Below are 72,089 nucleotides of genomic sequence, written 5' to 3'. Positions count from 1 at the left end.
ATAAGCTAGATGGTATTTAAAAGAACAGGTTATAGATATCAACATATCTGCCATGGGCTGAACCAAAGTTGTCAGAATCGCGATTCTTAATCGGAATAGAGCTCAGTTGCTATGATCGTGAATAGTAGAATCTTAACTATGAGTATCGTAGAAACTTAGATTCTATGAGCAAAACTGTAGAATCGGAGGGGCTAGTTTGGATCGTAAGATCTTAAGGTTTTAAGACTTGGGTCACACTTCGGGTTCACCCGATATGCCAAGTCACCAAACTTGGTCGTATCAACTCTTTCTCGGATAACTCCTTGAACACACACACACACACACACTTGGTTTATGCGGAAATGACTGGATGTAGTTTAAGTTGGATTACCCAACTGTCCTTGACCGTGGACACGCCTATTCGAATAGTTTTACACTTTGCATAGGTTGTACGCTGTACCCATGAGATCCGGAAAACTTCTGTGTCATCCACGACTCGCGGTATATACCATGAGATCCTTTCCCCTGACGACACGAGACAAAGAGTTCCACTCGATTGGTACCCAACGCACATGATGTACGTCTTACGAGCACCGACTCTGGACAATACCATCCATGCAGGGAATAACGGTGTGCCCGGAACACGTAAAAATGGCATAGTCGTCCTACCTGGCATGCCCCGTCACGAGAGTGACCACATATCACTCCACCACTAGTAATGTGGAACTTTCCTAGCACGGACCAGAGTAATCAATAAAGCCCCGGCCCATAAAGGGGTAACATGGTCGCACATGTAAGGTTGGGACGGTCGACACATCATAAATCTATTCAAATTTCCGAAAATACTCACACCAAATATACCCGGTGCACCACTTCTTCATAAGTGGCCACCTAACTCATCATCATCCACTTTGGCATTAGTGTCACATGACGGGGTTTTCACAAACCTTTGATATTTACCATCATCATGCTCATGTTTCTACTATGCTTAGCGCTACTGTCTACTTGTCAACACAATATTAGCGTGACCCTAATAGGTGGTAGGATCATGCTCAAATGCAAGGGCTCCGAATCATATGCAACGGAAATAATTGCTCTACTAGCATGCAATATAATATTTTCTTGAACATGGTCAAAGGGCTTCTTGCCTTGATCAGTAAGTATCCGGGGTCTTCCGGGTCTTCGAGTCCAACTCCATCGTCAAACGTGGAATCTATCGTCGTAGTAATAAAAATAAAATAAGTAGCTCACTCAAAAACAACACACAAAATCACTCTAAAAATGTTAACCTATTATGATATATCTATATTACAATTTGAAAAATATTTGTCTCTGGTTCTGGTGAAAAGATTATTCTTAAAATCAATTTAACAGAAGCTGAAGTATTCAAAATAAGCCCTTTTAATTATAACAATACAGAAAAGTTGCCATCAAAATTTGTTCAATAACTCTATTAAGTTCTACTCATTTTTAGAAGAATTAAGGTGGAAAAATAATTAATTTCAATTAAACAACAAATTCTACAAATATCTTTAGAAAAACTTAAAAAAGGAAAAAGGGCTCAGCCCTCGCGTGGCTCGGCTAGTGGCTGGGCCAGCCCAATAGGCCAATCGGCCACCCAGCTAGCCAGCAGCCTGGGCGTACACGCCACGAGGTGCAAACCTGACGCACGGGCCCGTGCGGTTAGCGGCATAGAGAGGAGAGGGGGGGACAGATGAGCCACCGACAGGTGGGGCACACCTATTGGGGTCGTCTTCCTCCTCTGGATAGAGGGAGGGGAGGCACGCCGGCGGTGACACCGACGCCCTCACGCTCGGACGACGGCACAAATGGGACTAGCACGCTGTCGCCTACCTGTTGATGGTCGAAGGAACGAAGGGGAGGCCCTGGGTCACCAGCGCCGAGGTGGCCGCGACGGAGATGCAACAGAAGGTGGTGCAACGGGGTGCTACGGGTAGGTATTCTCTCGGGGGAGTGGTGGAGAAGCTCCCTGAGCTCACTATGGTCACGGAGGAGGAGATAGGAGCATCCCTGTAGCCCGAGATCGATGGAGGTCCGAAGCGGCAGGGCCTTGGTCGATCTCGAGCACCGGAGCTCACTGTGCTCGAATGGGGTGGCTAGGGGTTCGATAGAGGCTCTAGAGGAGTGGAGTGAGGGTACTCGAGCAAGGGGGAAGGCCTATTTATAGGCCCTCGACGGTGCACCGAGCGGGAAGTGCGGGTGGTTTCACCGTGGCTCTAATGAGAGGCAGAGAGAGCTCGGGGTCGAAACCATGGTATTATGGTCGTGGTTTTGCACCCGTGAGACTCACTGAGAGGGAGAGAGAGTGAGGAGCGCGGGAGCTTCGTGGCCGCGTTCTTCTGGCTGGATCTAGCACGCGCGGGCACGCATCGCTCTGGTCAACAAAAAGGGGGAGGAGGGGCCCCTGAGGCTTCCCTAATGCAGGAGGGTGTCGGGGACGTGGAGAGGCATCGAGGGGAGGCTTCAACAGGCCGAGGCTAGCCACCTTTGTCTCGGGTGTGCCCTGCAGCGCTCCCAGAGCGCAGTTCTGGCATGCCACCACATACTGGCGCGCTCTCGGGTACTTTTTCCATGTCTGGTGTGTCCTGAGGTGGGGTTAGATGATCCCTAGCTGTTTGAGAGCCGAGAGACCCACTGCGGGTCAAAGGGAGTGATTAAAGAGATGAAGCCAAACTTGATCCAGAAACTGAAGTGGAGATTTTGGCTCTTTTGCTTGGAAACAGAGAGGGGCCACTTGTCTGCAGTTGAGGAGTGGTGCTGGCTACTTAGACTATGAGTGTGGAGGAAAGGGTATGGGTGTAGAGTGAGTTAAGAGCTGGTTTCACTAGAAGAAAATGGCCCATTTGTCACGGTTCCAGAGGCCCATTAGCCCCGGTTCCGGAACCGGGACTAAAGCCCAAAACCTTTAGTCCCGGTTCCTTTACCAACCGGGACAGAAGGGCCTCCATGTGGCCTCTGCGGGGAGCCCAGAGAGGAGGGCCTATAGTCCCGGTTGGTAATACCAACCGGGACCAGGAGGTGGTTTTTTTTGAATGGGGGTGTGTGTTCGGGGTTTTGGAGGGTTAGTTTAGGGGTTTCATATTGTGTTAGCTAGCTAATAGAGAGAAGTGTCCTCTCTTTCGCCGTGATGTAGAAGTAATGACTTTAGCAAGTTATCCTCGGTCTCTTAGGTATTGTGGCGTACCGACCATTCATTTACGACATCGGGCTAATGAACCCAACGTCGAAGATTCATCCACACATGAACCTAAGCCGCTTTCCTTCCCCCAATGATATAATAACCAATCATGATCATAATAACAAATCATCATGATAATCATGATCAACATCATCATCATATTAATATAAAAACTCTTGCATCATAATATCACCAACAACACTATAACTAATAATGATCATAGGCATTACCACCAACACTATTTAATCATCATTTTCGTCAAGAGACATCATATAAAAAGTTGGTCACTAGTCATAATCACAACTCCTCATCATCAACTATAACACATTGTAGCACATAATAACACATTGTACCTAGGACCTACTCCTCTCTCATAGGACCTACTCTACCCTCTCTTAGGTAGAATATCATAAAACAATATAGGCCCTGACTCTCCATTATGGAGAATGGAGATCATCGTGTCTCCAATTCTTGGCCTACACACAATGTTGCTTCCAAGTAGCTCTCTACGATGGACCATACATTTTTCCAATATGTGATTGTCATTTCATCGGTTTTAGAAATCCGGTATGAACAAGAGTGATGCATATACCTAGGCTGACCTGGCCGTGCTGGCCGTAAGCTCATAGAATCAATGCGACCTCTTGAAAATATCATATGAGGCACACAATCCGGCGGGATTTTCTGTTGAAAAACATAGTGTAACACCCAGTTTTTGGCCTTCGTGACTACTTAACTTATTTCAAAATTTAGGACCAATTAAATATTTTTTGTGAATGCTTGTGATGCTTGGAGTGACTATTGTTTGCCTGTTTGCTTGAGTTCATGTGATTGCTCCCCAATAATTCTCTCTATCTTCCAACTCACCTCCTCATCCCATATTCTCATGCCTAATGATCATGCCATGTGTTTAGGACAAATACCTACTTTTACCATATATTATTTTTACCCAAAAAGGATTTCTTTGAATTAAATTTTCAAACCCCTAAGATGAGACTTGTACTACAAGTCCTCAAGTTAGGGAATTTACTTTGCACCAATTGTTTTATTTAAAACCTATTATCAAAATGTCTTCCAAAAACAACAATATTATTAATTTAAAGGTTATTTTATTATTTTATTTAAAAGCCTTTTTGTGAGGCCAGAAATGGTCTCTTATGAAAGAAATTTACTTTTATTGCTTCCAAAATATTTAAGAAAATTTGGGGAAACTCACTTGATATATTTATTCCATATTTATGAGTTTCAACACATGGTAATGTTCAAAATATTGGGAAAACCCCTCCAAAACCATTCCTGCCTATTCCAAGCTTTTGGAATATTTCCATAAGAAATATTCTCAATAAATTCCAGTAAACTTCTAGCATGTCCCTTATGTTATATTTGATGATCTTGCCAAGTTTTATCTCAATCCAAGTTGATTTGATTCCCCTAACTATCCTAAAACCCTATCTATCCAGATTCAAATTTGAGAAACTCTACATTGTGAAGTGTCTCCAATTGTGCTCAAATTTGGTGGACATGTTCTAATACTACAATAAGGCATCCACACCAAGTGGTACATCAAGGAGAATAGAGGAACTTGTCCTAAGAACTTCAAAACCCTCTCTGTTGATTTCTGACTTTGGTAAACTTGACATTATAAAGTTTCTCCAATTGACCTCAAACTTTTTGTGCATGCCTTAATGCTCAAATAATGCCCCTACACCAAATATTGGATTAGTGGGAATTGATTTGACTATGATTGTAAGGAGAAAGCCATTTTTGCCCATTTCATGGGTTTTCCAAGTCTGCATTGGAAAACTTCTCCAGCAAATCCCAAATTTGGTGTGCAAGCTTATTTTTATATATTATTTGATCCTGCTAAATTTCATAGCCATTGGAATCCATCTGGTAGCCTAACCATAGATCAAACACCTTGTGTGCATTCACTAAATTGGCTTCTTTGACCCCTTCCACTTTAAGCCTTGAGCTCAAATTTCTACCAGAGCCTCATATAGTTACATTGTACCTCGAGTAACTTTGCCACCCCCTGTGGTCAATTATTCGAGAGAGACCCTATGTAACTATCTCTCATTTTACCCTTGAAATCACTATTTTACCTCTCTTCCCATGCTTCTGCTTAACCCAAAGCCCCCAATTCTTTCCAGAGCATCCATTCTATGCCAAAGCTTCATTTAGAACCAAGATATGGCATGCTCATGTGGAGAAAATGAGCAGCACCTCCTCAAGTTGATTTCTGGTTGAAATGTGGCTTTGTATAGCAAGTACTAGCTACACTTGCCTTCTTGCAGTCTTGTAGTCCTTCTATTAAAAACACTACCAGACAAGGTTTCACCTCAATTAACTCTTTGTGCAAACCAGTTTTGCTAGCCTTAAGTTTGCTGCTGCAAGCTTAATCATAGTCAACACCCATTCAAACCTGATCCACTTGGCTCCAAACTCCACCAGTGACCTCTCGCAAGCATGCCTTGCATGAGAGACATCTTTGTCAGGTCAAACGGTCACCCTGGACACGCGTGTCCATGGTGACCACGCTGTCAGCCTGCACTAATGGTGCTCTGCACCATTACTTCGTCTCCTAGCTCATGTTCCGCAGCGGCAGTGTGCCCAGGACCGAGCCACATGAGCTCCCGAGCTCCCCATTCCTCTAATGGCCGCAGCAGAGCCACCTCGGCCTCACCTAAATTCCGGCCCTCCGAGCCCCTCCCCTCCGTTCTGCGACCCTCGGGACGTTCCCCTCGTTTCCCCGAAGCTTTCCCCCGACCTAAATCCCTCTCTCCCCTATCGAGTCGCCCTGCCAAAGCTCGCTGTCGCCTCTCTCCGTTTTCTGTCGTCGCGAGCGCTCCCGCTTGGGCCTCAATGGCTACGGGAGTGGTGGTGAGGTCGCCGCCGTCCCCTGCCTCCTGCAGTGGCTCGGGCAGTCGAGCCGGCGGCCAGAACCGTCGGCAGCGCCGGCGAGGTTGCCTCTGCCTTCCCCAGCGGGAGGTTGAAGAAAGCTCCGGGCCCTCTTGTCAGCTGGCTGGCGAGGCCCCCAGGTGGGCCGCGACACTTAAGTGGTCGCGCCCCGGTGGGAGGCCGTCTTCCCGCGTGGGAAGCGCATTTTGCGCAAAGGCGTCTCCTGCGTGGCTCGGCTGGCCAAGCCAAGCCAGTGGCCGGCCCGAAGGCCTAACTAGCACCTTGTGTGGAGGATAGCCAAGTCTGGAGGCCCACTTTCCCTTTTTATTTATCTGTTGCCTTCAAAAATCTCCCATAAATTCATTCTAACTCCAAAAATGTTGATTCAAATTTCTACAGGTCCCAAAAATCAAGGCCTATCAAGATCCGTGCTTTGCACATTTTTCCAAGTACATTTCCTGTTGTGTTATTTTTCAAATTCCAATCTGGATAATGAAAGCTCCATCTTGCAAAAATCCTAGAGGATTCAAACCAACTCCAAATGGAGTGATTCCAAATTCCAGAGTCTTCTAATATTATGCCCTATTTTTGAGGCATTAGTCAACATTTTTATCTAGCATGCTTCTGTTTCATTAAATAAATAGCCCCCTTTTGCTATTTATTCCATGTTATAAAACCCCTAGAATATTCATACCAACTCCAAATCCAGTGAAACCACTTCCTAAATATTTCTAAAATAATTCTCTGTTAAATGGGTGCCTCCACTCATTTTTAACAGAATGATTTATGTTGGCTTCTTCAACAATCACCTATTCCTCCTTTCCTTCCATTCAGATACCCGTGATGATCCAAAACCCCTTGGCAAAGATTCACGTATTTTTCTTATGACCAGAGAGGTCCAAGAAAAATAAAACTTCTATTTATAGAACACTTTTATTCTGCTTGCTATGTGGCTTACTGTGGTTGTTTCCGACGATAGTTGACGGGTAGACGCAGTATTCGGAGTTGGAGCAGAAGACCTCAAAGACCCCGAGGACTTACGTGAGCAAGGCAAGCAGCCCTTTGACCATGACTGAGCATATGTTACTTTGCATGTTAAATAGCAAGTATTCCCATTGGATATGATCATAAGTGTCGGTAATCATTTGATATGATTTTACCGAAGGCTCCCCCGGAGAACATGCATTGAGCTTGACCCTACCCCTTGAGGATCATGCTAATACCATGTTGACAAGTAAAGATACCAGTAGTATTATGATAAGCATGATGTTGTCATAAAGCAAGAGTTTATGAAAACCCCGTCGGGTGCCACTAATGCCCGAGGGTGATGATGAGTTAGGTGGTCAATTTTGGTGAAGTGATGTACCCGGTATCTGTGTTCGGTGAGCATTGATCTCTGGGATCACTGAGCACGGCGGTCTCGACTCGTAAGTCGGGGTCCCCACACATAGTAATAACTTTGTAGGTAGCAATGTAGTTTACTTTTACAAGAATTTATGCAAAAGATGCACGTATGTCGTAATAGTAGAAAATCTTACCATGCAATCTCCATGCATGTTATAGTAGTTCACCACGTGCACCAGTGGCACGTATTGACCATAATCTGGAGGAGTTTGAAGATAGCTATTGTAATTCTCAAGATCATTAATAAATGGGACAAGATGATGTTTCTCCTTGTAAGTTATTTCTGCTTCATCATTGTAGTAGTAGATTCTGTCTACCATCTCCCATACAGTTTTTGAAGATTCAAAATAAATTTTCAATGGTAATAAGTTGTCAACTATTTTCAAATAAACAATATAAATTACTTAATAAATACATATGGTTGAGAAACTCACATAATGGTATAACTGGAGGCGTATGCACATCGACCCAGATGTCGATATTACTTTCAATTTCATCTTCCGGACGAATATCAAAGGTGATAAGCATATTAGGTGCAAATGCATAAGCCTTGCATAGTTCTACCGAATTTTTGCTTTCAAAAAAGGAGTAGGTGTCTGCATTGTACAGCTTTACGGCAAAAGTATAACCATGCAAGGTCCTCAAGTGAACTCTCTTTACCTTCATAGATTTTTCAGTATTGAAACCAATTTTATCCAAGACATAAATTCTTGCATGGCAGGGGATATACTAGTAGAATAGTAAAAAATAAAAATTATAAGTTGAAGCGAAAGAAGTCATTCTTAATTACGAAAAAAGACTTGTCGTTGTGACTTATTGTATCCACTTCGAAGTCCTCATCCAGCATGATGCTGAAGCACCTATCATCAACTAGGTGAGGCGTGTCGCACAGGCCGCACTCGCCTTGGTAGTTTTCACACATAGCGAATTTCCTTTCATCGTGAGACATTTCCTATGTTCATAGTTGAAACATTTAAAATCGATCAAAGGCAACTACCAGGAAACTTATATGACATATCACTATTAATACTAAAACAGATCACTATTACTCAATATGCAACGTGTTGACTTTAGGTCTGTCGAGTCATTCCTTCCTAAACACACACATCGCAAGAACACTAAGACATCTCTATATTCAGAATGCATCATTCTCTACATACGTACTAGGAGGTGTACTGTGCAATAACATACACACATCAAATAAATGAAAAATAACTCATCATCATCTTACTCATTTAACAACTCATGAAAGTCATACAAGGAGCAACGACAAACCGAAACATAACCGATATTATCACTAATACATCTCAAATATTATCATACAATATCACTAATAAAAATCCAGTTGATGTCTCACGGTGCAGGCGGTGGCAACCCAAAGATAAGGAACCATCACCGGATCATAGCTCGGGTGATGTCCCTGGAGAACCTGCCAGGTATTGGAGAACCTGGCATCCAACGCAGGCATGTAGCAAGAGATTTGCTCGTCCTCCTCCCTGACACGGCGACGTACCACCTCCGTGGGCGCCAGCTCTCTCGGCACCGATAATGTCCCACGCGACCGCCACCAAAGAAGCTCTGGGTCAACGATGAGACCCGGATTCCTCACCAAGGTGCGCCCCCTGAAAGGTAGCACCTCCTAGTGCTAGCCCGGCGGAGCCCAGTCCCGGCCATGGCGCCTATCTAGCAGGCTCTCGCTGAGCACTCGACGACGAGGATGCGGGACGGGCAGCATTGACGTCAAGACAAATTCCTCTGAGAAAATTTTCTTATTGTTTAATGTTTTACTTTCTAGTTATCATTTATACAATAATAATATCATTTGAATTTAGCTAGTGCCCACCACCTGTTTTTCTCAAAATGCAAGTATGACACCAAATATACAATAATAAAACACAATATATATATTTTGCAAATATTTCCGCAACAACATTCGGGGCTTGAGCAAATATTTTGCAAATATACAAGAATCATATCATAGCAAGAACCCTAGGCATGCGGATGTCTGACAAGAGGTTTGGGTCGGTGTCGGGGTCAAGGTCGAGGTCGAGACCGGGGTCGAGGTCGTCGACGGGCTCGGGTCGGGGGGGGGGGGGCGACGACGATGGGCTCGGGGCGGCGACGGGAGGGGGGCGGGGGCAGCGACGGTGATGGTGATGGGCTCAGGGACGGCGACGACGACGGGCTTGGGGCAAGGGCAGAGACAACGACGGGCTCGGGGGCGGCGACGGCGACGGGCTCAGGGCGGGGTAGGCGACAACGACGGGCTCGGGGGCAGAGACGATGAAGGGCTCGGGGCGGGGGCGGCCACGGCGACGGGCTCGGGGGCGGAGTAGACGACGGGCTCGGGGGCGGTGACGACGATGGGCTCGGGGACGACGGCGACGACAAGGAGGAATGGATCGGCGGCGGTGGCGCAGGGAAAATGGGAGAGGTTGGGGAAAATTCGATAACTCCCCCCTTATATGCGAAAACATGTTGTCCTAGTTCGAGGCACAAACTGGGAGCAATGATGCGCTTTCGTCCCGGTTGTATCCACAAACCGGGACTAAAGGTCAATTTTCAACAGCCTAACGGGCGGGAAGAAGAGACCTTTAGTCCCGGTCTGTGCCGCAAACCGACACTAAAGGGAGTCTTTGGTCCCGGTTTGCCCCACCAACCGACATGAAAGGATGTCTTTGGTCCCGGTTGGTGCCACAAACCGACACGAATGGCCTGTGCCTTCCACAGCCGAGGTGCTTGGTGAAGAACCACTGAAAACAAGATCTATCCTTCACATGATTTGGCAAAACCCTAGCGCCACCAACCCTATATAATCTACTCCCCACCCACGCCGCAAGCTTTTCCCCGCCCACAACATCCAACCCCTCCCCCAACCCGAAACCCACCGGCGCCCCCGACTTCGCCCACCTCAAGGTCTTCATCAAGCTCGTCAACTTCACCCACCTCGTGCCCACCCGCTACACCCTCGATGTTGACCTAGAGGAGGTGGCCTCCGGCGCCCCTGACTCCCTCCACACCAAGGACAAGAAGCTCACCGCAGCCAAGTCTGCCAAAGCCAAGCTCAAGGAGAGGTTCAAGATCGGCAAGAACAGGTGGTTTTTCACCAAGCTCTGCATGATTCGACATGATTCAAGAAATGCCAACAAGATCTATTCTTCACATGATTCGTCATGATTCCACATGATTCAAGAAATTCCAACAAGATCTATTCTTCACATGATTCGACCTGATTCAACATAATTCAAGAAATTCCAACAAGATCTATTCTTCACATGATTCAACATGATTCAAGAAATGCCAACAAGATATATTCTTCACATGATTCGACATGATTCGACATGATTCAAGAAATTCCAACAAGATCTATTCTTCACATGATTCGACATGATTCAACAAATGCTAACAAGATCTATTCTTCACATTATTTGACATGATTCGACATGATCCACGAAATTCCAACAAGATCTATTCTTCAGATGATTCGACACATGAAACATAACATCTCATATTGATCCACACAAAAATATTCTCTTCATGGGCAGTACCAGAACATGACATGTTAAGCACTTATTTTAACTCCAGACTTTTTGTGTGTTCAAAATGAGACATTCAAGGCCACAACATCGATTTTTAACACTTTCTTACTTCATTTGGTATTTTTCATGCTTTTACTGATTTTTTGGAGCTAAATGACCTAGAAATTGGAAAGCACTACAAACAAACTCTTAATATGTTGAAATTTGGCATGGTATCATCATTTCACCCACATAGCATGTGCTAAAAAGTTGAGAGGGTTGCCGCAAAAACTGGATGCACTTCGTGTACAAATCAGACAATCTCTTTCGAAGTATGAGGGTTTCATAGGAAAACTCATCTCTTACAAAAGGCATTTCATTTTTTCAAACTTATTTGAACTCCAGACTTTTTGTGTGTTTAAAATGAACCATTCAAGGCCACATCATCAATTTTCAACACTTTCTGACTTCATTTGGTATTTTTCATGGTTTTACTGATTTTTTGGAGTTCAATGACCCAAAAATTAAAAAGCACTACAAATGAACTTTTAATAGGTTGAAAGTTGGCATGGTATCATCATTTCACCCCACATAGCATGTGCTAAAAAGTTGAGAGGGTTGCCGCAAAAACTGGATGCACTTCGTGTACAAATCGGACAATATCTTTCTAAGTATGAGGGTTTCATAGGAAAACTCATCTGTTACAAAAGGCATTTCATTTTTTCGAACTCATTTAAACTCCAGACTTTTTGTGTGTTCAAAATGAACCATTCAAGGCCACATCATCAATTTTCAACACTTTCTGACTTCATTTATTATTTTTCATGGTTTTACTGATATTTTGGAGCTAAATGACCCAGAAATTGGAAAGCACTACAAATGAACTCTTAATAGGTTTAAAGTTGGCATGGTATCATCATTTCAGCCACATAGCATGTTCTAAAATGTTGAGAGGGTTTCCACAAAAATTGGATGCACTTCGTGTACAAATCTGACAATATCTTTTGAAGTATGAGGCTTTCATAGGAAAACTCATCTGTTACAAAAGGCATTTCATTTTTTCGAAATTATTTCATTTTTTCCACATGGGTGCTTGTATTAAAAACCATTACAACATATCATGAATAGAGAAGTGAGCAAATTAATAGAAATTCATCATCACATTAAAGCCAAAGTAAAGTAGTCGACCAAAATAAAGTCATCACGTTCTTACATAGTTCTCATTATCGAACAACATATAGCTCTCTAGAGCATCTAATTAGAACATACATTGAAACTATTAAATTTAAATGCAACAACAAATGCGATCGTAACCGTAACTAAGGTACAAATTGATCCAACAGTATAATGATAGCAAGCTTCAGTATGAATGTCATATTTTCTAATGTTCTAATCTTCAAGCGCATTGCATTCATCTTGTTCTTGTGATCGTGACGCACATCCGCAACATCCAACTCCAATATCATCTTATCCTCTTCAACTCTTTGTAATTTTTCTTTCAAGTAATTGTTTTCTTTTTCAACCAAATTTAACTTCTTGGGAAGAATTTGTAAGTCGGTTCGAATTTCCGGTTCACATACCTTCTAGATTAAAAAATCTATATCACGTTGGTCGGCATAATTGTCATAAACACTAAATAAAACAAATAGTTATAAAAGATAATATATACCACATCCAAATCATAGACAGGACGAGGGCCGACAGAGGCGGATACCAAAACCATCCCACTATATAATAACCAACAATAATAGAAGTAAGAAAATTACACAAGTATCTATCTAAATCATACAAGTAAGAACTTTTTCTTTTAGAAAGAAGATAAGAAGAAGAGACTAACCAGGGTGGTGTCGACGCTGAGATGGGCGCGGGCTATCGACGGTGGTGAGGACGAGGACGGGACACAAAACTAGAGGAAAATGGAGCTTGGACAAGGAGCTTCGGTAGGAGAAAGCTTAAGTGGGGCTTGGGCATTTCATCGAACACCTCATGTGCGTAGGAGGTGAGCTATAACACCACAAAGCTCTCCTACGGCCGGCCAAAAATACAGAGCAGTGCAGTGCTCTTCGCGCAGGCAGGTGGTATATATAGGTCAAGCATTGGTCTCGGTTTCTGGACGGAACCGAGACTAAAGTTCAACATAAGGTCCCGGTTCCAGCCAAAAACCGGGACTAATGGTTGCGTGCTAGGAGCGAGGCACATTCGTCGCGGTTCTTGTATGGAAACGGGACCAAAGGGGCCAGACGAACCGGGACCAATGGCCCATGAGGTCTGGCCGGTGCCTTGGCCTCTCGAACCGGGACCAATGCCCCCATGGGTCCCGGTTTGTAATTGAACCGGGACTAATGGGATTTCATCAAGTGGACCAAAGCCCTCTTTTCTACCAGTGTTTACCAAGATGGCAGAAGGTGTTCGACAATTTATTGGGGTAGCTACACTTGACCACTCATGATGAAAGTTGACAGGATTGGGTTTGATGCAAAAAATAGAATGCTCCGCCAAATTTGAGCTCCATTGGATAAGTTTGGCAATATTCACTTGCAATCACCCCCAAATGGGCAGTACTGGCCCTTCAAAAGGGAATGTGGGAAAATAAATCCCCACAAATCCAATTTTTGGTAGGGACTCCTCATTTGGGGTGTTGAGCACGCGTGCAAAGTTTCAAGCCATTTGGACAAACTTTGCTATGTAGAGTTGCTTTCCGAATGAGGAACCAAATCACCTTGGAATGAGGAGAAACTTGGAATGGCCATCAAAGATGGCTTGGTAAGGTTGCTGGAATTTTTTGGGAATTTGTTGGAAATATTCCTTTGGAAATATTTCAAAAGGTCAAAACAGACAGAATATGTTTTCAAGGATTTTCTCAAATATTTTGAATATAAGTAGGTGTCGTATTTCGGGCTCCGCAAAACCTAAGGATTCGAACACAGGGGCGTGTATGAAGATCTCTCCGTACTCGGCCTCGCCTAGCCCACTACTCGATGGAAACGACCAAGGACTCACTCGATGGCGAGAGTAGAAGAGAACACAACAGTTTACCCAAGTTCGGGCCGCTTGGAAGCGTAAAACCCTACTCCTGCTTTTGGTGGATTGCCTCTCGCAGAGGTGGTGGATGAACTAGTACAGTGCTCTCGAGCCTTCGGAGGCCAAGTGGCTAGGTGTATTGCCCTACGATTGGAATGAACTCTCCTCTCTCAAGTATCCTACCCTCTCTATTTATAGCGGAGGCCCGGGTCCTCTTCCCTCATAGCTTCGGCGGGAAGGGATCCCACAGCAGCCAATTTTGAAGGGGAATAGAGGAACATGCTCCCCTACCCAAAGGTGGTGTTCGTGTGCGAAGTAACTGTCCGCGTTGTAGGGATGGGCGTGAGGATGATGTTTGCTCTACTTGAGGGCAGCGACGGCTTCGTTGAACCAAATGGGAAACCTTTGGAAGATGCCTTTGGAACCCCTATACGCTCCCGCATCCTTTGCACCAAATGGGAAACTCCCGCGTCCTGCCATCTGCTGCTCGCCTATCCTTTCCTGCCATCACCCTTGACTCCTGAGGCCAGACCTTGCCTCGAAATATTTTCCGCTCCGGAGGGGTCCTAAGGAGGCCTCCTGCGGGTCTTGACGCAGCTCCTCCTCATGAGGCTTAGCCCCTCATGAGGGCCTTACACTGAACAGTGTCGGGCCCGTTGGTCTGTTCTAGTGAGTTGGGCCTGCCCTGCCACAGGCATACAGGTATGGGTACCCCCATTCCCAGAACGCCGACAGTAGCCCCCGGGACCGCGGAGTGCTCGGATTGGCTTCAGGGCGGAGCCTTGGGGGGCAGCATTAGGCGTCGTGGGCCCTGAAATGCCTGTGGGACAGGTCGGCGTGCGTCACGCTGCTGGTGTCGGGTCCTCCTTGTCCTCTATCTCTGCCCCCGTTATTAGGTGCCCTGCATATAGCTTCGGTGCCTTATTGCTTTCCTTCTTCCGTTCTCGCCCTTCCTCCTTGGTCTCCGACTCCAACCGGCACCTCCCAAATGCAGCGCTGCATAGTTCCTTGCAAGTTCAGCAATGGTGCCCGCCAGCAAGCAGAAGCCAAAGGGGCATGGTCCGGGCCCGGCTTCTCCGCTCCTGGACTACGCCCTCTCCAAGGATGCGGATGTCGTCCCCATGCTTCCATGAACCACGACCGAGTCCAGCGAGTACACGCGAACCCTGATCTGGCCTGGTGCCGTAGAGGAGCAGCCTGCGCCCGGGGCGGTATACCCCTTCTTCCTTCACATTATTTACGCTGGGCTGGTGCCGTCTTTCTCCCGGTTCTTCACCGCCGTCTTGGACCACTATGGGATCCAAGACGTTCATCTCCAACCCAACTCCACCTCGCTTATGTCTGTCTTTGCTTTCTACTGCGAGGCTTTCATTGGCGTACTGCCTTCAGTTGCCCTCCTCCGCCACTTCTTCCCCTTGAGCCTGCACGACAGTGCTCATTTGTCGGCGTGTGTCGCCTACGTGGCGGCCCAGAGCGGCAACGTGCTCTTGAAGGCTGAGAAGAAGGTGGAGAACTTCAGGCACCGCTGGGACCTTATGTGCCTCAAGGATGCCAACCCTCGACTGGAGGAGCCGAAGGAGTTGCGGGAGCAGACCTCCACATGGCGCTCGACGAAGCTCTTCGACCCTCGGGCTGTGCCCGTGCTGGAGCACTTTTCCAGCGACTTCAGCGCCAAGAGGCTGACTAGGGCAATGATAGTGAAGGAGATCCTGGCGCATAGCCTCGCGCCTCTCCAGGCACACTCCAAGCCCCTGTCAGAGTACCGGGCTGGCGATGATGAGCTCCGGCTCCCGTACCGGGACCTCCCCACAAAGGACCTGAGTAGGGCCGTGGCGATCTTGCTGGGCGGCGACCCTGGTGACCTTCTCGAGTCCATGGGTCCATTATACCATCGTGATGACCGGGCTGACCTGATCGCTGCGTTGCCTGTCTTCAACGAGCGGGGGATCCTCCCGGCTGAGGGCTCCGGTCTGGTGGAGGTGTCATCCAGCTACACCTCCGGTGAAGGGGTATCGGAGAAGACCATCGGCGATCGCTCGGCGAGCGTGCCTCTCCCGCCGCAATTCGTCCTTCTGCGCAAGCTTAAGGATGATGATGCCACTGGTGATAACTCCGCCTGGACCCCCTCGCGGCTGGCCAGGGCCTCCAGGGGGCCATGTCCACTCCGCACGACATGTGGTCTGCATGCAAGCTTGCTTCCCGAAGGCTCGGGGCTTAGCCGTTCCTGGCGCACCCCGCCTCTACTGACGGGAGATCCAAGGCGCCGAGCTCGCTTCCCTCCGAGGGGGGCCGTGTCACCTCTCCTATCGCTGGGGCAGAGAGGAGGAAGACATGGCGCGATGTCGAAGAGTAAGTTACCTGCTTGGGCAATCCTTGTGCATCTATTCTCCGTGCTTGGCTGATTTTCCCCTTTTTACCTGACGTCGAGTGATGTTGTCTCGCCGGGGGGGAAAAGGAAGAAGACGGTCATCAAGCCGAAGGCGACTCCCGGCGGCCCGCCTGCTCTCGTCGGTGCGTCGCCGTGTGGAGGTGCGGAAGAGGAGGCTCGTGGGGCGATCTGCCTGGCCTTGATCGTCGAGCCCCCCGATCCCCCGAAGCATCCCAAAGCGACCGTGGGGAAGCCGTTGCCCGGGGGGCAGGCCTGTGAGGGCCCTCAGGCTTCCCTGGTGTCGATGCCCGCGATTGTCAAGCAGTCTTCAGGGCCCCTTGTTCTTCATGGCGCTGCCCCTCCGATAGCACCACCCGCGCCTGCGCTGGAGACTCTTTAGGAGGAGGCCCAGAGGACCTCGGTGCTCACCCATGGTGTCTTGGATGCGGCCTTCACCGCCCTGGGTGATGTCTCAGTCGAGAGGGAGGTCGAGGCCACCCGCGCCATGTGGGAGAAGGCGATGAAGGAAGCCAAGGCAGCTGTCGAATGCCGTGAAGAGGTGAATGCCCACCTGAACATCCTCCAATGAGAACAAGCCAAGCTAGCCGAGCAGCGTCGCCTGTAGGGGGATGAACTTAAGTCTTGCAAGGACAAACTTGCCGACCGGGAGGTAGAGGTGTGCCAGGAGGCGAGTAGCATGAGCATGAAGTAGGCATGCTTGGAAGAGCAGGAGAAGGAGGCCACCTCGAGGAAGGCCCTCCTCGACGCCCAGGAGAAAGCTCTTGCCGCGGCCGAGGAGAGGAAGATCGCGAAGCCGGCCTGCTTCCCTAACGTTGAGCTCATGCTTCCCAGGACGCTCCGCTCCCTTTGCCGGGACAAGTTCGATGAGCCTCTGGCCACCCCGGAGGACAGGTTTGCCACGCTCGCTAAGAGGCTCGTCGCGACGCTGGATATCACCGTCGTGCAGGTGGACAAGATCTTGGACACCGAGTGTCCCAACTTCTTCTTCGCGGCTGTGACTCGCGTCTTCAGCCATCTTCATCTTCGCGAGCCGGAATTCGATCTGAGCTCCGTGATTGTGACGATCCCCGCAGAGGCCCGCGACCGCACCTTGGAGGTAGTGAAGGACCGTGTGGAGGCGTTGGTGAGGAGGTTCGCCCGCGTCGCAGCTCCTTCGTCTCTAGGTGCCGCTGAAGCCGAAGATGGGGAAGACGATGCCTCTGACGTTGACGACTGATACGTCTCCATCGTATCTACTTTTCCAAACTCTTTTGCCCTTGTTTTGGATTCTAATATGCATGATTTGAATGGAACTAACCTGGACTAACGCTGTTTTCAGCAGAATTGCCTTGGTGTTATTTTTGTGCAAAAATCAAAGTTCTCAAACGTCCTGAAAATTTACGGGGAGCATTTTTGAAAATATGAAAAATATCTGTGCCAAGTTCCACCTGAGGGGGTGGGCCAGTGGGCCACAAGCCCTGGCTCCGCCACCACCCCCTGGTGGCGGTGGGCAAGCTTGTGGGGCCCACACAGCTCTGTCGCGCCCACCTCAGGTCTATAAGTTCACTTTCGTCCCAGAAAAAATAAAAAGAGAACATTTCGTCACGTTTGTGATACGGAGGTGCCGCCACAACCTGTTCTTCATCTAGAGGGCAGATCCGGAGTCCGTCTTGGGCTCCGGAGAGGGGAAATCGTCGCCATCGTCATCATCAACCTTCTTCCCTCTCCAATTCCATGAAGCTCTTCGTCGTTCGTGAGTAATCTATTCGTAGGCTCGCTAGGCGGTGATGAGTAGGATGAGATCTATCATGTAATTGAGTTAGTTTTGATGGGGATTGATCCTTAGTATCCACTATGTTCTGAGATTGATGTTGCTACTACTTTGCCATGCATAATGCTTGTCACTAGGGCCCGAGTGCCATGATTTCAGATCTGAAATTATTATGTTGTCACCAATATATGTGTGTTTTAGATCCGATCTTGCAAGTTGTAGTTACCTACTATGTGTTATGATCCGGCAACCCCGGAGTGATAATAACCGGAACCACTCCCGGTGATTACCATAGTTTGAGGAGTTCATGCTTTCACCAAGTGCTAATGCGTTGGTCCGGTTCTTTATTAAAAGGATAACATTAATATCCCGTAGTTTCCTTTTGGACCCCGCTGCCATGGGAGGGATGCACAATAAATGTCATGCAAGTTCTTTTCCCTAAGCACGTATGACGGCACACGGAATGCATGCCTACATCACATTGACGAACGGGAGCTAGCCACATATCTCTTCGTGTTATAACTGTTGCATGATGAATATCATCCAAACCTACGAGTTTGTCCTACTACTGCTGTTACTAGTTTTTCTCTGCTGCTGTTACTTGTCTTGCTCTGCTGCTATTGTTGCTACTAGTGTCGCTTGCTACTGTTGCTACTTGCTACTACTGTCACTACTGCTCTTCCTTGCCATTGTCGTTACTCGCTACTTTGCTGTTACTACTTTGCTTGCAGATACTAATCTTTCAGGTGTGGTTGAATCTGACAAATTCAGCTGCTAATAATCGAGAGTATTGTCTCACCTCCTGTTTGGCCATCAACAAATTTGGTTCGAATACTCTACCCTCGAAAACTGCTACGATCCCACGCGCTGGTGGGCCGTCAACAACGTTCTTCTAGTTTCGATTGCCGGAGAGTGCTAGCAGCATTCTTCTGGTGCCGTTGCAAGGGAAGGTCTGCTGTTACGGAGTCAGCATTTTTCTGGCGCCGTTGTCGGGGAGGTATTGCTATATTCTCTGAGTTACTTGGGATTTATATCTGCTGATCACTATGAAGAATCTGAAGGATCCGAAGACCAAAGTCTTGCCCTCAACTACGAGGGGAGGTAAGGAATTGCCATCTAGCTCTGCACTTGATTCACCTTCAGTTATGAGTAAGTTTGCGACATCACCTCCTGCTATAAATCTTGATATGTCTCCTGTGCTTGATGATGCTTATGATGCTACTGCTAAAGATGCTATGCCTGATGATACTATGCTTGATGTTATGTCTGATACTGCTAGAGATGTTATGTCTCGTACTGCTTTGCCTGATATTGCTAGAGATTCTATGCCTGATATTGCTAGAGATGTTATGCCTGATGATGCTATGCTTGATACTGCTAGAGATACTACTTTGCCTGATGTTCCACTAGGGGTATTCCTTGATGCTCATATTGCTAGAGTTACTGCCAATGCTCATGATGCTTCTGAAACTGCCCATGCTATTGAGATAGAACTTGCTTTTGCTCCTGCTAGATCTAGCTCTCCTAGATATGAATTGGCTGATATACCTGAGGGTTACGTTATGGAGGGAGAGATAGCTGAGGATTTTCTTGCGTTTAAGGATGCCTATGACACTGAGAAATTACTTGTCAAGTGGAAGGAAAAATCTCTGAAAGCTAGGATGAAATACGACCCGAAGTTTGCCACTTCACCTATCTTTATCATCGATAAGGATTGTGAATTCTCTGTCGATCCTGAGATAATCTCTGTAGTCGAATCTGATCCTATTCACGGTTATGAGTCTGAGACGGTCGTAGCCCATCTTGCCAAACTATACGATATAGCCACCCTTTTCACTAATGAGGAGAAGATCCGCCACTACTATATCCTTAAGTTGTTTCCTTTCTCTCTAAAGGATGACGCTAAAGCCTGGTTCACCTCTCTTTCTCCTGGATGTGTGATTAGTCCCCAGGATATGTTCTATTACTTCTGTGAGAAATATTTCCCTGCCCATAGGAAGCAAGCTGCCTTGCAGGAAATATACAACTTTGCTCAACTCCAAGAAGAGAGTCTTCCACAAGCTTGAGGGAGGCTCGTCCAGCTACAAAATGCTTTGCCTGATCACCCTCTTAAGAAGAACGAGATACTTGATATCCTCTATAATGGACTTACCGATGCGTCTAGAGACTACCTAGATAGTTGTGCCGGTTGTGTTTTAGGGAACGAACTGTAGAACAAGCTGAGACCCTACTGAATAACATCTTGATCAACGATAATGCTTGGATTATTCCTGAACCACCTCCTAGGCCAACTCCGAAGAAAACATGTATTCTATTCCTTAGTCCCAAAGATATGCAAGAAGCCAAGAAAACTATGCAAGAGAAAGGCATTAGATCTGAAGATGTCAAAAATCTACCACCTATCGAAGAGATCCATGGTCTCGATAACCAGATATAGGTAGTAGAAGTGAATTCTCTGTGTAGGTTTGATGAGAGTGTTATTCCTTTTCATAAACCTGTTAGCCTATGCTTTGATGAATTTGACAACTTTGTTGCCAAACAACAGAGTTTCAATGATTATGTTAGCAGACATTTGGAACAAAGTACTCGTATGCTTAGTCATTTAAGTGCTTGTGTAGACAGAAATGTCAATGATCTGAAGCTCCTGAGTAAACATGCCTCTATGATTACTACTCAGGTAGAACAAGTACTTAAAGCTCGGAATGACCTGCTCAATGAATTAAATGACAACTCTGTCAGAGTCATTACTAGAGGAGGCAAAATGACTCAGGAACCTTTGTATCCTGAAGGTCATCCTAAGAGAATTGATCAAGATTCTCAAGGAATCAATGCTGATACACCCATTCAACCTAAGGAGAAGAAGAAGGATGATAGAAACCTACACGCCAGTTCACCAAATACTATCACACCTGAAGAACCTAATGATATTTCTGCGTCTGATGCAGAAACACAATCTGGTGATGAACATGAACCTGGTGACAATATGGACAGTGATGTTCATAATAATGCTCAACCTAGCAATGATGAGGATGTGGAGATTGAACCAACGGTTGATCCTGATAACCCACAACCTAAGAGATACGATAAGAATGACTTCACTGCTAGGAAGCATGGTAAAGAAAGGGAACCATGGGTTCAGAGATCTATGCCCTTTCCTCCTAAGCCATCCAAGAAAAAGGATGATGAGGATTTTGAGCGTTTTGTTGAGATGATAAGACCCACCTTTCTGCAGATGCGGTTAACTGATATGCTCAAGATGTCTCCGTATGCCAAGTACATGAAAGATATCATGACTAATAAACCGAAGATACCAGATCTTGAGATCTCCACCATGCTTGCCAACTACACTTTCAAAGCTGGAACTCCTAAGAAACTTGGTGATCCCGGAGTGCCCACTATACCTTGCTCTATTAAAGGAAACTCCGTAAGAACTGCCTTATGTGACCTTGGAGCCGGTGTTAGTGTTATGCTGCTCTCTCTTTATCGTAGACTTGAGTTGGATAAGTTGACACCCACTGAAATTTCTCTGCAAATGGCCGACAAATCAACTGCTTTCCCTATCGGCATTTGCGAGGATGTGCCTGTTGTGGTTGCTAACACCACTATCTTAACAGACTTTGTTATCTTGGATATTCCCGAGGACGATGCCATGGATGTCATCCTCGGAAGACCCTTTTTAAGCACTGCAGGGGCTGTTATAGATTGCAACAAAGGCAATGTCACTTTCCATGTCAACGGTAATGAGCACACAGTGCACTTTCCGAAGAAACGATATCAAGTACATTGCATCAATGCTATCAAAAAGACTTCATTGATTCTTATAGGGAGCTTTGAATGCCCTATTCCTCGTGTCAAGATGAAGTATGATTTGCTTGTTGGGGAGATACATATCACCATTGAGGTGACTTAGTGGCTATTCGAAAATTCTCCGTTCTCTCTTGCGATTCGAGAAGGTTTTGTCATGAGGACTTGATCAACCCCATTGACGGATTTCTTTCGATGACCATGAAATGGATGAATCAAAGAGTCACATACCTCTGTTTTAAGCTTTCATTTTCTGTTGCTTAGAAGAAAAATGATAGAATTAGTTTAGTTTGTCGTGTTTTCTGTTTTATCGTCCCGGAGAAAATACCTCGAAAATAAAAGTTCTCCGATGGTCCTGAAAATTTAGTATTATTTTTTCTAGAATTTTTTTAAATCACTGGGCCTGAGAGCTGGCCTAGGGACTAGACCAGTGGGCCACAAGCCCTGCCACTGCCACCCCCTGGTGGCGGAGTGCAAGTTTGTGGGGCCCACAGGGACCCCCTCCACTCATTCCAGCTCCCAGCCTCTTCTTCCACCTCCAGAAAAAATGTTCCGCAGCTCAAACCCGTGTTCTTGCTCATTTGGCTGTGATTTTCGATCTCCTTGCTCAAGGCACCATTCTCCGAACCGTTTTGGGGAAATTACTCCTTGGTAAGTGACTCCTCCATTGGTCCAATTAGTTTTTTCTCTAGTGCTTTATCATTCGTGTATTCTTGCTACCTTGGTGACCGTGTTCTTGAGCTAGAAATGTTGATTTTAGCTGGTCCCAAGTAGTTTTAGCGCGTGATACGGTCTCTAGGCACTAGTAGGAGTAGTTACTACAAGGTGTGGTGGGTCTTCATTCACTTTTCTCTTGAACTTCAAAAATTTCAGGAAAAGGAAATTATGTTCAGGAGGAAGTTTCATGGTGGTTCCTCAAGTAAGAAGGGTCCTCGTCTTTCTTTTCGGGAGCCCGAACCTTTTCAACTAAGGGACGCACCGGTACAACTATGTGAATGGCCTTCCGATGAGTTCATGATCGAAGCAGGTTTCAAGGATGAATTTCATACACTTATCCGCAACGCCGGGTTAGAAGATTTCCTCTCAGATAAATGTGAACAGTGTGCTATGCTCACTGCCTCTTTCGTGCATAGATTTAAATTTTCAGTTGGCCGTGACTCATCCATACTATTTGATCTGTCCGATAAATCCTATACCGTGGATTTGGAGGATTTCAATAGGATTTGCAAGATACCCGATGGGGGTAGTATTAATGATCCTTCTAAGTCTTCGGTCAGAGACTTTGTCTCCAGTATAACTGTTGGAGAAACCAGAGATATCACGCAAGCCACCACAGGAAGCAACCATTTCCCTGCCTTGCACTACCTTGCCCTCTTCATAGGTAGGTGCACTAACGGCAAGGGTGCACATTGTCACCTATGCGTTTCCGACCTTAGTATCCTTAAGAGCGCAGTAACAGGTGACAGGAGCTTCAATATGGGAGCTATAATAGCAAGGAGGCTGAATAAAAATGCCAATGAGGGGGATTTCTTTGGTGGAGTTTATGCTACACGCTTAGCAAATTTTCTTGGAGTATCCATCCGTCCAGAAGACCCTCCTCTCCGTATAGCTTACCTTGATTGTATCGCTCTAACATGCTAGCAGTTCCTTGAGAGAGATCATGGATCCCTCCTATACTGCTTGATATTTAACCGGCAGCGTGTTTTCCATATTACCCTTCCTGCTCCTGCTTTCTTTGACTTTCAGGTAAAACGAAGATACTACATAACCATACACTACTGAAATTCAGAAATTGGCCATCTGCCATGGCAGACGGCAAAGGGGGGAACCACGGACGACAAAGGCTTTGCCGTGGGTCAGCAAACGGCAAAGTAGACGGTAAAAAAATCCGGTGAAGAGGTTCTTTGCCGTCTGCTTTTTTAAAGCGGACGACAAAGAATCTTTGCCATGAGGGGGCAGACGGCAAATTAAATGGGACAACACATACTGCAACGGCCCCGTTAAGTGTTAACGACAGACCTCCTCTCTTTGTCGTCTGCCATCCCCCCCCCCTTTGCCATGTGGGGGATGTGGCAAAGGGGGGAACCAGCCCCCTCTCTCTCCCCTCTTTGCCGTCTGCCATCCCCCCTTTGCCATGTGGGGGCAGACGGCAAAGAGGGGAGAGAGAGGGGGCTGATTCCCCCCTTTGCCATGTCGTGGCAGACGGCAAAGGGGAGAACCAGCCCCCTCTCTCTCCCCTCTTTGCCGTCTGCCATGCCCCCTTTGCCATGTGGGGGCAGACGGCAAAGGGGGGCACCAGCCCCTTTTTAATTTATTTTTTATTATATCCAACATTTTTTAACAATAATCAGGATATATATCTATATATTTGACATAAATAAATTTCTTTCCGTACTCATAACCATATTAAAATAACTCTCATCCATGGTGCATACATATTATGCAAGTTGCATCCATACCAAACCATATATTACACCAGTTTCATCCACATGCATACAAAGTTTCATATTTATCCATATCCTACAAGTTTCAATACAAGCCATGGTACAAGAAAACATCTTCAAGCATTCCATGAATATAATCCAAGCTTCCCGTGAAGTGAATGTAATCTGCAAAATGACAAATAAGAAACTTAGAAGAATAATACTAGATGAAGAAGTGTATATAGGTCATTTCAGAGAGAAATTAGCTAAGTATAGGCCATTTAGGAGCTAACTAAGCTAATTATGTCATTTAGGTGGAACCCTAGCTAATTATAGGTCGTTTCAGAGCTAACTTGGGTAAAATAGGTCATTCCGGAGCAAACTATGCTTATTAAGCCATTTTGGATCTAGCTAGGCTAATTAAAGGCCATTTAATACCTAAGTTAGGGGGAATAGGCCATCTTGTAGCTACGTAAGCCTTATTATGTCATTTAGGAGAGAACTTAGCTAACTAAAGGTCATTTTTTATTAAATAGGTCATTTTGGAGCTAACTAAGCTAATTATGTCATTTCTTAGGCTAATTAGCCAATTTAGCCTTTCTTGGATGAGTCTAAGCTACGTAGAAGAAGAGAAAGAGAAGAAGAAGTAAAACAAGGAGGAGGAGTAGGAGGATGAGGAGCACAAGGAGAAGGAAGAGGAGAAGAAGAAGAAAAGAAGGAGAAGGAGAAGGAGGAAGAAGGAGGAAGAAGAAGGAGAAGGAGGAGCTCCATCTCCTTCTCCTCCTCCTCCTTCTCCTTCTTCTTATCCTCCTCCTTCTCCTTCTCCTTCTTCTTCTTCTATTCTTCTTCTTATTCTTCTTCCTTCCTTTCATTTTTTCTCTTTCTTCTCCTCTTGTCCCCTTCTTCGGGCTAAATTGGCTAAGAATGCCTTTTTGGAGCTAATTATGTCATTTCAAGGATAATTAGCTAAGTATAGGTCATGTTTCTTAAATAGACCATTTAGGAGCTAACTAAGCTAATTATGTCATTTAGGTGGAACCCTAGCTAACTATAGGTCGTTTCGGAGCTAACTTGGGTAAAATAGGTCATTCCGGAGCAAACTATGCTTATTAAGCCATTTTGGATCTAGCTAGGCTAATTATAGGCCAGTTAATACCTAAGTTTGGGGAATAGGTCATCTTGCAGCTACGTAAGCCTTATTATGTCATTTATGAGAGAACTTAGCTAACTATAGGTCATTTTTTATTAAATAGGTCATTTTGGAGCTAACTAAGCTAATTATGTCATTTCGTAGGATAATTAGCCAGTTTAGCCTTTCTTGGATGAGTCTAAGCTACGTAGAAGAATAGAAAGAGAATAAGAAGTAAAAGAAGGAGGAGGAGGAGGAGGAGGAGGAGAAGGAGAAGGAAGAGGAGAAGAAGAAGAAAAGAAGAAGGAGAAGGAGAAGGAGGAAGAAGAAGGAGAAGGAGGAGCTCCTTCTCCTTCTTCTCCTCCTTCTTCTCCTTCTTCTTATCCTCCTCCTTCTCTTCTTCTGCTTCTTCTCTTCTTCTTCTTCTTCCTTCCTTTATTTTTCCTCTTTCTTCTCCCGTTGTCCCCTTCTTCGGGCTAAATTATCCAAGAATGCCTTTTTGGAGCTAATTATGTCATTTCGAGGATAATTAGCTAAGCATAGGTCATGTTTTATTAAATAGACCATTTAGGAGCTAACTAAGCTAATTATGTCATTTGGGTGGAACCCTAGCTAACTATAGGTCGTTTCGGAGCTAACTTGGGTAAATTAGGTCATTCCGGAGCAAACTATGCTTATTCAGCCATTTTGAATCTAGCTAGGCTAATTATAGGCCATTTAATACCTAAGTTAGGGGGAATAGGTAATCTTGCAGCTACGTAAGCCTTATTACGTCATTTAGGAGAGAGCTTAGCTAACTATAGGTCATTTTTTATTAAATAGCTCATTTTGGAGCTAACTAAGCTAATTATGTCATTTCATAGGATAATTAGCCAATTTAGCCTTTCTTGGATGAGTCTAAGCTACGTAGAAGAAGAGAAAGAGAAGAAGAAGTAAAAGAAGGAAGAGGAGGAGGAGGAGGACGAGGAGAAGGAAGAGGAGAAGAAGAAGAAACGAAGAAGGAGAAGGAGAAGGAGGAAGAAGGAGGAAGAAGAAGGAGAAGGAGGAGCTCCATCTCCTTCTTCTCCTCCTTCTTCTCCTTCTTCTTATCCTCCTCCTTCTCGTTCTTCTTCTTCTCTTCTTCTTCTTCCTACATTCCTTTCAGTTTTCCTCTTTCTTCTCCTCTTTTCCCCTTCTTCGGGCTAAATTGGCTAAGAATGCCTTTTTGGAGCTAATTATTTCATTTCGAGGATAATTAGCTAAGTATAGGTCATGTTTTATTAAATAGACCATTAAGGAGCTAACTAAGATTTTTATGTCATTTAGGTGGAAGCCTAGCTAACTATTGGTCGTTTCGGAGCTAACTTGGGTAAAATAGGTCATTCCGAAGCATACTATGCTTATTAAGCTATTTTGGATCTAGCTAGGCTAATTATAGGCCATTTAATACCTAAGTTAGGGGGAATAGGTCATCTTGCAACTACGTCAGCCTTATTATGTCATTTAGGAGAGAACTTAGCTAACTATAGGTCATTTTTTATTAAATAGGTCATTTTGGAGCTAACTAAGCTAATTATGTCATTTCATAGGATAATTAGCCAATTTAGCCTTTCTTGGATGAGTCTAAGCTACGTAGAAGAAGATAAAGAGAAGAAGAAGTAAAATAAGGAGGAGGAGGAGGAGGAGGAGAAGGATAAGGAAGAGGAGAAGAAGAAGAAAAGAAGACGAGAAGGAGAAGGAGGAAGAGGGAGGAAAAATAAGGAGAAGGAGTAGCTCCTTCTCCTTCTTCTCCTCCTTCTTCTCCTTCTTCTTATCCTCCTCCTTATCTTCTTCTTCTTCTCTTCTTCTTCTTCTTCCTTCCTTTCATTTTTCCTCTTTCTTCTCCTCTTGTCCCCTTCTTCGGGCTAAATTAGCTAAGTATGCCTTTTTGGAGCTAATTATGTCATTTCGAGGATAATTAGCTAAGTATAGGTCATGTTTTATTAAATAGACCATTTAGGAGCTAACTAAGCTAATTATGTCATTTAGGTGGAACCCTAGCTAACTATAGGTCATTTCGGAGCTAACTTGGGTAAAATAGGTCATTCCGGAGCAAACTATGCTTATTTAGCCATTTTGGATCTAGCTAGGCTAATTATAGGCCATTTAATACCTAAGTTAGGGGGAATAGGTCATCTTGGAGCTACGTAAGCCTTATTATGTTATTTAGGAGAGAACTTAGCTAACTATAGGTCATTTTTTATTAAATTGGTCATTTTGGAGCGAACTAAGCTAATTATGTCATTTCATAGGATAATTAGCCAATATAGCCATTTTGGAGCTAACTAAGCTAATTATGTCATTTAGATGGAAGTCTAGCTATTTTTTATTAAAACACTAGAAATAACATACCATTATCGTCATCACAGCGGTGAAGCACGGTGGCTCTGGCTTGTTTCACTTGGAGAAGGCTGCCCTGGAGAAGGCTCGACTGTAGAAGGGTCGTGCGATGCGTTTCGGGAGATATTCTACACCAAACATTGTTTGCAATGTGTAGTTAGCATGAGGACACTCTTAAGATCACTTCACTAAAATGAAACTCACCGTCCCCGCCACGTTAATGACTGGCATCGACGGTGGGTCTTGGCCGCTCTTCTCGCACATAGACTGTACATTTGGTTTCGACAAGTCAATTTTTTTATTTATTAATGAAATGGACATTCAAATGCAATATTTGAAATAACATGAAGAAGAAACTTACCACGAAGAGCTCGTATATGGCCCTGTTAGACGCATCATTCCGTGCCCTCTCCGCCTCCACCAATGCAGTCGTCCTCTCCTGCAGCTCCCTAATTTCCTTATCCTTCTCCGCCATAGCCGCCTGCATTGCCTCTCTCTCTTTCTGAATAGCAGCCTGCAACACAACTCATTGTTAGCAATGTAATCATATTGGTTCCAACGCACAACAGAATGCGGAAAGATAGTTGAGTCCATTAAACTAACCTCGATGGCGAGCTCGACTGCCCGTGGACGTCGTGTTATCTCCGGACAAGAGCTCGTTTGGCGTGCCTTTATCTGCCGGAGAGTGCTAGGACAACGTATAAGGCCGTCTCCAATGGCGATCGAGCCATAGGGCCTCCCGTTGCCAGCTATCATCACCAGCTCTAGATCAATAGGCCCCTCGCTCGGGTTAAAGTCCTCCCCTTTCCTCGCCTTCCCGTGATCTCTGTACTTCACGAGCTTGTGGTGGGAGGAGATGTTGGTGAAGTTTTCTAGATGCTTGAGGTCAGACTCAGAGAATGCCTTGACCTTCTTGTACGAGGCAGTATGGGCCATCGCATACAGGTCGTACATCTGTGGCACCTCCGTCTTATTGTGACGCGCCTAAAACAGAGAGAGAGGAAAATTGTATTAGTAAAGGGCTCAAGATAACATTAAGAATGAATTGCATGAGGCATGAAGCAAACCACATGCCCAGTTCTCGCCAAATTGGATTAAGTTGACGCTCCCTTGATGGTGTGGCACGCCAACCATTTTGCCACGCCTCTCCTTGGCGTTGTTGTGGCTGGCCTCCCACGTTTCGGAGCACCACTGATCCACCAAGGCCTCCCAACAATCCATCTTATCCGCACACCATCTCGGGGGAACCTAAGTTAATAAAGAGAAATTTGATCGCGTAAGAACCAAATCAAGGAAACTAACTACAAAGCCTTAATAATATTTAATTACCTTCATGTAATGCTCCTTCTCCATCTTAGCATCACGGCACTTCGCCTTGTCAACCCTAATACGCGGTGTGGCATAGTAGTCTCGAACAGCCTGCACCCGAGCCTCGTGACGAAAGTTTTGAAGTAGGCGGCGACATTCGGTTTCGATAACCTTTGCCGCATCCTTCTCGTATCCCTCCTTACACCTGTAGTAGGTCTGCAAATGAGACAACACCGATTAGTACAATAAATAGCTATGGTTGATTTATAATTGTGTGAAGGAGAAATTACCCAGAACTTTCGGATCACCATGTCCGCCCTCGTGTCGCAGAAAACACCGTCGATCTCCACCTCCGGTGGGGCCGGGGCACCAAAGTAGTGCTCCCAGGTCATTCCTACCTCTAGCTCCCGACCGGGCAACGTAACAAACCCTGGGAAGTTTTTACGGCAAAGCACACCAAGGACGCTGTTGGGCTTGCGGACACCCTTGGCGACAATCCAACCCCTACAGTATGACAAATTAAAGCCAAAATAATAGATATTTGAGAAAACACAAAGGCAAAAGGTTAAATAAGAGTAAATTAACTTACTTGTCACCATTTGGCCTAATCGACCACCTCTGCTCACGGGTCGCCGGCACGAGCGAGAGCCCCGAACTACCACGCTGTTAGACGGTAGCCCCCTGACCCAGCTCCTCGTCGCTACCAGCATTGCCACTTGGCTCAGCCCAGGTATCCCACTGGGTCTCTTGGGACGTACCCTCATCCCCGCTTTGCTCCGGAGTCTCCTGGAATGAAGCCTCTGGGACACGAGTCTTGTGGGTCGAAGGCTTGTCGACCCGAGGCTCGTGAACCAGAGACCGTGTAGCCTCCACCTCGGACGAATCCACCCTAGAAGTCTTGTGCTTAGGTGAATCAGCTTGGGGTGGTGGCGGAGACCGTGTAGCCGCCACCTCAGAAGGCGTGGCAGCCACCGCCCTACCTCTCCCGTGGCCACGTGTACCTTTAGTACAACATAAATACCGACATGAGTAATAAAATGTATATAAATACCAATATACATACAACATGAGTACAACATAAATACCAACATGAATACAACATGTACCTTTAGTACCTCTCGGCTTCGCGGGGGGTCCACCTCCTCTCACGGGGGGCGCTCCTTGCAGAGTAGAGAGCAACGCTCTCCGAAGAGGCAAGGCAGGAGTGGAAGTACCCATCCCATCACCCGCCGACGAAGAAGGAGCCGCGGAGTGCTTTCGACCCTTTCCCACCATCTTTCAACACGTGTCATGACAAAGAGTAAATGAAATTAGTACAACATAAATACCAACATGAGTAATAAAATGTATATAATTTATGTGTATCATCGTCATAAATACCAACTTGACTAATAAAAATTGAATACCTAACATGAACTCAAAATTTATATATAGTATAATAGTTGAATACCTGACATGAACTAATAACAATCGTGCTCGTCTATATATGCTTCGGGATCAATAAATGCATCATGATCATCACTATCATCAATAAATGCATCATCATCATCACTATCACGAAGAACATGTGGAAGGCCACCATTATGTAATCGGTCAAGAAGTGAAAGGTCATCCGCAGCAGTAACGTCTTCTTCTTCCAGCTCTTCATGTTCGGGCTCAGGGGTTAAGACGGATTCACTATCGCTATCTACTTCAATGTTCTGGCATGAAGTAGAGCGGTTCTTGAAACGTTTCTTGGACATACGTGTTTCTTGGAAGAATTCTCCTTCATATGTGTCTGGGTTAATGTGAGGTTCGTAATCCTTTTCATTGAGGGTAGGTGGTCTAAAATGTGGTGGCACTTCATAAACGACATCCCAACCTTTGAGATTTGGATCAGTTTGGCAGGCCCACGGTAGATAGAAAACTTGTGTCGCCTGTTGAGCCGTAATATAGACATCGAGAACATCTAAGTGGGTGTTTTGGTTGATTTTGACTAGTCCTATATGTTCATGAGTCCTTCTAGTCTCCCTCGGCTCAAACCAATAACATTTGAATACTATGACGGTCGGTGGGTTTTCACCATAGAATAGAAGTTCATAAATTGCTTCAACTCTTCCATAATACTCGATGTCTCCTTCGCCGATAGCAGAGACAGAACAATTTGTAGTCTTTAGGTCGGGCATAGATAGCTTTTTGCCAAAGGTATGAAAGTGATACCCGTTGATGTTGTATTTGTCAAATGAACGGACCTTATAGTCAAAACCATTAGCGACTTGTCTCAACTCGGCGTCCATAGACTCTACATCAGCCTACAAGTTTAATACGAAAGAATGGATGCATTAGCCGCAAATTAGACCAAGAAATCAAATGGGCCCTTAATGGTAATTAATTACCCTTTGTTTGAACCAAGAGATGAAACCAGGATAGTAGCCTCCATGCTTTGCGAGAAGCTCATACTCTTCGACGGAATCCTTTTCGATGACCGCTCCATCCGAGAATTTGGCGACGTATCGACTATATCAAATATCCGGGAATAAGAGTAGTTCATAGCAATTAGAAGTTGTGGAACAATAAATTACCGAGAACTTACTCGATGTACGACCTCACTTCTGTTAGGTTGGTGAAGATATACAAAGAAATGGTCCACCATTCTTCGACATCCAATGATTTCCCTTTTGAAGCACCGGATGGTGTGAGCTTACCTTTGAATAGGCTGAGGTTGGACCGAACTTTTTTTGGATCGCCATCATTGTACCGAGGCTTCGGGTTATGCAAATGATGATTTTTGGCTTCGTAGTGTGCTGTCACGAAGTTTGCCGCCTCCTCAGTAATGAATGCCTCGGCCATCGACGCTTCAGTTCTACGTTTATTTTTACACTTACCTCGAAGCCTCTTCTGCATCCTCTCAGTTGAGTAGCATCATCGATTTTGAACGCCCCCCCATTCTTGCCTCGGTCGGGAGATGCAAAATCAAATGTTGCATTGGACTAAAGAAGCCCGGTGGAAAGATCTTTTCTAATTTGCAGATCAACTCCGGCGCCAACTCTTCCATTTCATCTAGCACGCCAGGCGATAGTTCTTTCGCACAAAGAGAACGGAAGAAAAAGCTCAGCTCTGCCAGTACTAGCCATTCATCCTCAGGGATAAAGCCACGCAACATCACCGGCATTACCCGCTCAATCCATATGTGCCAATCATGACTCTTGAGCCCAAATATTTTCAATTTCTCAAGACTCGCTGCCCTCTTTAGATTCGCAGCATACCCATCAGGGAACATCAACCGCATTTTCACCCACAATAGGATTTCCCTCATAGCTGGCCTTTCAAGATTGAACCATGTCTTTGGCTTCGCTATGCTTTGCTTTCCTTTCCGTTGTCGCAAGTTTTGCAACGGTCTATCACATAGAGCCTCCAGGTCGATTCTAGCCTTAGGATTATCTTTTGACTTCCCCTCTATGCTGAACAATGTACCAAAAATGGCCTCCGCAATATTCTTTTCAGTGTGCATCACGTCAATGTTATGTGGGAAAAGGAGGTCTTTGAAGTAAGGCAGATCCCATAAGCATGACTTGTGAGTCCAGGCGTGTTCCGTATTATACCCTTTGAAGTATCCTAGACGCAAAGGATCAGGATCGAGAGCATTTAACTGATCAAGGGTCTGTTGGCCTGTCAACGCAGCTGGTGCAGTGTTTTTGACAACTCTACCTTTGATGAAATTATTCTTGTCTTTTCTGAACTTATGGTCAGGATCGAGGAATTGTCTATGCATGTTGAAGCAAGAATACTTGCAACCAGCCTACAGCCAACAGAACTAAAGAGCTGCCTTGCATGTGGTGCACGGGAACCTTCCATGCACACACTAGCCAGGGAATAGCGCAAACGCCGGATAATCATGCGTCGAGTACATGTAGCACACATGCATTTTGAAATTTGTTTTGGTAGCCACGTCGTAGGTCTTGATCCCATTATCCTAGACTTCTTGCAACTCATCCTTAAGCGGCTGCATGTACACATTCATATTCTTCCCCGAATAGTTGGGCCCTGGAATTATCAACATCAGGAAAATGTTCTTTCTTTTCATAATCTCTCCGGGTGGCAAATTTAGTGGAATGACAAATACAGGACAACAACTGTATTGTGCTGCCGTCATACCATACACATTGAACCCATCCGTGTTGATGGAAGCTCTAGGTTGCCTTGGATCTTCCGATTTATCCTTATGTAATGCATCGAAGTGCCTCCACGCAAAACCATCTGAAGTGTGTACCAGCATCTTGTTCCCATCCGCATCTAGTTCGGTTCTTTTGCCCAATTTGTGCCATGTCATCTGTCTGGCCATCTCTTCTACCATGAAAAGACGTTGAAGTCTTGGTACGATTGGCAGATACCAAAGAACACTAATGGGGATTTTGGTCTGATTCTTCTCACCCGTGCCGTTGTCTACCACAATATACCTGGAAGAATTGCAAATGGGGCAGTAGTTCAAGGCCGCATACTCAAGCCTAAATAAGCCACATCCATTCTCACAGGCATGTATCTTCTCATAGGGCATCTTAAGTACACGGAGGATTTTCTCTAACTGGTACATGTTTGCAGGCAGTACATGGCCCTTGGGTAGAAAGCGTACAAATATTGTCATCATCGCGTCGTAGCATTCTCTGCCCAGGTTGAATTGAGCCTTCAGAGCCATTTCTTGCGCGATGGCATCCAGCTGACAAAGCTTAGTCTGCTCGTGGAGAGGACGTTTTGAAGACTCCAACATTTCATAGAAGGCCTTTGTAGATTCCTTCATCGCATCGTCCGAAACCCGAGCATCATCAAAGTATTGCACCATGTCTTCAATCCCGGTACCATGCTCGTCGGTGCGACGACGAATCACCTCAGCTCTGGCACGTTGGTCAGACTCACCATGAAAATTCAACACTGTATAATTAGGCGTAAAACCCCACTTCTACAGGTGTTTACCCATTTCAAACTCTGTCTTCTTTTTCTAGTTGTCGCAGTTGGGACAGGGGCACCATGTTTTTTGCTGGCCATTTGCAAATACGGCTCTCACAAACCCCCTAGTTTTTGCTAACCATTCATGGGTCATGTCTTTCTGACTAGGGTGACCAGTGTACATCCAAGCACAATCACTCATGTTGCCTAGCTACCTATGGAGTACACGAAATAAATATATAATTCATCATCTATATTCATACGCTAATCAAGTTTGTCAGTTTTATTACGTCCATGCAACCTACACGCTAATAGGTAAAGATAGGTCCTAATCCCACCCGAGTATGTGTATATTGGGTTCGTTTTCCCATGCTCTGCTCCAGATGCGACGTAGAATTTCGGCAGGACCTCCCCGCTATTCTCCTGATACACGTCTCGGCAATAAGCAGAGAGGATGTGTACCCGGAGAACAACAGGGGAGGCACTGACGAAATTCCGCATTGGATCCGGAGCACAGCATACGGGAAAACAAACCCAATCTACACATACTCGGGTTGTCCATGGATAATGTTGGACAATTCGAAAGGATGGCGGTTATAAATATGCAAAGAAATGCATATATATAGATGTCCCCCTTTCGAACGGGAGACACATACTGGTCACGCATACTCATGATTGAAGAAACCTATAGCTAGCAAGATTCATCGGCACGAAGACCGGGACAAAGCAAATTAAGGGGATAGGAGGAGAAGTCATTTGTGCTCACCAACAAACGCAAGGGTGGAGCTCGTCCAACACACTTTGGAGGTCGTCGAACAACTGCACATTGAAATTCACACGATCAACACAAATACGATGTTTTTATAATTAACATAATCGGAAAATATGTGACCTAACTCATAATTTACAAAACTATGACCCCGTCGGTTTGTGGAAGGCCGAAAAGCACCTTCTCGTTCAACCGGAGGCATAAGAGTTATCGGGGGTCGGGGGTTAGTGGCGTCAGGACTCAGTGCCGTCGTGGGTCGGTGGTGTCGGGTGTCGGTGGCGTCGGGGTTCGGGGGTTAGTGGTGTCGGTGGTCGGGGGTCAGTGTCGTCGGGGGTCCAGGGTCAGTGGCGTCAGGGGTCGGTGGTCGGGGGACTTTTCGGTCAACTAGAGGCCCAAGAGGTGTCGGAGGTCGGGGGTTGGGGGTTAGTGGCGTCGGGGGCGGCGTATTCTGCCAGGGTGTCATCAGGATGTCGTTTCGGGGTTTCGGGTATCGTGTCAGGGTGTCGAGGTGTCAGGGTGTCATTTTCTTCTTCTTCATCTTCTTTTTTTCCTCCTCTTCCTTTTCTTCTTCTTCTTCTTCTTCTTCCTTCCTTCCTTTTCTTCTTCTTCTTCTTCTTCTTCTTCTTCCTTCTTTTCCATTTCCCTCTTCTTCTTCTTCCTTCTTTTCCTTTTTCGTCTTCTTTATTCTTCTCCTCTCTCCTCTTTTTCTTCTTCTTGTTCTTCTTCTTTTTATCCTCCTCCTCCTCCTCTTCTTATTCTTCTTCCCTTATCTACTTATTCTTCTTTTATTCTTCATCTTTTTTCTACTTATTTCAATTATGACTATGTAGAATCTAAACCTATCGCTAAACCTATATAGCACTAAACAGCAAAAAAAAACAAAAACTGAATCTACCAATCATTAACTAAAAAAGAATCTACCACTAATTAACAAAATAGAATCTACCTCTAAATTAACAAATAACAAATAACCTGGCACTAATTAACTAAACCTAGGACTAAATCTACTATTTATCTAAAACAACTAACTAAACTACCACTAAATCAAATAACTAAATCAACTAACTAAATCTAATTAAATAAAAAAACTAACCTATGGGCGGTGGGCAGTCGGGGAGGAGGGGGCGGGGAGGAGGGGCGGGAGGGGAGGCGGCCGGTGGGCGGGAGGGGAGGCGGCCGGCGGGCGAGAGGGGAGGCGGCCGGCGGGAGGGGAGGAGGGTGTGGGGAGGAGGGCGCGGGGAGGAGGGCGCGGGGAAGAGGGGGCGGAAGGGGAGGCGGCCGGCGGGCGGGAGGGGAGGCGGCCGGCGGGAGGGAGGCGGCCGGCGGGCGGGGAGGAGGGGTGCCGCGGGCGGGCGCGGGGAGGAGGACATGGGGAGGAGGCCGCGCGGAGGAGGGGCGGGAGGGGAGGCGGCCGGCGGGAGGGGAGGAGGGGTGCTGCGGGAGGGGAGGAGGGGGCGGGAGGGGAGGCGGCCGACGGGCGGGGGACGAGCGGCTGAGAGAAACAGTGAACTGTCGGAACGGAGGAGACTGGCCAGTGAGAGTGAGAGGGAGAGGGAGGCGACCGTTAGGGGGGGCTCTCTTTGCCGTCCGCCCCCGATGCCAAAGAGCAGGAGATAGGGGGACGTGGTGGGGGAGACGGCCGTTAGGGGGGGCTCGCTTTGCCGTCCGCCCCCCGACGGCAAAGAGAAGGAGGGCAGACGGCAAAGGGAGCGCCCGTTATGGGGTGGGAGGGGATGTGCGGTGGACTCTTTGCCGTCTGTCCTCCTGCTCTTTGTCGTCCGCCAGCAGACGACAAAGACAAGACTTATGGTAAAGAGTATCTTTGCCATCCGTCTGCTCTTTGCCGTCAGTTTTCTGGTGACTGACGGCAAATAGGGTCTTTGCCGTCCGCTGGCTGACGGCAAAGAAGGGGCTGATGGCAAATAGCTGAATTCCAGTAGTGATAGGAGAGGTAGAGGAGTATGAGAGGGAGGCGACGGCTGCTCGACTTCGTGAGGCAGCTATTCAGGCAGTGGCCGCAACACTCCTGTATAACACCCATATGACTTTGGGTTTCGCGAGGACCATCCATGGGAGTAGACCAAGCTAGGCCAAAAGCCTAAGCTTGGGGGAGTCTGTGTTCTCACCAACTTTACATTCATGCTTATGCTTTCACTTTGTTAGCCGGTGTTTACACTTTGCCACTGTATTATCCATGCTAGTTTATTTTTGTTTTCTTGTTTTCTTGTTTTGTGTCCTTTTGAGAAAACCCAAAAATATTTTCTTTCTTCTTTTGCTTGTTGGGAGCTTTCCCGTGTAAATAGTTATCTTTTTCTTTGGGTCAAGGTAGAAGATATTGGTTACAATGTTTAGTGGTTCTTGCATCCTTACCTTTTTAGCTTTCAAAGAGCCATATTACTTTGTCCTCTCTTTGTGTTTGCCTGCAGATTCAGCTTAGTCCATTGCACAAGCACTTTTATTATTGTTGACATCGTTCGATCGTGCAAGTGAAAGGCAATAATGATGATATATGATGAAGTGACTGAGACTGAAAAGATGGTATGAACTCTATCTATTTTGTTTTTGTAAATATGACTAGCTTGTCGACCCAAATTTAGCTTTGTTGTGAGAGAACCATGTTTGCAATGACAACTTAGATATCATAGATTCTGATGCCATGCTTATTTAGCTGAGAGCTTATAATGGTTTGTCTTGATTGCCAACATAGATTTTGAGATGACTATGATGTAGTATGATAGGATGGTATTCTCCTTTGAATGTTTCAAGTGGCTTGACTTGGCGCATGTTCATGCATGTAGTTGAAACGAAATCAACATAGCCTCTATGATGTTCGTGTTCATGGTGATTTATATCCTGTTCATGCTTGCATTCAATGTTAGTCAAACTCATTGCATCTTGATGACTGTTGTCGCTCTCTAGTTGGTCGCTTCCCAGTCTTTTGCTAGCCTTCACTTGTACTAAGTGGAATACTGGTTGTGCGTCCACGTCCATAAACCCAAAAGTTTTTCCTTGAGAGTCCACCATACCAACCTATTTGCGGTATCTACCTGCCGTTCCAAGTAAATTTGCATGTGCCACTCTCTAAATCTTCAAGAAATAATCTGTTTTGCATGCCCGAACCACTCATGTGGTGACAGAGGGCTATTGGTATCTTCCATGCTAGGAGTGTTATCCTCGACATGTGATTATTCACTGTCATTCGCGAGAAAGGGGCCGGTAATTGGAATGCCCAGTTCCACGCTTAAATCGAAAACATAACTGTAAAACAAGACTCCCCCCGGATTGATGTTAGTATGGACGGTACCCGAGGATTCGACTAGCCTGGAGTGTGATTGATTGGTGGTGGGGGAGTTAACACTTTACTTTTCTGTTTTGGAACCGCCTATAGCATGAGTAGCATGGAAGATATTGAGAACTCTTGGTCATTGCGTTGACAATGAAAGCATGCCACCCAAAATTATTATCTCTGTTTTCAAAGCTTGAGCTCTGGCACCTCTGCAAATCAATGCTTCCCTCTGCGAAGGGCCTGTCTATTTATTTTCCTGTTGAGTCATCCTCCTCTGCTATAAGCACCAATTAGAGAGCACCTCTGTCATTTTTATGCTTTGCTTTTGATTGATATTGAGTATGACTATGACTGGATCTTCGTTGATATGAATTACAATGTTTAGTCAGCCCTTGATCTTTGAAAGTGCTCTGCATTTATGTTTTCCGGTCTTACAAAGAGCTAGCGAGATACCACCTATTCATATTGCTTCATGCTTGTGTTTGATTGAAGTGTTGGTATTTGAAACTCATTATTATTTGCTCGTTAGGTGATTATGCCATTGATATTAGTTTACCGTGAGACCTTTGTGTCATTTGCTTATGTGGTTAACTTGTGATCTTGCTCAAATTCTGGTTATGAGTTAGACATAGTTGCAACAACAAGATCAAACAGAGTTTGTCAAAGTTTTTCTTTCTCTCTCAGGTTGTCAACTGAGTTGCTTGAGGACAAGCAAGGTTTTAAGCTTGGGGGAGTTGATACGTCTCCATCGTATCTACTTTTCCAAACTCCTTTGCCCTTGTTTTGGACTCTAATTTGCATGATTTGAATGGAACTAACCTGGACTGACGCTGTTTTCAGCAGAATTGCCTTGGTGTTATTTTTGTGCAGAAATCAAAGTTCTCCAAACGTCCTGAAAATTTATGGGGAGCATTTTCGGAAAATATGAAAAATATCTGCGCCAAGTTCCACCTGAGGGGGTGAGCCAGTGGGCCACAAGCCCTGGCTCCACCACCCCCCCTGGTGGTGGTGGGCAAGCTTGTGGGGCCCACACAGCTCTGCCGCCCTCAACCTCAGGTCTATAAGTTCACTTTCGTCCCAGAAAAAATAAAAGAGAAGATTTGTCGCGTTTGCGATACGGAGGCGCCGCCACAACCTGTTGTTCATATGGTGGGCAGATCTGGAGTCCGTCTTGGGCTCTGGAGAGGGGAAATCGTCGCCATCGTCATCATCAACCTTCTTCCCTCTCCAATTCCATGAAGCTCTTCGTCGTTCGTGAGTAATCTATCCGTAGGCTCGCTAGGCGGTGATGAGTAGGATGAGATCTATCATGTAATCGAGTTAGTTTTGATGGGGATTGATCCGTAGTATCCACTATGTTCTGAGATTGATCTTGCTACTACTTTGCCATGCTTAATGCTTGTCACTAGGGCCCGAGTGCCATGATTTCAGATCTGAAATTATTATGTTGTCACCAATATATGTGTGTTTGAGATCCGATCTTGCAAGTTGTAGTTACCTACTATGTGTTATGATCCGGCAACCCCGGAGTGACAATAACCGGAACCACTCCCGGTGATTACCATAGTTTGAGGAGTTCATGCGTTCACCAAGTGCTAATGCGTTGGTCCAGTTCTTTATTAAAAGGAGAACCTTAATATCCCGTAGTTTCCTTTTGGACCCCGGTTCCACGGGAGGGATGGACAATAGATGTCATGCAAGTTCTTTACCCTAAGCACGTGTGATGACACACGGAATGCATGCCTACATCACATTGACGAACGGGAGCTAGCCACATATCTCTTCGTGTTATAACTGGTGCATGATGAATATCATCCAAACAAATCACCGACCCATTGCCTACGAGTTTGTCCTACTGCTGCTGTTACTTGTTTTGCTCTGCTGCTGTTACTTGTCTTGCTCTGCTGCTACTATTGCTACTACTATCGCTTGCTACTGTTACTACTTGCTACTGCTGTCACTACTGCTATTCCTTGCCACTGCCGTTACTCGCTACTTTGCTGTTACTACTTTGCTTGCAGATACTAATCTTTCAGGTGTGGTTGAATCTGACAAATTCAGCTGCTAATACTCGAGAGTATTCTCTCACCTCCTGTTTGGCGATCAAAAAATTTGGGTCGAATACTCTACCCTCGAAAACTGCTACGATCCCAAGCGCTGGTGGGCCGTCAACAACATTTTTCTAGTTTCGATTGCCGGGGAGTGCTAGCAACATTCTTCTGGTGCCGTTTCAAGGGAAGGTCTGCTGTTACGGAGTCAACGACCAGCCCCCTATGGTGGGGGCGACCGGCAGCGACTCCTCCTGATTTCTTGTCCCTGTTATTTTCCTGCAATGCACATCATGCCTCATGGAGGCGTTCAACTTATTTGCGTTTTTATGAACTTGGTCACGGTTTGTAATAACTCAATGCTTGAATGTTTTCCTCGCCTTGTTCTTGTCATGTTTGTTGTGTTACTCTACGTCAGCAGGGCCCGCCCCGCTTGTACTTTCCCATGATTGAACCGACCAAAAACCAAGGACGGCCCAAAGGGGGAAGGGGCTACGAGCGCAGTTAGGCTCCTTAGTCGCGATGCTCAGGAGCCCCCCTTGCCGCGCGAGCTGCCCTCATGAGGAGAACGTGGCGAAGATTTCGAAACTTGGGACATGTTCAGCACTCTGTGTCGGTAGGGCCCGCCCCGTGCGTACCTCCCCGTAATTGAACCGACCGGAAACCAAGGATGTCCCAAACTGGGAAGGGGCTACGAGCGCAGTTCGACCCCTGAGTTGTGATGCTCAGGGGTCCCCCTTGACGTATGAGTGACTCCAATGTTCCTCCTAAGAAGCCAATAATTTGAGACCCTCGAACACCTTCAGCACTCTGCGATGGCAGGGCCCGCCCCACGCGTACCTCCCCGCGGTTGAACCGACCGGAAAGGGTGGCTCAAAAGGGAAAGAGGGTACGGGCGCAGTCCAGGCTCCTGAGTCACGATGCTCAGGAGTCCCCCTTGACGTACGAGTGACTCCAGTGTTCATCCTAAGGGATACAAAGTGATTTGTCGAGTGCACTGGGCTCTGCATCGGCAGGGCCTGCCCCTCGCGTACCTTCCCACGATTGATCCATCCAAGGACGGCCCAAAGGGGGAAGGGGCTACCAGCAGAGTTAGGCCCTTGAGTCGCGATGCTCAGGGGTCCCCCTTGACGTGCAAGCGGCTCCGTACCTTCAGCTGTTTACCCCACCTACTAGGCATGTGAAAAGTCATGGGTGGACTGTGTTGATCTCCTTGCCGGCCGAGGGTGTAGCCGCTCACGGGTTGTGGTGGGGCCAGCTGTGGGCATAGTCATTGGCGGACTTCATTGGTGCCAGCTGAGGGCGTAGTCATTTGCGGACTGCATTGGTACCAGCTGAGGGCGTAGACATTCGCGGACTATGTTGATTGCCCCTATCTGTACCCAGCGTGAACCATAGGTCTTCCACTAGGCATGGGGTGGACCCCTCTGCGTCCTCGGGGGGCCCTGGGCGTATACAACCTCGGCTCATCATTACATGAGAGTGTCACGGTGGGGTTGTATATGGGAGGTTGCGAGGACGCTTTGGCCTCACGAGTGTCCCTACCCCCAAGTCATTGCTGGACTGAGCTTCTCCCAAGCGCGAAGCATAGGGCTTCCACTAGGCGTGGGATGGACCCCTCCGCATCCTCGGGGGGCCCTGGGCGTATACATCCTCGGCTCGTTATTACATGAGATTGTCACGATGGGGGTGTATATGGGAGGTCGCGAGGATGCTACGGCCTCGCGAGTGTCCGTACCCCCGAGTCATTAGTGGACTGAGTTCTTTTTGTTTGGATCAGTGGCAAACCCTGCTCACTTCTTCTTCTTTGGGAGCGAGGCTGCATATCTGCATCGACAAAATTCGACCGGAGCCCCCAAGCGGGGGGCCGACCACCCAACAATATAAGCAAGGTAGAACATTAGGATTCTGAACATGTGAAATTGAACAAACAAACGATGCATAAACGAAATAGCAGCCTGAGGAGTGTCCTGAGCTCGAGGAGGCCGCATGGCCCCACGGTGCCCTCAGACGGGGTGAACCAAAAAGTTACTTGACAGCAGCCAACAAAAAGTCACCTGGCGGCCGTGTTGCTGAGGTACCGAAGGCACCGTCGTCGCTTCATCTCTTGTCTCCACGGTCGCGACCCTCACGGGTATGTCGCCTCCCGAGGCTCGGGGCCTTCACTTGGCCCGAGCATCTCCTCCTCTTCCTCGCAGCGCCCCAACAGGCGAGGTACGAGCATGGCCCGCTGAAGCCTCTGGTAGGTGGCGGTCGTGTTCCCTAGTCCGAAGGGCATGAAGGCATTGGCGTCCGGGTACTCCCACCGGTAGCTGGCCAGCGTAGGCTCGAAGGGGCCGTATGCCGCAGCTATGTTGGTTGCGGGCGCGTTGATCCAGATACGGGGCCGGTCAACCGTGCCAACGACGGTGACTGCGATTGGTGGTGCAAGGCAGTCACCACGTCGCATGGCCTGGGCCTCTTGAAGTTCTTGGATTTCTCTGATGACGGATTCACGGGAGCTGGGTGGACGGGCTCTGGAGCGTGTCCTTGGGATGTGCTCGAGCACCGCCCCCGCCTCACTGGTCAGACCAGGGACCTCCCCGGTGGGAGCCCCCAGCCCTGACCCAAGGGGGGCACCAAGCACACATCCCTATGCGATGGGGGGCATGGCCCCGTCCCCCCTGCACGGAGCCCGAAGCCCCAAGGCGCTCCGTGGGGAGGAGCTCCTTCTTCCTCTTGTGTCAGTCCTCGCGAGGCAGCTCGTCTTCTTCGTTGTCCCAGTGTTCTGCCGCCGCGCGGTAGGCGCTCTCCAGCGTACAGATGGCATCCTTCTCGTCGCAGGGGATGGTGATGACGCCTCCGCTCCCTGGCATCTTGAGGACATTCTAACCATGGTGGATCACTGCCATGAACTTGGCGAGCGCCGGGTACCCGAGGATTGTGTTGTATGGCAAGTGAATGTGCCCGACGTCGAAGACGATGATCTCTGTGTGATAGTTTTTGCGCTCGCCGAATGTGTCGGGAAGATGCACTTGCCCAATGGGCATGGTGGACTCCTCTGTTACTCCTGAGAAGGGCTTGGTTGGCATGAGCTGTTTGTACGGCAACTGGAGTTTCTCGAAGGTCTCAACAGAGAGGACATTGAGCCCTGCTCCACTTTTAATGAGGGTCTCGGTGATGAGGATGTTGCTAATGGTCGGGGTGCACATCACTGGGAGTTTGCCGGCCATGAACGAGCACCTGAGATGGTCGCTTGGGTCAAAGGCGATGGTGGTGTGGTCCCAGTTGAGGGGGTGCATTGCTTCTGCCCTCGGGAGGGCGGCATTCACCTCCCGGGCAAACTGCTTGAACGTACGGTTGGAGGCTGGGGTCTAGGCGCCGCCCAGGATGGAGGCCACCGCCCTGGCCTCCTCAAACCCCCTAGCTCTGTTGTCCTGCCTGTCTTAATCCCTCCTCCCGGGTGGAGGAGGCAACGAGGGCAGCCCGGCTTCCCGAGGGAGAGCCTCACGAGGCTGACTGCGTCGTTGCCCCTCCTAAGGGTTATCACGCCAACGGTCCTCCTAAGGCTGGCCACACCAGGGGTCATCCTAAGGCTGTTCACGCCACCCCTGACGCAGCTCGCGGTCATCCCAGTGGCCCCCAATGCGGCCTCCTCCACACGCGGGGCTTCTGTCGAACCGTCCGGGGCGCCTGTTGAAGTGTTCTGCACGGACCAGACGGAGTTCTTGACATTCAGAGGTATCATGGCCACTGGTGCAATGGAAGATGCACGTCGGCCCCCTCGGACATGCTTTGCCTCGGGCTCGGCGGTGAGAACCACCAGGGCCTTGCGCTTCACCTCCCTGGCTTTGGATTTCTTCTCATCTCGGTCCACTGCCTGGGGCCCGAGAAGCGACAGGCGTCCTTCTTCACCCTTGGCGCATTTGCTTACCAAGTTGAACATCTCCACTGCGCTGCTCATTTCATTGTTCATGGCGAGCTCCGCCTTCATCTTGAGGTCGGTGACTCCGTCGGAGAAAGCCGAGATGACAGCTTCGTCCGACGCCTTGGGGATCTTGAGGCGCATGATCTGAAGCGTTGTATGAACTTGTGCAGGATCTCTCCCTCCTGCTGCTTGATGCGCTGCAGGTCATTCACAGTGGGGGCGCGGTCGCGTGTGCCCTGGAAGTTGGCGATGAAGCGCTCGCGCAGGCCGTACCAGGAGGTGACGGACGCCTTCGGGAGGTTGAGGATCCAAGAGAGTGCACCACCCTTGAGCGCCATGGGGAACCAACACGCCATGATTTTGTCGCCTCCTCCTGCCGCCGTGATGCTCAGTGTGTAGAGTTGCAATAACTCAGCCGGATCTTGGGTGCCATCGTAACGCGGGGGCAGGTTGGGCTTGGACTTGCAGGGCCACTCAGCGGGGTAGAGCTCGGGGGCGATAGCAAGGCACCCCACCAGTCCGACGGGTATGGTACCCGCGGGGGCCGCCGGGTCTTGTTGCACCACGGGTCGGCTTCGAGCGAGGCATGCTCACGATGCGGAATTTGCAGTGCCTAGGGCGCGTATACATTGGCGCGGGGCCAGGGGATCATCTGGCAGCTTGCTTCATCTCCAGGTCCCGCCCTAGGTTCACGAGGCTGGGCGTGGGGTCATGCATCCTGCCTCGGCTCGGGGTCTGCGACACGCCACGGGGTTAGGGGTGGCGCATCTTGTTCCTCGTTGTTCGCCACGGACGGCTGGGGTCGGAGCGAGCAGGAGAGCATCGCTGAGTCACCGGCGGTTGCGATGAGTTCCTCGATGCACTGGAGCCAGTCGTCGTGGCGGTCAGGAGCATGCCGGTAACGGAGCAGCTCGGTGGCCACGGCAAGCGTGTGCCGGCCGTGGGGCACCTCTGGCTGGGCACGCGATGCCGATCCTGAATGCCCAGTGAGTGACGGAGTGGCGGTGCAGACATCGACCGGCTCGGTCACCGGCTGGGAGGAACCTTGTTTCTCTTGAACTTCGGGGCCGGTGGTAGCGTTCACCACGGGTGATGGCGACGCGCGCGCCGGCGGCACCGACGTGAGAGATTTGGGCGATGGGGGTGGCGCGGCTCTCCGCACGAACCCGGTGAGCGTTAGCCATCGGAGCGGTGGAGCTTGGTGAAGGCGGAGCTTGGAGGAAACCTTGACACACCCCTACTTAGCGCGCAAAATGTCAGATTTCAGGCTTCGCAAAACCCTAAGTATTCGAACACAGGGGCATGTAATAAGATCTCTCCCCGCTCAGCCTCGCCTATCCCACTACTCGAAGGAAATGACGAAAAACTCACTCGATGGCGAGGGTAGCACAGAACACAACAGTTTACCCAGGTCCGGGCCGCTGCAAAGCGTTAAACTCTCCTCGTGCTTTTGGTGGATTGCCTCTCGCAGAGGTGGTGGATGATCTAGTACAGTGCTCTCGAGCCTCCGGAGGCCAAGTGGTTAGGTGTATTGCTCTACAGTTGGAATGAACTCTCCTCTCTCAAGTATCCTACCCTCTCTATTTATAGCGGAGGCCCGGGTCCTCATCCCTCATAGCTTCGGCAGGAAGGGTTCCCACAACAGCCAATTTTGAAGGGGAACATGGGAACATGCTCCCCTACCCAAAGGTGGTGTGCGCCTACAATGTAACTGTCCGCACTTCAGGGACGGGCCGAGGATGATGTTTGCCCTATAGGCGGGTGGCGACGGCTTCATTGCACCGGAAGGGAAACCTTTGGAAGATGCCTTTGGAACCCCTCTATGCTCCCGCCTCCTTTGCACCCAAGGGGAAACTGTACCGTCTTGCCATCTTCTGCTCGCTTGTCCTTTCCTGGCGTCACCCTTGACTCCTGAGGCCCAGCCTTGCCTCGGAATATCCGCCGCTCCGAAGGGTTCCTGAGGAGGCCCCCTGCGGGTCTTGACGCTGCTCCTCCTCTTGAGGGTTGGCCTCTCACGAGGGCCTTATCCTGACTAGTGTCGAGCCCGTTAGTCTGTTCTAATGAGGTGGGCCCGCCCTGGGCCACAGACAGGCAGGTCTGGGTACCCCCATTCCTATAACACCGATAGTAGGGGTTGAAAATCTTATAAATGGAAAATATATATCTTGTGAGTATCTCTAAATTTTCTTAGATTTTTGTAAGGCAGAAAAGTAATTTTTCATACATAAATATCATTTCTAGCCTCAAAACTGGACATGCAAATAAAATAGGAAAATATTTTATGATTCTGGAGAGTAAAAATAGTGCTAGAACCAGAATACAGTCTTTGGGTGAAGGCACTTCCTTGAAATCAGGGACTTGTAGTGCAAACCCAAAGCACGGTTTTGAAATAGTAAAAAATGAGAAAAATGTTTTTGGTGAAAATATCATGCTATAAAATATGATTTTTGGATCCACTCATTCAAGCATATATACAATAGCATTCATGGCACTCATAGCACTTGCTTAAAAAGTTTTAATAAACTCCCGCGTTAGCACGAGGACGAGTCGAGGGTAGGGAGAGTCTGGACCCACTCCACCACCCCCAGTGAGGCCGAGCATGGAATGCACCGGAGCAGGCAACAACGTGGTGTGTCACGATGTCGCATGCTCTGGCAAGTCTGTGACACCCGTGACCCCACTATTTATCCTAGGGTGTCGTAAGGGGGCCGGGTGTGCGCGGTTGTTCTTGCAGGAAAACAAAATAACCGGACTATGATTGTCAATCAAGCACACTGTCATGTTAGCACTCGGCCTCGCTGGGGGTGGGGTGGGGGGTTCTCGACCCACCTCCACCACTCCCGATGAGGCCGAGCCAGAAAAGAATCAGAGAACGAGACAACGTGGTGTACCGCGGCATCGCATGATCTGACGACTCTGTCACACAAGTGACCCCATGATCTATCTTAGGGGTGTTGGGGGGTGCACGGATGTTCTTGGGGACAAACCGAATAACCCCACATTGCGTGTAGATCAAGCATCCTGTGGCATAAGTGCGAGGCTGAGCTAGGGGTACGGGAGGGGGGTCTGGACCCCATCCACCACGCCCGGCGAGACCGAGCCAGGAATGAGCCCGAGCAGGCGACAACGCGGTGTGTCGCGATGTCGCATGCTCTGGCGAGTCCATCACACATGTGACCCCACTATCTATCTTAGCGGTGTTGGGGGGTCAGTGGTTGTTCATGGGGAGAGGGATAAAATAACCGCACTCCGCCTGTCAACCAAGCGTACTAATGCGTTAGCACGAGGCCGAGACGGGGGTGGGTGAGGGGGAACTGGACCCCCCTCCAACACCCCCAGGGAGGCCGAGCCAAGAAGAGGCCGGAGCAGGCGACGAGACGACATGTCGCAATGTCACATGCCCTGGTGAGTCTTTCAGACACGTGAACCCACTATCTATATTAGGTGTGTCGAGGGATCCATGGTTGTTCATGGGGGGAACAACATAACCGCACTCTATCTGTCAACCAAACACACTAATGTGTTAGCACAAGGCCGATATGGGGGTGGGGGAGGGGGTCTGGACCCCCCTCCAACACCCCCCTGGAGCCGAGCTAGGAACGAGCCAGAGTAGGCGACCACATGGCGTGCCATGGCATCACAAGTTTTGGCGAGTCTGTCATGCACGTGACCCACTACGTATCTTAAGGATGTCTAGGGTGCACAGTTGTTCTTGAGGGAAAACAAAATAACCAAAGTCCACCTATCAACCAAGTGCACTACCGTTTTAGCATGAGGCCGAGCCGGCGTGGGGGAGGGCAAGGTCTTGTGGGGACCGCGACTTGTAAGCCGTGATCACCGAATGCACATGCACAATGATCCCACAGATCAATGCTCACTGAACACACAATAACTGAATAACAAGTCTTACATCCATACATACCGTCTGATACAAATAAGGACCATTAAGGTCAAGTCATTACATAGGTAGGGCCTTGAAGGTCGACACACCAAACACACCTAACCAAAGATAACTTGGTTGAAAGTGTGAGCCCATGCCATGTGCCTTAACCTACACGCATTCTGACTCAGAAGCATCCTAGTTAGCATGTTCCTCACCGCTAAACTCTTCTCCAAACACATGTTCTTCCATGCTTGGCCAATTAAATAACCAGTGCCAAAACAATGAGTACTTTGAATGTACTAGCAAGCAACCCACGATATGGAACAAGGAAATAATGAAGTACGACATAAGACTGCTATGCTATTTTGCAGAAAGCAAACTTTTCCCTAGTGCAATAACAAGATCAAGTTCTCGTGCATGATGCATCATAAGGTATATGGTAACCAGGTGAACAGGTTACATATATCAATATCAACTAAGGGTTGAACGACCCATGTTCACACATCATGCTAAGTCATCTGACTTTGCTCATCACCACCCAACTGTCCTTGACTGTGGGCATGGCTATTCAAATAGTTCTACACTCTACAGAGCCTGCACATTTTACCCACAAGATTCGGGAAACCTCCATGTAGGAAGACGATTCGCAGTATTTATCATACCCGAGGTTATTACTCGAACATCACCTTTCCCATGATGATGCTAGCAAAGAGTCCACTCGTTGGTAAGAGTCCCTCGTGATGTACATCACACGTATCATCCACGAGGGCACGCAATGGTGTGCTCGGTGTTCGTAAAAATAGCCCATGGTCGCCCTTTTTCCTCGCATGACCCTGCCTCGGGAGTGACCACGTCACTCCCGCCACTAGTAATGTCGGCTCTCTACTAGCACCGACCATAGTAATCATTAGGGGCACCCGACGGGGTTTTTGAAATCATTTCCTTTTACTGTCTCCATGCATGTACCCAATGCCATGCCACATAGGAAGGTAGGGTCATGCCCAACTGCAAGTATCAACGAGGAGTTACCGGAAACAACTTATCATGGTGGTCATCGATTCAACATGATTCAATGCATCACAAGAAAGTGTTGTTTGACATGCATAAAAGTAGTTTCTAAGACCTGGTAAAAGGGCTGCTTGGCTTGCTCAGGTAAGTCTCGGGGTCTTCATGGTCTTCTGGTCCAGACCCATCGGCAGTAGCGCAATCTATAGACACAATATAAACGGGCTAAAATAAGCACTCGACCAAAAACAGGGAGAATATCCTACTCACAAAAATGTGAAACCATTTTTCTAAAATACTAGGGTGAGTATGGGTTCTGCAAAAATTATTGGGTTTTCTATTTGGACTTCATAAGAGTTGAAGAAACTATTTTAACACAATGTTAAAATGCCTAAAAGAGGGTTTTAAAATATTACAATACATGCAACCTTTTGTAAAAAGTGCACAAGTGGCACCCGAAAATACTTCATAATATTACAAGATTTGTTGTACAGGAATTTCAATTTGGATAATTATTCAATCTTGTGGAATTTTTACAAAACAGAATTAAAAGGAAAAGGGCGACAATCCATAGGCCATAGGCTGCTCACTGAAACGGCCCAACCAGCCGAGGCGGACGAGGCACGCGCACCCGCATGGGTTTAAACGGGACAGGAGGTCCCCAACCGCCACACGCAGAGAGGGGAGGCAAGGGAGAGGTGCGGATAACAGGTGGCCCCCACCTGTCATCTTCAACCTTGGGACTGAGAGGGTGGCGAGCTGACCGGCGATGACACAGGGCACGATGAGTGCAACTAGGGGTGGAAATGGGTCCAGGGACCAGCCGTCGTTCGAATGGTGGTGGAGAGGGGAAAGGGGGTGCACGTAGTCACCGTCGACGAGGTACCGTGGCGGAGACACATAGGGAGGGTGGTCATCAGGGCTGAATACTGCATCAAACAAATAGGGGAGAGAGGGGACAGCTGGTGCGATTCCTTTGGAAAAGAAATGAGAGCCGGAGCAGCCTAGTACCCGGGGATTGCCGGAATCCACATACGGTGGATCCGGAGCTCGAGGGCTCCTAGCAATGAATGGATGGCTCAGGGGTGCGATTAGTTGTATCAGGGGGTCGATGGAAGGGAGAGGGAGGCTCAGGTGGCGTTATATAGAGGGGGCACGGTTCACCAAAAGTTCATGCACCGATGAGGCCATGGCGACGGCTAGGGGAGGAGAGAGGACTTGGGGCGTCTACAGTCTTCGTGGATGCGGCCCGGGGTTGGGACAAGATCGAGGAGGAGCGGGAGCTGGCTCCTGGCATGTCGTGGTGGTGGGTGCCATCTGACCATATCAGCCACTGAGATCGCGCGTCGTCAGGTGGAGGAGAAAGGGAGAGAGTAGGGACACGACATGTCGCAGGACACCTGCCATTGAGGGCGCCGCGGGGGACAGCCGGAGGGGTCCAAAGCTTGTCGGAGTTGGACTCCCAATGTTGGGTGTGCACTGTAGCACGTCCAGAGCGCCGTTTTCGCACGCCACGACATGGTGGTCCACTTTTCCGCGTCTCGTCTTGTCCTCTAGCGTCTAGGGATGTCGGGATGCTCCTCGGATGCTTTTCAAACAAGGAGAAGACTGAGGTCATAGGGAGAGAGGTAAAAAGATCCTTCCAGGGTGGAGGAGAGGGGTAATTGTTTTTTTTGTCTAACTCCACAGTTGAACCAGAGCTGGGTCTTGCTATTGCAGGTGAAGAGTGACTCTATGGGCTTGTGATAAAAATTTGAAGTGAAGGAGAATAGTGTAAAGGGTGAAAGTAACAGGTTTACCAAATCAACATAAGATGTGTGATGCTAGTTTGTACAAGATAAACCCCACCACTAGCAGTGAGATTTCATGGGTTTAAATTATGAGAAAAATTGGTAGGATTCATTAAGTTTGAGCTCATTTGACCATGTAGACATGAAAAACCATAGAAATGTACAAAATCAGATTTGTGTGGACCAAGGTGATCGAATAAACTCCCACAAATGCCCAACTTGGTGGGGCATCCTTATTTAGGGGCTGAATCATTCCCGTAAAGTTTTGAATAAATTGGGCAACGTTGGCAATGTAAAGTTGCTCAAATTTGGTTCTAGGTAGCAAGGATTTGGGATTAATAGGTGGATCAAATCAACTTGGACTGAGATGAAACTTTGCAGGATCACCACGTTTATCATGTGTGACTTGCTAGAATTTTCCATTGATTTATTGAGAATATTTCCTTTGGAAATCTTTCAAAATCTAGAAAAATGCAGAAAGGGTTTTGAGGTTTTTTTCCAATATTTTGAACATGGCCATGTGTTGAAACTTTTATATATGCAAAATATATGTGCACTCAGTTCCCCTAAATTTTCTTAAATATTTTTGAAGTAAGAAAATAATTTTTCCCAATGAAATACCATTCCTGGCCTAAGAAAAAAGGTATTTAAATAATATAGGGAAATAACTTTGGAAATAATATTTTTCTGGTTTTGGGAATTCTTTTGAATAACAGGATCCAAATAAAACATTTAGTGCAAAACATCCCTCCTAATTTAATGACTCGTAGTGCAAATCCTAATAAGGGGTTTTGGAGAAATTGAAATGGTTGAATGCCTTTTGTTAAAAACAATATTTGATGAAAATGGTTTTCTAGTTCTATTCACATGGCATGATCATTGGGCAAGGTGCTTGGGGTCAAGGAGGTAGGTTTAGAGAGGAGAACAACTATAGTGATTCAAAAACTCAATCAGCCACACAAGCAAGTTGCAACAGAAATAAATCATCACAACATCCAAAAAATTCAATTGGTCCCAAATTTTCTTAAAAATAACATGTGGCAAAACTGGTACATACAGAGGGTGTTATAGACCTATCCCCCTTAGAACAATCTCGTCCCCAAGATTCCTAGGCTAGGCGCTAAAAAGAGATGGAAACTCGAATCTGAGGTAGTCTTCACACTCCCATGTTGCTTCTACTTCATTGTGGTTGCTCCTCTGGACCTTGAAGTACTTGATGGTGTAGCTTGTGGTGCAACGCTCGGCTTTGTTCAGGATATCGATCAGTCGCTCATGGTAAGTGAGGTTTGGGTGAAGATCGATGGCTCAGTGATTGATATCATTGTAGAGCTCGGGGTGGTTGGGAACTTGGAGGCATTTCCGGAGTTACGACACATGGAAAACGTTGTGCACGTTCGAAAGTTCGGATGGCAGCTCCAACTGGGAGGCTACTTCTCCCCTTCTTGACATGACCTTGAAGGGGCCAATGTACCTTGGTGCAAGCATCCTCTTGACATGGAAGCGCTTTGTTCCCTTGAGAGGCGTGACTGGGAGATAGACGTAGTCTCCAACATGGAAACTCATGTCTCGGCAATTGGAATCGACATAGCTCTTCTATCTTGATTTGGTGGCCTCTAGATGTTCTGTGACAAGTTGAAATTTCTCTTCTGCTTGACAGAGGACATCTGGTTCTAAGACCAGCCCTTCTTTGGTTTCTGACCAGTTGAGGGGAGTGCAGCACTTACGACCATACAACACCTCAAATGGTGCCATTTGGAGGCTGGATTGGTAGCTATTGTTGTAGGAGAACTCGGCAAAGGGAAATCAATATTCCCACTTGTCTCCACACGCCAAGACACACGCACACATCATGTCCTCAAGTATTTGATTTACTCGTTCCGTCTGCCCGCCGGTCTGGGGGCGAAAAGTGGTGCTAAAGGATAGCTTGGTTCCCATAGCTTCGTGAAACTTCTTCCAGAACCTCGAGGTGAACTTGGTGCCACGATCTGACACGATCTCCTTAGGAACTCCATGAAGGGTCACGATGCAATTGATGTAGAGGTTGGCTAGTTGGCTCCCATCATAGGTGGTACTGGCAGGAATGAAGTGGGCTACCTTGGTCAGGTGGTCAAAAATGACCCAAATAGAATCATGTCCTCTGCTTGATCTTGGAAGACTAGTGATGAACTCTATCCCAACTCTATCCCACTTCCATTCACACACTAGGAGAGGTTGTAGCATCCGGGGACCCTGACTTACAAGTCGAGATCGCCAAATGAACATGCTCAGTGATCCCAGATATCAATCCTCACCAAAGTAGTCAACAAAGCTCCATCCCATAAAGGGGTATTGTGGTATTATGTGTAATGTTGGGACCGTCGACACATTGTAAATCTAATCCTGTTTCCGAAACCACACACACCAAATATACCCAATGCACCACTTCTTCATAAGTGGCCACCAACTCGGCATCAACACCCTCGGGCATTAGTGGCACCCGACGGGGTTTTCGTAAACCTTTGATATTAACTTTACCATCATCATGCTCATGCTTCTACTATGTGTAGCAAAACTATCTACTTGTCAACATAACATTAGCGTGACCCTCATAGGTGGTAGGATCATGCTCAGCTGCAAGGGCTCCGGAGGAGCCATCGGTAACAGCATATTGATGATTTACCGAATAAACATGATCATATGCAACGAGAATATTACTCTACTTGGCATGCAAATAATATTTTGCTCAAACATGGTCAAAGGGCTGCTTGCCTTGGTCAGGTAGTTATCCGGGGTCTTCGGGGTCTTCGAGTCTAACTCCTTCATCAAACGAGGAATCTATCGTCGAAATAATAGTAATAAGTAGCTCACTAAACAACAGAGCAGAAACTAACTTTAAAAATGTTATACTATTCTGATAAATCTATATTATAGTTTTAAAAATATTTGTTTCTCATTTTTGATAAAAATATTATTTTGAAAGTCCAATTAACATGAGCTAAAATATTCAACATAAGCCTTTTAATTATAACTATGCACAGAAGTTGTCAAAAAATGTGTATAACAACTCTATTAAATTCTACATATTTTTAGAAAAATTGTGGTGGAAAATTCATTAAATTTGATTAAATAACTAACTCTATAAAAATATTTTTAAAATATAATAAAAATAAAAAGAAAAAGGGGGCTCAACACTGGCCTGGCTCGGGGAGTGGCTGGGCCGACCCAACTAACTATCCGGCCAGCCAGCCAGCCAGCAGCCCAAGCGGGCGTGCCATCAGGTTCAAACATGACGCGCGACCCGTGCAGTCAACGGCAGAGAGAGGAGAGAGGGGGAGAGATGGGCCACCGACAGGTGTGGCACGCCAGTCGGGGTCGACTTCCTCCTCTGGACACAGCGGAGGGGAGGCGTGCTGACGGTGACATCGACGCCCTCATGCCCCAACGACGGCAGGAATGGAACCAGCACATCACTTCCTACCTGCTGGTGGTTGAAGGAACAATGGGAAGGCCCTGGGTCGCCGGTGATGACGAGGCCACGGTGGAGCCAATTCGGGAGGTGGAGGAGAAGGGTTCTACGGGCAGGGATTCGCTCGAGGAAGAGGTGGGGAAGCTCCCTGAGCTCACTGCGGTCACGGAGGAGGCAAGAGAAGCGCGAGAGATGGCCTCTAGCGTGAGATCGATGGAGCTCCTAAGCGGTGGGGACTCGGTCGATCTCGAGCACTGGAGCTCTTTGTGCTTGAATGGGGTTGTTATGGGCTCGATTGAGGCTCTGGAGGAGTGGTGTGAGGGTGCTAGAGCGAGGGGGAGGCCTATTTATAGGCCAGCAACTGTACACCGAGCGGGGAGCACCGGTGGTTTCATCGTGGCTTGCAGGAGAGGCAGAGAGAGCTCGGGGTCAATACCACGTACTTGCGAACATGGTTTAGGACCCCGGAAACTCAACGAGAGAGAGAGAGGGCACTAGGTTTGCGTGTCGGTCAATCTCGACCCCGCGAAGCTCCCTGGTTGCGTGCCCGGGTGGACGCGTTCTTCTAGCCGAATCAAGAGCGCGGGGGCACGCTTTGCCCTGGTCAACAGAGAGGGGGTGGAGGGGGCCTGAGGCTTCCTTGATTCAGGTGGGTTGTCGGAGACGTGGAGAGGCACCGAGGGGAAGTGAGAATCTGCCGGGGCTGGCCACCTTTGCCTCGGGCCGAGCCTGTAGCACGCCCAGACCACAGTTTTGGCATGCCATGGCATGCTGGCGCGATGTGGGGTGCTTTTGCTATGTCTGGCGTGTCCAGGGGTTGGGTGAGACGCTCCCTAGCCGTTTGAGAGCCAAGGGACCCACTTCTGGTCAGAGGAAGTGTTTAAAGAGGAGATGACACACTTGAGCCAGAAACTAAAATGGAGATTTTGGGTCTTCTGCTTGGAACCAGAGAGGGACCACTCATCTGCAGTTGAAGAGTGGTGCTGGTAGCTTGCACTAAGAGTTTGGTGGAAAGGGTGTGGGTGTAAAGTGAGATAAATGTTGTTTTACCAAGCTCGCAGAAGGTGTTCGACAGGTGTTTTGGGTATCTACGCTTCACCACTAATGATGAATGTTAACAGGATTGGGTTTGATGCAAAAATAGGATGCTCCACCAAATTTGAGCTTCATTGGACAAGTTTGGTAGTGCAAGCTTGAAATCACCCCCAAATGGACACTTATGTCCTTTCAAAAGGGAATGTGGGTAAATTAATCCCCACAAATCCAATTTTTGGCAGGGCCTCCTCAATTGGGGTGTTGACCACTCCTGCAATGTTTCAAGTCATTTGGAGAAACTTTGCTATGTAGTGTTGCTTCAACTTGATCCGGGACGGAGTGGGTTTTAGGATTATTTGGTGAACCAATACACCTTGGAATGAGGTGAAATTTGGCATGGCCACCAAATATAGCTTGGGAAGCATGCTAAAATATTCTGGGGTTTTATTGGAAATATTTAAAAAGGTCAAAACAGACAGAATAGGTTTTCAAGGATATTCTCAAATATTTTGAACATAAATAGGGATCGAAAATCTTATGTATGGAAAATATATGTCGTGTGAGTATCCCCAAATTTTCTCAGATTTTTCTAAGGTAGAAAAGACACTTTCCATCCAGGAATATCATTTCTGGCCTCATAAAAGAACATGCAAATAAAATAGAAAAAATATTTTATAAAATAATTATTTTATGATTTTGGAGAGTTAAAATAGTGCTAAAACTAGATAACCATATTTGGGTGAAAGCACTCCCTTGATATAAGGGACTTGTTGTGCAAACCCAAGCAAGGTTTTGGAATAGTCAAAACTGAGAAGAAGTTTTTTTGAAAATACCATGTCATAAAAATACTGTTTTTGGATCCACTCATTCAATCATACATGCAAACAATGGCAATCATGACACTCACAGTACTTGCTTAATTGTTTTTAATAAACTCTTATTTTTGAAAAGCTATAGTTGAAATAAGGTAATAACAGGGTGTGACAGACCTATCCTCCTTACAAGAATCTCGTCCCTGACATTCCTAAGATAGGTGCTAAAAAGGTACGGAAATTCATATCGGAGATAGTCTTCACGCTCCCATGTTGCTTTTGCTTCAGTGTGGTTGCTCCACTGAACCTAGAAGTACTTGATAGTGCGGCTTCTGGTACAACGCTCTCCTTCGTCCAGGATGCGGATCGGGCTCTCGCGATAAGTGAGATCGGGTTGAAGGTCAATGTCCTCATAAAGATCTGGGTGATTTGGCTCTTGCATGCACTTCCGAATTTGTGACATGTGGAAAACAATGTGCACACCCGAAAGTTCTGGAGGTAGGTCCAACTGGTAAGCAACTTCTCCACGGCTTTGTCGTGATCTTAAAAGGTCCAATGAACCTTGGAGCGAGTTTCTCCACGCCTTGTCGTGATCTTAAAAGGTCCAATGAACCTTGCAGCGAGTTTCCCCTTGACGTGGAAACACTTGGTTACCTTGAGTGGTGTAACGCGGAGGTACACCTGGTCTCCGGGATTGAACTCCACTTCTCTGCGGTGAGAATCCACATAGCTCTTATGTTGCGACTTGGCCGCTTTCAGGTGCTCCGTGACAAGTTGCACCTTGTCTCCTTCTTCACAAACAACATTAGGCCCGAAAATCAATCCTTCGCCAGTTTCAGACTAGTTGAGGGGGATGCGGCACTTCCGTTCGTATAGCACTTCAAATGGGGCCATCTGGAGACTGGACTGGTACCTGTTGTTATAAGAGAACTCAGCAAATGGTAGACAGTCTTCCCATTTGGTCCCATGCTCTAAGACACAAGCGCGGAGCATATCCTCAAGTATCTGATCCACTCGCTCCATCTGTCCATCCGTCTATGGGAGGAAGGCAGTGCTGAAAGAGAGCTTGGTTCCGAGAGCTTCTTAGAACTTCTTCCGGAATCTTGAGGTGAACTGTGTGCCTCGGTCCGATATAATCTCCTTGGGAACTCCATGGAAGCTCACAATACACTCAATGTAGAGACTAGCCAGCTTGTCACCACCATAAGTGGTGCTGACCGGAAAGAAGTGAGAGACCTTTGTTAGCTGATCGACAATGACCCATATGGGGTCATGGCCTCTGCTGAACCTAGCTAGACCGGTGACGAAGTCCATGCCGACTCGGTCCCACTTCCATTCGGGCACCTGGAGAGTTTGTAGCAGTCCAGCAAGTCGCTGGTGCTCAGCCTTCACAAGCTGGCACACATGGCACTTGGCGATATAGGAAGCTATTTCCCTCTTCATGCCATGCCACCAGAACTTTTCCCGGAGGACTTGATACATCTTGGTCCCATCGGGGTGAACCGAGTAGGTCGTGTCGTGGGCTTCTTGTAAGATTAAGTCCTTGAGTTCGGCCTTGTTGGGTACGCATAGACGTTTCCCAAACCACACGACTCCTTCCTCATCCACTGAGAATTCTCGAGCCTTGACTTCCTGGATCTTCTTCTTGATGCCTTCAAGGCTCTTGTGCCCCTTCTGGGCCTCTTTGATGTCGTTTGCCAGAGTGGGTCTGACTTCGAGGTTAGCTAGGAATCCTAGTTTGACTAGCTCCAACCCGAAGCTCTCCAGCTCATCATATAAGGCAGGTAGCCTTTTCTTGAGCATATCATTCAAGGTGCAGGCCTTCCGTCTTAAGGCATCGGCCACCACATTGGCCTTACCAGGGTGGTTTTGAATGCTGAGGTCATAGTCTTTGATTAGCTCCAACCATGTTCGCTTCCTCATATTCAACTCCCTTTGAGTAAAAATATACTTCAGACTCTTGTGGTCGGTGTATATCTCACATGGCTTCCCTAGAAAGTAGTGTCGCCATGTCTTCAGGGCATGCACTATGGCTGTCAACTCGAGGTCATGCGTGGCGTAGTTCTCCTCATGTGGGCGCAGTTGCCTAGACAGGTAAGCCATGACCCTGTTGTCTTGCATTAGTACACCACCGAACCCGGTCTTTGAGGCATCACACAAACTCCTTGCTGATATCCGGAGTAGCCAGTACCGGGGCGGTAGTCGGTCTCTTATTCAGCTCCTGGAAGCTTTCTTCACACTCCGACGTCCATTCGAACTTCTTGCCTTTCTTCAAGAGCTGAGTCATTGGTCGGGTGATGCGGGAGAATCCTCCCACGAACTTGCGGTAGTATCCCACAAGCCCGAGGAAGCTTCTGACTTCCTTCAAATCGATTGGAGAATCCCAGTTGGTTATTGTGGTAATATTGGAAGGATCGACCGACAATCTGTTAGCCGTCATGGTATGACCCAAGAATCCAACTTCGTGCAGCCAAAATTTGCATTTGCTAAACATGGCATAAAGCTGGTGCTCTCGAACTTTTCCAATACTAGCCTCAAGTGTTGCTCATGATCTTCTTCGGACTTGGAGAAGATTAATATGTCATCAATGAAGGCGACGACAAACTTATCCAGGTATTCCATGAAGACTTTGTTCATGAGGTACATGAAGTATGTTGGGGCATTGGTCAACCCAAATGACATGACTGTGCACTCGTATAGACCGTACTGGGTTACGAATGCCATCTTAGGTATTTCCTCGGGTCGAATCTTCAGTTGGTAATATCCAGATCCGAGGTCGATCTTGGAAAATGCCTTGGCACCATTTAACTGGTCAAATAGGGCTTCGATCTTGAGGAGTGGGTACTTGTTCTTGATCGTGACTTCATTGAGGGAACGGTAATCGAAGAAGATCCTGGTAGTCACATCCTTCTTAGACACGTACAGAACACGTGATGCACTCGGATGGATGAATCCCTTCCTCAGTTGCTCATACAACTGCTTCTTCAACTCTGCTAGTTCTTCGGATCCCATCGTATAAGGCTTCTTATAGATAGGCCTTGATCCAGGCATGAGCTCTATGATGAACTCGATGTATCACTGTGGAGGCATCCCAGGCACCTCATCAGGAAAGACGTCCGGGTACTCACAGACTAATGGTACTCGGTCTAACTCTTCTTCCAATAAGAAATTGACCCGAGGAACTTGAGTGGAGGTAGGCTCACGGACATACTTGACTTTGACCCCTTGGTCACTTGTCATGGTAATGGCCCTGTTGGCACAGTCTAGTATGCTTTGGTGCCTCGCCAACCAATCCATACCAAGGATCACATCCAAGCCTTGCGACTTGATGATGATTAGATCTGTTATGAAGCTTATCCCATTAATGTTGTTCCGGACTCCTCTACATCCTAGGTTGGTCCTTAGCACTGCCCCTGGGGTATGTGCTGCCATTTGTCCAGTAAGGATGGTAGTCTTCAAACCACATTTTCCCGCAAACTTTTGGGTGACAAAGGAATGCGAAGCACCACAATCAAACAATACCATTGCTGGGGTGGAGTTGACGAGGAACGTACACAGAATGTAGTCCGGGTCTTCCTGAGGTTGTTCTGCGGAGATGTGATTCACGCGTCCCCTGTTGTGGTACTGTTGGTTGCGGGGATCTTGGTTCTTGTATGGCGCTCCATGACCTTCACCTTGATTAGGCGCATTGGGGCGCTGTGCATCACGCTTCTTGTTGGGGCACTGCCCGGAGTAGTGTCCAGTCTGACCACATCCAAAGCAGGTAACCTGTCATGGAATGTTGGGCTTGACTCCACTGTTGTTGGGCGGGTTGATTGCTAGCTTAGGGTTGACTTGCTGCTGGGGCTGGTAGTTCTGGCTGAACGTTGGTGCCTTATACTGCTATTGCTGGTAGCTGGGTCTTGCCGGGGCTGATTGCCATGGGCGTGACTTCTGATTACTAGGACCTCCATTACCCATCAGCTTGCGCTTACGGGTGTCATCCATCGTACGACGCTTATCCTCCAACATGAGGGTCTTGTTCACCAGATCGCATAAGGTCTGGAATACACACACAACCAACTGATACTGAAGTCACTGATGCAGTCCTTCCATGAAGCGTTCCACCTTCGCAGCTTCAGTGCTGACGTCTTTCGGTGCATATCTTGACAAGAGGTTAAACTTTTGCAGGTACTCCTTGACGGTTCCACTACCCTGCCTAAGAGCTCGGAATTCCTGGTTCTTAATGGTCATCATTCCAGGGGGAATGTGAGCGCGCGGAATCCTTCCTTGAAGTCGGTCCAGGAGATAGCTTGTCGTGCCTGCATGATCTGGAACCCATCCGACCAAGCCCTGGTCGTTCCTATGAGACCGTGAGAAGCATACAAGACTCTCTCGTGGTCGTCGATGCGTTTGACCAGCGCGAGGAGGTCCTCGATGGTGCGGATCCAGTCATTGGCATCCAATGATTCAGTTGTCTCCATGAATATGGGAGGCCTAGTCCTCATAAACTCAGATAGAGTGGAGCGATTGTTGCCATTTCTGTTCTGCGGCGGATTGTTCAGTAAGACTTGAGCCAGCGGTTGGATGGCAGCATTGTTGGCTTGACGTTCCTCTCGGAGAGCTTGGAGGAACTGAGCCACGATCATGCTCTCCGGAGGAGGCGGCGGCGGGGGAAAGTTGCCTTGCTGCTGCTCGAGGTGATCTCCAGCTAGGGCAGACCCACCGGTTCCTTGCTGCTGGCCAGAAGTGGTAGTGCTGGGGTTTCTGAAGGTGCTGGTGCAAGCTGAAATCACCATCCTGTTTGGAAGTAGACGGGTCAATATACCGAAGTGGTCGGGGAATCATAAGGGATGACGTTCCTAGATAAGGGGGCTTGGTACTATGCAAGTGTGTGAGACAACCAAAGGTTTTTGAGAAGACTAAAGCAATTACTTAATTAAAACAAGTGATGTAGTTGCTTACAAGCTCCCTAAGGCAGAAATGCGGCTTGCATCAAACATGAACAGGAAGCACACAACACTCGTGCTTCTCATGAACCGATACATGAACTCGACTTCGCAGGGGAGACTCCTAACTTGCCTAAGATGTTACTCTAAGCGACAGACTGCTCGGTCTCGTATGCAGGTTCTACAGGGTCCTCGTCTTCATCCTCATTGGTGTCTTCTTCTTTTAGAGGTGTGGGAGATGGAAGAGGTCCATCACGGCATCGCTTTTTTGGCGAAGCGGTGAGAAGCTCAGTGTACTCTTCCACGGTCAGACGACGACTCTGTATAGGAGTGGCCTAGAGCGGTGGTATCCCTCCTAGTAAGGCAATGGCTAACTGCCCTCCGGGTGCTCCTTCCTTCTTGACCGTGCGGGTGTTCATCTTTTCCAGGCGAAGTAGGTCCTTGACTTGGTGTAGTTCTTGGCGAAGCATCACGGACTCCTTGATCAGAAGGTGAGTCAAGGTTTCGGCGGAGAGGCTGAAGTAGGTGTGAAACCTGAGTGGCGTCCTGTCTTCCGGGGATGGGTTAAGTGTCCAGATCCCATCAATCCCGTCCTTGACAAAAGGCAGGTGACGAGTAGCCAGCTCGTTGGCCATCTCGGAAAGAATATCGCAGAGATGCACGAGCGCCTCCTGTGCAACTGTCTCCACTGCCAACATCAGATTCTCCATTTGTGGTCCTTCAATGAACAAACTAGTTGGAGGGTTTTTTGCCTTCACTATCATGTCCACGTGATATCCCTTCCTGTCGGCGATGACCCAGTGCTCGTGGGAGAGAAAAATGCGCGTGCGGCGCACTTGACACTTCTCTAGGCTGTCTCCAAAAAGTAGGGGTAAGCCATTTTCCAGAATCATCTCAGGTACGACGACCATCTACAAGGTTTTTAGGAGAGGGTTAGAAATTTTCGGGTGGTATGGAATGGTAGTAGGGTCTAGAAAATCTAAAGTGTAGGGGCTAAGCGTACTAATCTTCTCGTCTATCATCCATGCTACCTAAGGCTTACTACAGTCAGGGTGGCTCTCATACCAGCTCTGTTGGGACCCCGACTTACGAGTCGAGATCGCCGAATGGACGTGCTCAGTTATCCTAGAGATGAATGCTCACCGAACACACATATACTGAATATTAAGAGTCTTACATCCAACATATTGTTTAATACAACAAATGACCATCATGGTCAAGTCTCACATAGGTAGGGCCCATCACACTGATACAACTACTAGCAGAAACCTTGGGAATAAATGGGAGCCCATGCGATCAACCTTCACCAATAAGCATTCTGACTGGGAAACGTCCTAGTTCTCGTGTCCGTCTCTGATGATGAATTCTTCTCCAAACTCCGGTTCTTCCATGTCTGGTCAATAACATAACCAGTGGCAAGCCAGTGAGTACTTTGAATGTACTCGCCAACAACCCATGATATGGATAATGCAGTTGGTATGATAATAAGTGATATGCAGCATTGGTGGAAAGCAAGCTTTGAATGTAAACAAACATGGTCATAGACGGTTATGGATATGCATCACAAGCTAGATGATATTCAAAGGAACAGGTTACAGATATCAACATATCTGTTGAGGGCTGAACACTTCGGGTTCACCCGATATGCAATGTCACAAAACTTGGTCATATCAACTCTTTCACATACACACACACACACACACACTTGGTTTATGCGGAAACGACTGGACGTAGTTTAAGCAGGATTACCCAACTGTCCTTGACCGTGGACACGGATATACGAATAGTTTTACACTTTGTAGAGGTTGTACGTTGTACCCACGAGATCCGGGAAACTTCCGTGTCATCCACGACTCGCGGTATATAACATACCTGAGGGAAGTACCCAATCATTGTGTTTCCCATGACGACACTAGACAAAGAGTTCCACTCGATTGGTACTCGGCCGACATGATGTACGTCTTACGAGCACCAACTCTAGACAGTACCATACGTGTGAGGACCAACGGTGTGCCCGGAACACGTAAAAACGGCATAGTCGACCTACCTGGTATGACCCCATCACGAGAGTGACCACATATCGCTCCCGCCACTAATAATGTGGCCTCTTTGCTAGCACCGACCAAATTAGGCAACAAAGCCTCGTCCCATAAAGGGGTACCGTGGTCGTACATGTAAGGTTGGAACGGTCGACATATCATAAATCTAATCTTGTTTCCGAAACCACTCACACCAAATATACCCGATGCACTACATCTTCATAAGTGGCCACCAACTCAACATCATCACCCTCGGGCATTAGTGGCACCCGACGGGTTATTCGTTAACCTTTGATATTAACTTTACCATCATCATGCTCACGCTACTACTATGCATAGCACTACTATCTTCTTGTCAACATAACATTAGCGTGACCCTCATAGGTGGTAGGATCATGCTCAAATGCAAGGGCTCCTGAGGAGCCATCAGTAACACCATATCGATGATTTAGCGAATACTCATGATCATATGCAACAGGAATATTACTCTACTTGCCATGCAAATAATATTTTTCTCAAACATGGTCAAAGGGCTGATTGCCTTGGTCAGCTAGGTATCCAGGGTCTTCGGGGTCTTCGAGTCCAACTCCTTCGTCAAACGTGGAATCTATCGTCAAAATAATAGTAATAAGTAGCTCACTCAAAAACAGGGCACAAACGCACTTTAAAAATGTTATACTATTCTCATAAATCTATATTATAGTTTTAAAAATAATTGTCTCTGGTTTTTCGTACAAAGATTATTTTTAAAATCCAATTAACATGAGCTAAAATATTCAAAATAAGTCTTTTAATTAGAACTATTTGAAAAAGTTGTCATACAAAATTGTATAACAACTCTATTAAATTCTACATATTTTTAGAAAAATTATGGTGGAAAAATAGTTAAATTTGATTGAATAACAAACTCCACAAAAATCTTTTTAAAACTGAATAAAAAGAAAAGAAAAGGGGGCTCTGCACTTGCGTGACTTGGCTAGTGGCTGGACCGGCCCAACTGGCCATCCGACCAGCCAGCCAGCCAACAGCCCACGCGCGGGTCCCTGCGGTCACCAGCAAAGAGAGGAGAGAGGCGGAGAGATGGGCAACCGACAGGTGGGAACGCGTGTCGGGGTTGCCTTCCTCCTCTGTACATAGAGGAGGGGACGCACGCCGGCGGCGACCCCGACGCCCTCATGCCCCAACGACGACAGGTATGGAACCAGCACATCACCGCCTACCTGCTTGTCGTCAAAGGAATGCTAGCGAGGCCCTGGGTCACAGGCAAAGATGAGGCCATGGTGGAGCCGATTTGGTAGGTGGAGGAGAAGGGTGCTACGGGCAGGGATTCGCTCGGGGAAGAGGTGGCGAACCTCCCTGAGCTCACTATACTCATGGAGGAGGCGAGAGGAGCGCGAGAGCTGGCCTATATCTCTTACTGGAACAAAAGAAAAGTTGTGGGGTGATTCCCTACAGTAGCTTGTCAAAAAAAAGAGCTGGCCTATAGCCCGAGATCGACGGAGCTCCGAAGCGACGGGGCCTCGGTCGATATCGAGCACTGGAGCTCTTTGTGCTCGAATGGGGTGGTTAGGGGCTCGATTGAGGCTCTAGAGGAGTGGTGTGAGGTTGGTGGAGCGAGGGGGAGGCCTATTTATAGGCCAGCCGCGGTGCACCGAGCGGGGAGCACCGATGGTTTCACCGTTGTTTGCAGGAGAGGTGGAGAGAGCTCGGGGTCGAAACCATGGTCTTGAGGATGTGGTTTAGGACCCAGAGACTCAACGAGAGAGAGAGGGGACGAGGTACGCGTGCGCTGCGTGGCTGCGTTCTCCTGGCCGAATCTGGCGCACGCGCACGCATCGCCCTCATCAGCAGAGAGTGGGAGGAGGGGCCGTGAGGATGCCCTGATTCACGTGGGTTGATGGAGACGTGGAGAGGCACCGAGGGGAAGTGAGAACCGACCGGGGCTAGCCACCTTTGCCACGGTTGCGCCCTGTAGCGCGCTCAGAGCGCAGTTTGGGAGTGCCACGGCATGCTGGCGCGCTCTGGGGTGCTTTGGCTGCGTCTGGTATGTCTGGGGGTTGGGTGAGACGCTCCCTGGCCGTCTGAGAGCCAAGGGACTCACTTCTGGTCAAAGGAAGTGTTTGAAGATGAGATGCCAGACTAGAGCCAGAAACTAAAATGGATATTTGGGGCTCTTCTGCTTGGAACCACAGAGGGGCCACTCATGTCAAGTTGAGGAGTGGTGCTGGCATCTTGCACTAAGAGTTTGGTCTAAAGGGTGTGGGTGTAGAGTGAGATAAGTGTTGTTTTACCAAGCTCGCAGAAGGTGTTTGACAGGTGTTTGGGGTAGCTACCCTTCACCACTGATGATGAAAGTTAATAGGATTGGGCTATATGCAAAAATAGGATGCTCCACCAAATTTGAGCTTCATTGGACAACTTTGGCGGTGCAAACTTGAAATCACCCCCAAATGGGCAGTTCTGTCATTTCAAAAGGGAATGTGGGTAAATTAATCCCGACAAATCAAATTTTTGGCACGGCCTCCTCACTTGGAGTGTTGAGCGCTCCTGCAATGTTTCAAGTCATTTGGACAAACTTTGCTATGTAGAGTTGCTTCAACTTGATTCTGGACAAAGAGAGTTTTAGGATTATTTGGTGAACCAAACCACCTAGGAATGAGGTGAAATTTGGCATGGCCACCAAATATAGCTTGGGAAGCATACTGGAATGTTTTGGGATTTTAATGGAAAATTCAAAAGGTCAAAACAGACAAAATAGGTTTTCAAGGATTTTCTCAAATATTTTGAACATAAATAGGGGTTAAAAATCTTATGCATGGAAAATATATGACCTTTGAGTATCCCCAAATTTTCTCAAATTTTTCTAAGGGAGAAAAGAAATTTTTCATCGAGGAATATCATTTTTAGCCTCACAAAAGGAGATGCAAATAAAATAGAAAAATATTTTATAAAATAATTATTTATGATTTTGGAGAGTTAAAATAGTGCTAAAACCATATTACCATCTTTGGGAGAAAGCACTCCCTTGACATCAGGTACTTGTTGTGCGAACCCAAGCAAGGTTTTGGAATAGTCAAAAATGAGAAAAAGTTTTTTATGAAAATACCATGCTATAAAAATACTGTTTTTTGATCCACTCATTCAATCATACATGTAAACAATGGCAATCATGGAACTCATAGTACTTGTTAAAAAGTTTTAATAAACTCAGATTTTTTAAAGCTATAGTTGAAGTAAGGTAAAAACAGGGTGTGACATAGCAGTCTAGCGGGTCGGTGATGCTCAGCCTTGACCCTCAGGCATACATCACATTTGGCGACATAAGAGCCTATATCTCTCTTCATGCCATGCCACCAGAATATTGCCTTGAGGTCTTGGTACATCTTGGTTCCTCCAGTGTGAATGGAATATGGAGTGTCGTGTGCTTCTTGCAAGATCAGGTTATTGGGCTCAGATTTGTTGGGTACGCAAATGCGGTCCCCAAACTATACGACTCCTTGTTCATCCACGGAGAATCCTTGGGCCTTTCCATCTTTGACCTTCTCTTGATACCTTCGATGCTCTCGTGTCCCTTCTAATATTCCTTGATATCGTCCATCAATGTAGGCTTCACTTCGAGGTTGTCCAGGAATCCTGGTGTGACTATCTCCCACCCGAAGCTCTCAAGCACCTGATACAAGGCGGGTAGCCTTTCCTTGGTCACAGCATTGAGGTAACAAGCCTTTCTACTCAAGGCATGTGCTATCACATTGGCCTTGACGGGGTGGTATTGAATACTGAGGTTGTAATCTTTGATCAACTCCAACCATCTTCATTGCCTCATGTTCAATTCCTTCTGAGTCAAAATATACCTAGAACTCTTGTGGTCTATGTATATCTCACATCGCTTCTCGAGAAGATAAAGCTGCCATGACTTCAAAGGATGAACCACTGTTGCCACCTCAAGATCGTGCATGGTGTAGTTCGCTTCTTGAGGACGCAAATGTCAGGACAGATATGCCACGACTCTGCCCTCTTGCATCAGGACACCACCAAGCCCGGTCCTTGATGCATCACAATATATCACAAACTCCTTATGAATATCATGGGTTGCCAGGATTGGGGATCTTGTCAACCTCTTCTTGAGCTCTTGGAAAATTTCCTTGCACTTCGGTATCCATTCGAACTTCATATCATTCTTCAAGTGTTGTGTCATAGGAAGCATGTGACTTCGGGTGATGATTGAGCATCCTTCGACAAACTTGCGGTAGTATCTCGCGAGTCCAAGGAAGCTTGTGACTTCCTTCACGTTGAGCGATGATTTAGACTTGGTCATGGCTTCATTCTTGGTAGGGACAACTGGCAATCCATCTGTTGTCATCACATGGCCCCAAAACCCAACTTTATGCAGCTAGAATTCACACTTGCTAAACTTAGCATAAAGCTAGTGCTCTCTAAGCTTTTGCAGCACCATCCTCAAGTGTTGCTCATGCTCTTCTTTAGACTTGGAGAAGACAATTATGTCATCGATGAAGACAACGACAAACTTATCTAGAAAATCTATGAATACTTTGTTCATGAGGTACATGAAGTAGGCTGCAGCATTGGTTAACCCAAATTACATGAACGTGTACTCATACAAGTTGTATCTCGTCACGAATACCGTCTTCGGGATATCCTCAGGTACGATCTTCAACTGGTAATATCCAGACCTGAGATCGATCCTGGAGAACACATTGGCACCATTCAGCTAATCGAACAGGTCTTCAATCCTGGGGAGCGGATACTTGTTCTTGATTGTGACTTCAATGAGAGAACGGTAATCAACATAGCGCCTGATTGTTCCATCCTTCTTTGTCACAAATATAACAGGCGATCCCCAAGGAGAGACGCTAGGATGAATGAATCTTTTTCTAAGCTCCTTACCCAGTTGCTCCTTCAGTTCAGCCAACTCTTGAGATCCCATTCTATAGGGATTCTTATAGATAGGTCATGCTCCGGGCATTATCTCAATAGTGAGCTCAATGTCTTGATCAGGTGGCATTCCGGGCAGTTCGTGAGGAAAGACATCTGTGTATTCACATACCACTCGCACTTCATCCATCTCAACTCGCGAGAGGCAATTAATCTGAAGGGCTCGATTGGAGGTTGGGTTGGGAACATACTTGACCTCGACTCTTTGGCTATTGGTGATCTTAATAGCCCTCTTGGCAAAGTCCAACAGGCTTTGCTTCTTGGCTAACCAATCCATGCCAAGGATCACGTCCAAGCCTTGCAACTTAAGGACGATGAGATCTGCTAAGAAATCTAGCCCGTTGATGTTGATCCCAAGTCCTCTACACCCTAGCTTGGTCCTCAATACTGCACCCAGGGTTTGCACCGTCATGTGGAAATTCAAGAGCATAGACTTCAAGCTGCTTTCTAGTGCAATCTTTTGGGTGACAAAAGAATATGAAGCACCACAATCAAAGAGAACTGTTGCTGAGGTTGAGTTGACAAGGATCATACCCAGAATGACATCCGGATCCTCCTGGGCTTCCTCTGCAGAGACGTGATTCACACGACTGTTGCCATTGTTGATCAGGTTGCAGGGAGCTTGATTCCTGGGTGGCGCTCCACGGCCTTGTCCTAGGTTTTTCACATTGGGGAACGGTGCAGGTGGCTTCTTGTTGGGGCACTGTCTCGAGATGTGTCCAGGATGACCACACTCGTAACAACTGACCTCCTCAAAGTTGTTGGTCTTGCCGCCATTGTTTTTGTTGGGAGGGTTTTATGCCGGCGTGGGGTTGGCATACGACTGAGGCTGGTAGCTCGAACAAGGTGTTGGAGTCCTCGGTTGCTGAGGCTGATAGTTTGGCTTTGCTGGGGCTGATTGCCATGGGCGAGTCTTCTGGTTGCTGGAACCAGCAACATTGATCAATAGAACTACACTTATCTTCAAGCATGAGGGCCTTGTTCACCAGCTCGAAGAAGGTTCGACGGTCACAAACAACAAATTGATACTGCAGCTACTGCTGAAGCCCTTCCATGAAGTGTTCTATCTTGCGAGAGGTTGAACTTCTGCACGTACTCCTTGACTGAGCCACTTCCTTGCTTCATCTCTTGAAACTCCCGCTTCTTGATGACCATAATCCCAGAAGGGATATGGGCGGTACGAAAACCTTGCTTGAAATCATCCCACGTGATAACACGCTCGCCTTGGATGACTTTGAATCTAGGCCACCAAGCTCTCGCGGTACTTCCAGTGAAGTCAGGGGCATAGAGAACCTTCCCACGGTCCTCATTGCAGTTGACCAATGCAAGGAGGTCCCCGATGGTGTGGATCTAGTTATCAGCATCCAAAGGTTCAGCTATGTCGGTGAAAGTCGGGGGTGAAGACGTCATTAACTCTGACAAAGTGCAATGATCGTTTCCGTTCCAGCACTGCTACAAGTTGGTCACGAGAACATGAGCCATCTACTGGATATCGGTAGTGTTGGCTTGGCGTTCCTCCAGGAGAGCTTGGAGAAACTGAGCAATAGTTAGGTTCTCGGAAGGAGGCGGTGGCGGGGATATATAGTCTTGTGGTTGCTCCTGGTGACCTCCATCTTGAGCAGACCCACCGGCTTCTGGCTGCTGACTAGAGTCGCCGGTGCACGTGTTGCGAAAAGTACTGGTGTGATTAGCAATAACCATCCATGCAAGTGTGTCAAACAAAGGGTCGAAAGATCCATCACATAACCTTAAGATAAGATAAGCGATGTAGTCTCATACATGTTGCCTAAGGAAAAAGCGCGACTTGTGTCGAAACACAAACAGACAACAAGCACACATTGGTTCATATGAACCATTACACGGATTCGACTTTGCATGAGGGTTTCATAGCTTGTTCTACCCTTGAGGTTCTCGGATTGAAGTAGTAGAGTGCTCGGTCTCGTACTCATGCTCATCTGAATCTTCCTCCTGGTCATCATCGTCTCCTGCAAAACGGAGTTGGGGAACGGGGAGGTCCATCCCAACGATGCTTCGCGAGTGGAGCGGTGAAGAGCTCGCGATACTCCTTCTTACTCATGCGATGATGCCATGTGGGTGTATCTCTAGCTGGGGGTATTCCTCCTCTATAAGTGACAGCGGATTGTCTCTCGGGGGCTCCACACTTCTTGATCTTTCCCGACTTCGTCTTAGCTTGACAGAGTAACTTACGGGTGTGGTCAAGTTCCTAGCGGAGCTTCACATATTCCTTGATCAGGTTGTGAGCCAGACTATCAGCGGAGAGGCCGAAGTAGATCTGGAATCTAAGCAGTGCTCGTTTTTCCGGGGATTGGGTCAATGTTGAACTCCCACCGACATCATCCTTCAAGAAAGGCAAGTGGCGAGTAGCCGCGTCGTCGGGCATCTCAGGAAGAATGTCGCAAAGGTGGATGAGTGCCTTCCATCATTGTCTCGACTGCTAACATCAGAGTCTCTGTATGTGGTCCTTCAAAGAATGAGCTAGTCAGGGAGTCATTTGCCTTCACGACCACATCAACGTGATACTCCTTCGTGGTGGCATTAACTCAGTGCTTGTGGTAGAGGAAAATAGGTGATCCGCGAACCCAACACTTCTCCAAGCTATCCTCAAGGAGTAGGGGAAAGACGGATTCTAGGAGGTTTTCGGGCACGACGGCCATGTACAAGATTTACGCAGAGGTGTCAGTAAGGTTTTTGAAAGTAGAGTGGAAGTAGCAAGAGATGCAGAACTTCAAAGTGTAAAGGCTAGGTGTTGCTTTAGAAAGGGGTTTCGTCCTATCTGACGTCCATGCTAGATAAGGCTTCCTACAGTTAGGATGGCTCTAATACTAGCTCTGTGGGGACCGCGACTTGTAAGTCATGATCATTGAATGGACGTGTATAGTGATTGCAGAGATCAATGCTCACTGAACACACAGAAACTGAATAACAAGAGTCTTACATCCATACGTACCATCTGATAGAAATAAGGACCATTAACGTCAAGTAATTACGTAGGTATGGACTAGAAGGCTGACCCACCAAACACAACTAACAGTGGATAACTTGGTTGAAAGCGTGAACCCATGCCATATGCCTTAACCACATTCTGTCCGGGAGCGTCCTAATTTGCATGTTCGTCACAGACAAAATCTTCTCGAAACTCCTATTCTTCCATGCCTAGCCAATTAAATAACCAGTGGAAAGACAATAAGTACTTTGAATGTACTCGCAAGAAACACATGATATGGAACAAGGAAATAATGAAGTATGAGACAACACTAGTATGCTATTTTGAGGAAATCAGAATTTTCCCTAGTGCAGTAACATGATCAACTTCTCGTGCGGCATGCATCATAAGGTACACGGTAACCAAGTCAAAAATTTACATATATCAATATCAACTGAGGGTTGAATGACCCGTGCTCACCCATCATGCCAAGTCATTTGACTTAGTTCATCATTCATACTGCAACCATCCCCCCCACCCCGACACACACATAGACTTGGTTTAAGCAAAAACTCTCGGCTGTAGATTAAGAAGCACCACGCAACTGTCCTTGACCGTGGACATGGCTATACCAAAAGTTTTACACTCTGCAGAGGTTGCACAATTTACCCACAAGATTCGGGAAGCCTCCATGTCAGAATACGATTTGCAGTATTTATCATACCCGAGGTAAGTACCCGAACATCACCTTTCCCATGACGATGCTAGCTAAGGGTTCACTCGTTGCTAACAGTCCCTCATGATGTACATCACACGTATCATCCACGAGGGCACGCAACGGTGTGCCCTGTGTCTATAAAAACAGCCCATGGTCGCCTTTTTTCCTAGCACGACCCCGCCTCAAGAGTGACCACGTCACTCCCGCCAATAGTAATGTGGGATCTCTACTAAGACCAACCATAGTAATCAGCAAAGCCTCATCCGATAAGGGGTATTGTGGTCGTACATATAAGGTTGGGATGGTCGAAAATCTTAAATCTAATCAAGTTTTTAGAAACCACTCTCACAATTGGCCTCGGTATACCACCCTCTCATCAAGAGGTAACCTAGATAAACACATCACCCTCGGTCATTAGTGGAACCCG

The sequence above is a fragment of the Hordeum vulgare genome, chromosome 4H, assembly GCF_904849725.1.
Source record: "Hordeum vulgare subsp. vulgare chromosome 4H, MorexV3_pseudomolecules_assembly, whole genome shotgun sequence".
Lineage (NCBI taxonomy): Eukaryota > Viridiplantae > Streptophyta > Magnoliopsida > Poales > Poaceae > Hordeum > Hordeum vulgare.
This window is presented reverse-complemented; position numbering follows the sequence as displayed.